This window comes from Papilio machaon, chromosome W, assembly GCF_912999745.1.
Source record: "Papilio machaon chromosome W, ilPapMach1.1, whole genome shotgun sequence".
Lineage (NCBI taxonomy): Eukaryota > Metazoa > Arthropoda > Insecta > Lepidoptera > Papilionidae > Papilio > Papilio machaon.
Window position 1 is genome coordinate 8,338,578 of NC_060015.1, and position 60,948 is coordinate 8,399,525.

The 60,948-nt window shown below is 37.8% G+C and overlaps 2 protein-coding genes across 2 annotated transcripts in view; one reads left to right on the forward strand and one right to left on the reverse strand.

Moving 5' to 3' along the window:
* LOC123723072 (uncharacterized protein K02A2.6-like) overlaps positions 1-934 on the forward strand; it is a 4,110-nt gene extending 3,176 nt beyond the window's left edge. Inside the window, exon 5 of the mRNA XM_045685618.1 lies at positions 1-934. This exon is cut by the window's left edge and continues 988 nt beyond it. Coding sequence (XP_045541574.1) covers positions 1-934 — 934 coding nt within the window.
* A 24,150-nt stretch (positions 935-25,084) lies between these two features.
* LOC123720945 (plasma membrane calcium-transporting ATPase 1-like) lies at positions 25,085-59,339 on the reverse strand. Its single transcript, XM_045685619.1, has 11 exons — positions 58,852-59,339; positions 42,533-42,653; positions 41,892-42,057; positions 40,232-40,325; positions 39,620-39,736; positions 37,844-37,891; positions 36,861-37,015; positions 26,900-27,115; positions 26,127-26,369; positions 25,194-25,328; positions 25,085-25,099 (listed from the first exon to the last, which is right to left on the reverse strand). The coding sequence occupies exons 1-11, from the start codon at positions 58,913-58,915 to the stop codon at positions 25,085-25,087; spliced, it is 1,374 nt and encodes a 457-aa protein (XP_045541575.1). The 5' UTR covers positions 58,916-59,339.
* Positions 59,340-60,948: the final 1,609 nt, after the last annotated feature.

Below are 60,948 nucleotides of genomic sequence, written 5' to 3' on the forward strand. Positions count from 1 at the left end.
ATCGGCGTATCACACCATAAAATTTCTTAGAAGTTTATTTGCGAGGTTCGGCGTACCGGAAAAGCTCGTTACGGATAACGGGCCTCCGTTTCAAAGCGCGGAATTTAGGGAATTTTGTGATAGAAATATGATACGTCACATAACTTCTTCGCCCTATAGACCGCAAGGTAACGGTGCAGCCGAGAACTGTGTTAAAATAGTAAAAAAAACTATTAAGAAAGCCGTTATAGAAGGTAGGGACATCCATACTAGTTTATATCGGTTTCTAATGCAGTATAGAAATTGTGAACATGCAACAACAGGGGTTGCGCCCGCGGTGGCGCTCCTCGGACATCGGTTGCGTAACAGGCTAGACGTGATGCGCCCGAGCACCGCAAAAATAGTCGAGGAAGCGCAGGACAAACAAGTACTCAACTCCTCGGGACTCGCTAGAAACTTTAAGGTAGGGGATAAAATATTATCTAGAAATTATTCAACTAATAAGCATAAGTGGGTCGAAGGGAAAATTTTACAACAAACCGGTCCGGTGTCGTATAAAATTATGAATAATGATGGGGATGTATACCGTAGGCACACGGACCAAATTTTACCTCGGAGTAACAATAGGTTCTCATGGGACATAGAAAACGAATCGGATAATTATAGTAACATGGATGAGTACGTCAACACGAGACCGCGGAATAGAAATAACAATTATGAAGGTGATACTTTCGATATTGATTACGATGCGTACACGACGGCTCAGCCGCAGCCCGACAGTGACACAGGCACTGCGTCGGCGCCGACCACTGAGGCTGTAGGGCCAGCGGAGGCTGAAGATAGCACCTGGGCGGTTCCCGGAAGTTCCAACCAGGTGAGCACGTTATCCGGAGAATTAAATGAGAGGGCAAAAAGAGCGCTTCGTCGCGAATGGCGAAGGAAAGGGATGGAGTAAGGTCAAGTAAAAAAAAAAAAAAAAAATCGTTACAGCACTTGGTCACATTTATCGCATTTCCTTTGGTTTTCTTTTCGTTTGATTAAACAAGCTTTTTGTTAGATATTAGTAAAATGTAATAATTAATATTAAAATTAATATCAACATAAAGTAAGTTATATGATGTAAGATGAATAATTAGTTTCACTTGGTGGAGGAAGAAAATAGTAGATGTAAGTTAAACTTGTTAAAATGTATTTAAAAAAAAAAAAAAAAAATTGTAAGTTTATTTAGTTCATAGATTATCAAAATGTTATTAATTAGGAGAGAGATGTGTAGTATATTGAAGGTACTTATGAAAAAGTAATAAATCAGTTGGCATCCGACCGCAGTGTTTTATTGACGTATCTTACAGTAAGAACTAGTAAAATTGATCCAACGAAGGTAAATCCGATAGACTATTTTTATATTCTTCCCATTTTATACTAGTGGTGGAGTCCAACTTTGCTGAAACTATGAATATCAACAAGACATCCCACTGATCAGTAGGAAGCCCTAGAGTGTGCAAAGAACTCAAGTTTTTAGATAAGTGATCAATTAAATATCGCAACGCTTTAAACGATTCTTTTACAATTGGTTCAATACTAAGTAACGACTTAATGTGGTTATTTATTAAGATATTTTTACTATTATAACGGTTACATAAAATTTGCCATGCCTTTTCATAATTGTCAGCGGTAAACTCAATTGATCTAATGACGACAGCGGCACTATTTTCTAAGCTTGATCTGAGATAGTGATATTTATTAATTAATGGAATCGAGTCGTTTTTATTAACGAGGGAATCGAAAGTGTCCCTGAACTCGAGCCATTTCAAATAGTTCCCGTCAAATTTTGGCAAATTGATAGTGGGTAACTTTATAGAATTCATGGAATGTGAACATTGATTGGACATACTTTCGTCATGTAATGATCTCCTTTCTAAATTCACACATTCAATCAATTCTTTAGCCGTGGAAAGAAGAGAAAAAAATTGTGATTCAATAAAATCCCGCTCAGTTAACTGTTCATCGTCATTTGAAGAGAGTAACTCAATATCTAATATTTAACAGTGGTAGATCCCGCAACAACAATATTTGTTGGGTGCACGAACTGGCCGGGTCGACCGGTGCAATACCACGACCACACAGAAGACAGACGTGAAGTGGAAGAAATTCCGCGTTTCGTCTGATGAGTGTGGTTCCGGAGGCCTAATCCCCCCCCCCTTCACTCAGCATGGCAGTCGGATTGGAAGAGTACATACCCCAGGGGGGTACCAATACCACTGGTATTGGAGAATCCCCCTCCGCGCGTTTACGCCTGAACTCCCGCTTGGAGTTTGGGCGTGAGCGCGCGGGCCGCCCTGCGTATTCTGGGGGGGGCACCATTCCGCTCGTTGCTGGAGTTCGGGGCAAAAGCAAGAAACGCGCAGCGGTTTCCCCTAAAACGTTCGCCGTGGACGTCTGTAACATTAGGGGACTCCACTCTAACTTGGAGGCCGTCCATTACCACCTACGGATGGCTAAACCGGCCTTGCTTTTCCTTACTGAGACGCAGATATCTCCTCCGGCGGACACATCGTATCTATCCTGCCCGGGATACAAATTGGAACATTCTTTTTTGCCTCGGGCCGGGGTGTGCGTGTACGTCAGAGATGATGTCTGCTCTCGTCGCCTCAGCCTTCTTGAAGGTAGGGACCTATCCATTTTGTGGCTGCGCGTAGATAGCGACGACCATCCGCGAGTCTACGCGTGCCTCTATAGGTCCCATAGCGGTAATGCCGAAATAGACCGACTCATGGAGCAAGTCCAAACGGCTACAGATTCCGTCCTGGAGCAGATCCCATCCGCCGAATTGTGGTACTTGGCGATTTTAATGCCCACCATGCCGAATGGCTTGGCTCTCGAACCACCGATCACGCGGGGAGATCTGTCCATGACTTTGCCTTGTCCTATGATCTGACGCAGCTGGTTACATCGCCAACGCGAATACCAGATGTGGAAGATCATACACCTTCCCTGCTGGACCTTCTGCTGACCTCACATCCAGACAGCTACTCGGTTTCCGTCGACGCCCCCTTGGGGTCGTCGGACCACTGCCTGATCCGGACAACAGTGCCTATCTCGCGTCGTCCACGGCTCAAGCCAAATGGCCTCCGCCGAGTGTGGTACTACAGGTCAGCAGACTGGGATGAGATGCGGTCCTTTTTTGCATCCTACCCATGGGAGCGAGTTTGCTTCAAGCTGGACGATCCCGATGCCGTTGCCGACTCTGTCACCGATGTCGTGCTTCAGGGGATGGAACTATTTATTCCGTCATCTGTAGTGCCTATTGGGGGCAGCTCTCGGCCTTGGTATGGTCGATCCTGCAAATTAGCAGCGCGCTACAAGCAGGATTGTTACCGAGCCTGGGCTGAAGCGTCAGCGGCTAGGGATGTAAATACCAGCCTGCTCAAAAAGAAGTACAACTCCGCCTCCAGGTCCTTCAAAAGAGTTATTGCCAAGGCAAAGTCGGAACACGTGGCTAGCACTGGCGAGAGACTGGTGAAACTTCCTTCGGGAACTCGTGCGTTCTGGTCTCTCGCCAAGGCTGTCCAGGGGAATTTTTGTAAGCCATCTTTACCATCTTTGCGCAGGGGGGATGACTCGTTGGCCCACACCGCAAAAGAGAAGGCCGATCTTCTAGGCTCTCTTTTTGCGTCGAACTCGACTCTGGAGGATAAAGGTAGCTCACCGCCGAATATCCCGTGCGGTGACACCTTCATGTCCGAAATCCAGTTTCGCCAGAGATCAGTACGTAAAGTGCTGTATTCTCTGGACGTCCACAAGTCGAGTGGGCCTGACGGAATTCCTCCCATCGTGCTTAAGACTTGCGCTCCTGAGTTGGCACCGGTTTTAACGCGCCTGTTCCGGTTCCTCTACTCCTTAGGCATCGTCTCGAATTCATGGAAGACTGCCATAATCCACCCGATCCCAAAGAAAGGCGATAGCTCGGATCCGTCTAACTACAGGCCGATTGCCATTACCCCTTTGTTCTCAAAAGTCATGGAAACGACCGTCAATTGCCAGCTTATGAGGTACCTTGAGGAGCATCAGCTGATTAGCGATCGGCAGTATGGATTCCGTCAGCGTCGCTCAGCTGGTGATCTTCTCGCGTACCTCACGCATCGATGGTCGGAGGCTATCGAGGGCAAGGGGGAGGCCCTGGCGGTTAGTTTGGACGTGGCCAAAGCCTTTGATCGGGTGTGGCACAAAGCACTTCTTGCGAAGTTGCCTTCCTACGGGCTGCCCGAGAAACTATGCGCCTGGATTTCTAGCTTCTTGGAGGGTCGGAGCATCAAGGTCGTTGTTGACGGTGCGTGCTCTGACCCGAAACCAATCAACGCTGGTGTCCCACAGGGCTGTGTACTGTCGCCCACATTGTTTCTTCTGCATATCAATGACATGCTGCAATTCAGCAACATTCATTGTTATGCAGACGATAGCACATGTGACGCACTGTACACGGCCCGTGCCAATGTTTCTCGGGCTACTGCCGATGAGAACCGGACCAAACTTGTGTCTGAACTGGAGACCCTACTGGGTGAAGTTTCGGATTGGGGTCGACGAAATCTCGTTGAATTCAATCCCAAAAAGACACAAGTATGCGCCATTACTGCTAAAAAACAACCCTTTGTCGTAGATCTTCGTTTTGAGGGCACTCCCCTGGTTGCCTCAGCCAGTATCGGTATTCTCGGCGTTGACATATCGAGTGACGTTCAGTTTCGCGGTCACTTGGAAGACAAGGCCAAGCTGGCCTCCAAAAAGCTGGGTGTGCTCAGTAGGGCGAAGCAGTATTTCCAGCCGGGCCACCGCCTACAACTGTACAAGGCGCAAGTTCGGCCCCACATGGAATACTGCTCGCACCTCTGGGCGGGAGCACCCCAATACCAGCTTCTTCCATTTGACCGCATACAACGGAGAGCGACTCGAATCGTCAACGACCGAGCTCTTACCGATCGGCTTGATACTCTGGCCTTGCGGAGGGACGTCAGTTCCCTCAGCATTTTTTATCGTTTATACCACGGGGAGTGTTCCGAAGAACTGTTTGGAACGATTCCTGCCGCCGAGTTTCGTCATCGGACGACCCGACAGACCGCCAGGTACCATCCATACCATCTGGATGGCTGGCATTCCACAACAGTGCGGTTTTCGCGAAATTTCTTGCCGCGCACGGCCGCGTTGTGGAATAGTCTGTCCTCGGCGGTATTTCCAAACCACTACGACTTAGGGTCCTTCAAGAAGCGAGCATATCTCTTTCTTAAAGGCCGGCAACGCATCTGAAATTCTCGTAGTGTTGCGGATGTCCATGGGCGTCGATGATCACTTCGGTGTTCGCGCCGCTCGTTTGCCCCCTTCTCTTATAAAAAAAAAAAAATCTGATTGTATAACGTTAAAATCCGACATTAATTCCTGAAATTTGTCAACCCTCAGAGATATTTCTTTGAGTTGAATATTGGTAATCTTTTTTGCACCCGCCTGGGTTAAACTATTAACATAATCTTTAAATTTTGTTAGCCTACCTTTGATAATGCTACGCCTTTTGACGAGCTCCTTTAAAGTTTCCTTTCCTTCCATGGCTAATTAAAGAAATTAAACAATTAAGCAATGAACTAGGCAAGATAACGAAATAGTCAAACCAGTTATACTCGTAAAGGTTCCGTCGCAGTGATCCAGCCGCCTTTCCGCAGCCAATAATGTTAGCACTCGGATGCTTGATGGGTTCGCCGACCACAAGCCAAGCATGAGAATATCTGTAATTTACATAAATGGGTGACGTTAATTTTAGTTGTGAGAATTTGGTAAAAAAATTTTGTTTTAATTTTACATTTAATCTTCTGTTGATTTTTGGTATCTTATTTATTGTAAATATATATTTTATTATTATTATTATGGTAAGTACGTCAAACATGTACAGTTGGTGTTAATAAAATTTTATTCTTGAAAAGAAAATAGAAATGCGATTGTACTTTTAGGCAAGCTTTCGCAATAGCCGAAGCGTAAATTACAAAGAATAATAATAGTGCACTTGAAATACTATTTTGTAACGCTTTCGGAGCGGCAAGCCGTACGCAAATCGAATTAGGAAAAAAGTGAGAAATAGTGGGTAGGAATAAAATGCCAACTTCCCTTGGGTATCCCGCCAGACGTCCAGCAGTTCTCAGCAAAGTTTTCACTCCACCAGGGCAGAAGGCAGCATAAGCAGCAACCCAATCTCTTTCCGTAAATTCCAGTAACGGTTATCCGTTATTCTTCGATGTTTATCCGAAGATTACAGTATTGAGTCGCGATTGTACCCGGTCGCCACTAATGTTAATGAAAGCCGGTATATGCTTATCGAATAATATAATATTAAAATAATTTTACAAAAAATTATAACGTGAATTAAACGACGATGTGCCACTAATTAATTCTGCCGGCTCAATGCGCGGGCGCCGCGGCGGCCAGCCCGATCTCCCCGGTGCATACCCCCGCTCTCCGCGCCTCCCGCCACCGCTGTTCACGCGCTCGATGCGTGGACATAATATATAGGTAGGGTGTCCGACCTTTTTACCCAAATGTCCGGCCAAACCGGCTGGTCTGTCCGGCTAGTAGGTTTGGCGACCTGGCTTGCAGGTGTGATGCATCAGTGTCCGGAAAAGACGTGAACAACAGGACAAAATCAAAAGAAGCTTCGAAATATGTAGTGTTTCGCTTCGTAATATGTAGTGATAAACGCTTTTACATCGCAGGGTGTACTAGTCTTGCACTGTTTCGTGTCCAGTACGCTTGCACTTGCCCTTTTTGTTGCCACTGTTGTTTTGTGTTTTTGTATTTAAGAAGTACTTATTGTAATATTAAAAAAAAATGCTTGTTAACTTATATTCATTTTGCACAATATTTGACACATTACTTTTGTACAACCGGTGCGCCAACGACTTTTGTACAGTTAATTAATTTCTCGTTGTTTACATGTTTTTATATTTTGAATAAAATTGTACTTTTGTATGTCTTTTTCCTTTCTTCTTGTATATCATATGTCTGTTGCAATGCTGTTTGGTTGGGTCTTTGCTATTTTGTTTTTAACTATTTCAAATCTTATTTATTTAGGTGTATATGGAATCTTATAATGTTATTATATTTTTCTGTGTTATATGGGAAGTTTATTGTGTTAGTTAATCTTATATCGGAAAATATAAATTATGTTTTCATAAATAGACCGGTCAGAACCTTTTTATATATTATAATTAAGTCATCGATAAATCCATTTTATTTAAAGCAAAATTTGAGTACGTTCATTAACCGGCCTTAAGTCATATTTAAAGCTAGGTTATCTTAACGTCGGCTCACTAAACACATATTGTGATGATTTCGTGGCACTTGTCGAGCGCCATGCGTTAGATGTGTTGGCGGTGGGCGAGACGTGGCTACGCGCGGGCGAGGAACAGAGCGCCCCGCGTCCCGCCGGCTACCGGCTACAGCACGCGCCGCGTCCACGTTCCGTGCGTAATGGCAGAGGTGGCGGGGTAGGATTCTACATAAAACGCGGTATAAATGCGCGCATATACGCTCATCCCGTCGACCCATCGCTTATTTATGTCGAGCAAATGTGGTTAACGCTAAAGATCGATAGCAAGATGCTCGCTATAGGCACCGCGTACCGTCCACCGTGGCTCGACGCCGACTCATTTTTTGACGCACTAACTGTATCGATTAACTCGTTAGCGGTCTGTGATGACATTATACTTCTCGGTGATTTTAACATTGATATGCTCTGCCCTAATGATGTGAAAGTTGGTAAGTTTAACACATTCCTATATAGCTTGGACTTAGTACAACTGGTGACGTCTCCTACTCACTTTACCGACCACAGCCAAACCCTGATCGATGTTATTTGTACCAATACGAGAACGCGTAGGATTGAGGTTGAACCTGTCGCACCTCTGAGTAATCATTCCTTATTAATTTGTGAATTACTCAGTGAAAGAAGTAAGATACACCCGAAAAAAATTAGATACAGGCCACTCAAAGATATTCCAATAGAAGATTTTAATTTAACATTAAATTCCATTGATTGGAACGAAGTAACTCGTATACAGGATATAGATCGTAAGGTATCATCATTCAATTTCTTTGTTAGTTATTTATTTGACGTATTTGCACCAATACAAACCAGTGTAATCAAGGCACAAAACCAACCTTGGATAACGGATGTAATTAAATTAATGATGAAGCTTCGGAATGCAGCCCATAAACGGTATTTAAAAACAAAATTAGATTCCCACAAAATGTATTACAAAAATCTGAAAACTTTAGTTATTAATTCTATTCACAACGAAAAGAGGGCATATTTTGATCATAACATAAATAATAATTTACATAAACCTAAAATTTTATGGCATAATTTAAAGTCTACAATATTGCCACCGAACAAATATACTTTACCTGCCCATCTGGCTGACCCTGACAATATTAATTGTCACTTTCTAAATATACCGGGAATTCCCCATGCTGACCCGTCTACTCTGAGTTATTTCGACACACACCTTCATCCGAATAATACCTTTTTCTCCCTTCATCCTGTTAGCGAGCTGTTTATTTCCAAAATTATTAATAATCTTAAATCAAATGCAGAGGGCATTGATGGTATTACACTGAAAATGCTGCTTATGACGCTGCTACAGTCTCTAAGTGCGATAACTTCTATTGTAAATTGTTCAATAACATCATCCACATTTCCGAAAATATGGAAGACCGCTATAATTCGACCTTTGCCAAAAAACCCTAATCCTCAGGAATTGAAAGATCTTCGCCCGATCAGTGTACTCCCATTTCTATCGAAAATCGTTGAGAAAGTCGTTTGGATTCAGCTAACAGACTATCTAGAAAATAACAACATACTTCCCGAATTCCAGTCTGGTTTTAGGAAAAGTCACAGTACCACCACAGCACTGTTAGATGTAACAGACAACATTATCTCCGCTCAGGACGAAGGCCTGTGCACATTGCTGGTACTTCTAGATTTTTCAAGGGCTTTTGACTGCATAGACATATCCCTACTTCTTTCTAAAATGTCATATTACGGTTTCAAGTCGGATACAGTGCAGTGGTTTCAGAGCTTCCTCACAAACCGTGGTCAGTGTGTGGAAATAACTCGGGACAGCGGTCAGACACAACGCTCGGCTTACAGATCTCTTGAAAGAGGAACCCCACAGGGAACCATCCTCTCTCCTCTCCTGTTTATTTTATACACAGCGGATATCATAAAATGTATAGAAAATTGCAAATATCACCTTTATGCCGATGACTTACAAATATACGTTTCATTTAGGAGTGGCGAATGGGCCTCCGCCGTACGGTCCCTTAACGAGGATCTCGACAGAATACAACGTTGGTCCGAGAATAACTGTCTCGTTCTCAATCCTTCTAAAACGAAATATATGATCTTTGGATCACAATATCAGATCAACAATATTCCGCCAGACTGTCAGGTTACGTTGGGGTCCGAAGTCGTTGAGCGGGTTTACGAAGCCAAAAACTTGGGACTACTACTCGAACCAAGCTTGCGCTACGAAAAGCATATTTCGGGAGTCGTACGCAGCTGCTTCTACAGATTAAAAGTGTTGTACAAAGTTCGGAGGTATCTAAGTGAACGGCTTCGTATCCAACTAGTGGAGGCGCTAGTATTATCGAAATTAAATTATTCAGACACAGTGTACGGACCTCGTTTATATGCTAGGACTGAAAAACTAATCCAACGGGTACAAAATGCATGTGCTAGATTTTGCTTCTCGATACCACCGCGAAATCACGTTACGGCATTCCTAAATGAGCATAACATGTTAAAAATCACTTATCGCAGAAAGCTTCACCTAGCGTGCTTGCTCTTTGAGATTATAAACACAGAAGCTCCAAAATACCTGAGCAATAAACTAATTTTTACAAGGAGCAGGGGCTCTGAACAGGGGCGACGTTTTCCGCAATTGTGCACCCAACGTCACAAGTCCGCCGCGTTCCGTGGTAGCTTTCGGTATGCGGCAACAAAGTGTTGGAACAACATCCCGCCGCCTATTAAGAGCGCACGCACCAAAATCACATTTAAAAGTAAATTGAGATCGTTTTTGATGAAAATTCAAAAAGAGTTGTGAATGCGTAATCAGACCTACAGACCCCTCATTTGTTTTTCAGCAATGATTGGAAGATTCCCCGATTATTATTTTTTCCCCTTTCCAAATTATACTTTATTTTACTCTCAACCTAACCTAAATTCGTAATTATACACCTTTTTTTTTAGAATCACTTTTTACCTATACATGTATGAAAATTAACAATTATTTACTGCTGTAACTGACGCACTGATGCTAAGGCTTTTGCAGAATATCAGCGCTTATTTCTGAAAAGTAATAAGCACAATGCTGAGTAAAGGCCTTGTCCATTCAGCATTGCAAACCTAGTAGGAACTTTAATTTTTTATACTTGTTAATATGTACATGCCTGTTGCTTTTTTATATATATAGTTTTGTGTTTTTCCCTCCCTTCAGCATGTTTGTTATTTTTTATTTTTTTTATATTACATTATTATTGTTTACTTTCCAATTATTGTTTGCTTTCTGAATGGATTAAATGAGTTTATTATTATTATTATTAATATCTTTGATAATATCGCGATTGATCCAATCTTTCCTCGGTTGGTTAAGTATCTTAGTTTTTGTGGTTTTACAGGCTGCAATTGATTCAATAAGAAACTTTTCAAAAAGTTCATAAGTCTCAGGTAAGTCGTGACTTTTTGTTGTTTGGTTTGATCTGAAAATATTTTAATCTTTTCAATGCTATTATTGTTTCGTTTACTTAATATTGATTATGCTACTTCTTCTGAAGAAAAACTAACTTTGAAGGCGCGATTTTGATTGAAATTGTATTTTCCAATGCGAACTAATTTTTCAGGCTCAGGACAGTCAATCAATAAGTTTTTGAGAACATTTAAGCATTTATCTTTATCATGCTTCAATCTATCCGAGTAATGTTTCGAGTTTAGTTCTGGTATTCCCTCTATTATTATATTTTTACTTCTTATAGCTCTTTCCCGAATTTCTGTAATTATTTTTTCTGACTGATTATTTTCAAAAGTTTTGTTCTTTAAACTTGAAATATCTTCCTCTAATTTTATCACTCTTTTATCCATGCACAAAGTAGTAGATTCCACTTCATTTAATCTACATTTGAGGTTATTTTGTTCCAAGACAACTACGTCCAATGTGCTCTTCATTTCATTGAGTTTGGTCTTAATGTCGGACATATCTGTGCATATTTTGTTTATATTTGCGATCTGTTCGTTTCTTGATGTTACTAAAACTTCCATGACATCAGCAATTTGCTTTTTTAAATCCGCTATGTCGGACTTTATCCAGTCATTGTCATCAAGTAGTTTCCGCTTATTTCTGTGAGTTACATGGTGAGGTACATCACGAACGTATGTTAAGTTTGGTTGTGACCCACTCATCACTGTTACTAAGTCACTTCCAGTTGGAGATCTTAACAGGCTCATTTTATATCTGTGTAGTACGCTCGCGTCGGCCGCACGCCGACCGCCGCCGGAGGAGCGGGCGCGGGGCTACGATACAATTCACTGTTGCACGTGTTATGCACAAAAGGGCTTATATTAACACAACTGTAATAACTTAATAACTGCTTAAGGTAAAAGAACTTATGGTTTAAAATTAAAAGTAAAGTTTTTGTTTTTGTTTAAATTAACTTGGCACACGTCCACTCTGTACGCTTGCTCGCGGCGCTTTTTCATTTTGTCAAGTACTTTGTCAGAAGTTTCCAACAGCTTGTTAGATGAAATCAATTTTACATAGACTGGAATTATCTGTTACCTTATACTAAAATAAATTGATTACCGTATCTCAGTAGTTAACATGTTTTCGTTTTAGATTTAAGAAAGCAAGCAAGACATCTAGAGAATGATATAGATGTGAAACTGGTAGCGTTTAATAAATTGGGTGTTACATATGGCTCATCAAATCTATCTTCCGAGACAGCACCTTTGATCAACAATGATGACATGTTTGATACAATGTCTATGGAAATTCAGCAACTTCTAAACAAGGTAGAGTTTTTTATGAAATATTTTTAAATTTAATAATTTAGTTTTGACTTTTTATATATATTTGAACAAACACATACAAACATGTACAATTTTATCTGTTACAGTTTTGATCAATATCATTTTGTCATAAAGTAAATTGTAGAGTAATAGATAGAGTGCAGATCGATGATCACCGACCTTTGAAAGAAGATGACACTTTAAGAAGAAGAAGAAGACATTTCATATTTGTTAATTTTAATTATTGGTATTTCAATAATATTAGACAAGCAATAATGAAATTAAAATTATCTGTCTCTCGCATTATTCCCTAGTACATGCGATCTAAGTTCACTATGATAATTGAGTATGTATGTGGTAGAGGCGACTGTGTGCCAGCATCGCTCCAAAAGGACTCGTGGTCTCTCTCTCTACCTGCTCCTCTGAGTTCCGAACGTGAGTTATGTTGTTATAAATAAATATATTTTAACTCAACTATCGATGTATAAATGTTGCAATTAATTCCAGTAATTATCAGCTTGGTGACGAGAGGCAAGCTTGAGTTTTATAACGAAACTACCCTTGACATTAATTAAAACACGACTGCACTCAGCTCCGCCCTTACCCCGGAAATGTAATAGTCTAAGATCCCGCTGCAGGATTGGTGTGCTCATCGACTTTTTGTTTAAAACCAAATTTTTATGTTTATTTATAGTTAAGAGAATATATATAATATTTACTAGGGTGCCTATCAAAATTTGGCCGCCATTATTTTTTTTTTAATTATTTTTAATTGATTTTTGGTAAAAATTTCGTTTATTTATTTTTTAAATAAAATAACGTCTACATAACGGTAATTAATATCAAGATTCTAAAAAATCACGGTTGCCGTTGCGCACCTGGCCGCACCTCTTTGCAGCCAGGTGTAAACAGGTATGATTTCGATAAATTTATACGTTTATAACCTATTTTTATTAATTATATGTCAAATTAAAGCTAATTTTTTTCTATTAATTATCATATAAAGTTGCTTAATTAAATCTGGCCGCAAATAAGGGTTACTGGCTGTTAAAGATAATAAATATTTAAGGTAGAGTGAAAGAGAGTTAGCGCGTAACATCATTTGTCAGACGAGGATAAATGATGTTACCCCGTAAAATAGCCCGTGACTTCGTCCGCGCGTAATTAAAAAAAGTAATAAGTAACTTATGTGTTCTTCCAGACTGTGCTCTACATCTGTGCCAAATTGTATCAAGATCCGTTGAGCCATTTCGAAGATACCTTCAAACAAACCTCATAAACATTTCTAATATTAGTGAGATTGCTAATTTATCCTAAACTAGCTTATACCCGCGACTCCGTCCGCGCAGAATAAAAAAATGCACACAAGATAAAAAAGTTCCTATGTCCGTCTCCTAGTTCTAAGCTACCTCCCCATCAATTATCAGCTAAATCAGTTCGACCGATCTTGAGTTATAAATAGTGTAACTAACACGACTTTCTTTTATATATATAAGATGTGTGTCTTTGTGTTTATATAAATAGGAGTTCGATAGTGATTTGTTGAAGTTACATTAACATAGGGTTGATCCCTTTACGTCAAAGTGTAGCTTCAACTGCGGATACTGACGTAGGCGGCATTTAGATGTGTAACTAAATAGCTGTGGGCAAATTTGTCTAGTTCAAGCAATATTGTGGTTTGTAGGCAACGGTATTTACTTCGCTACAAAGGGCAACCACGTATCTTTTAGAATATTAACTCCATGCGGTATTGCAGGACATAGTGAAATTTCTACGTTATATCCACGCCTTTGCTGCATTCCTGGTACTTCGCAACTCAAGCCACCTATTTACATAGATGACAAAGGGGGATTAGATTTCTAATTATCCTAATTACCTCAGTAAGTTCTGCTTTCCTTGTAGTTTTATTATGGGTAGTTAGAATATGATACGTCAAGCTGGGATTTAAGCTTTTAATCTGTGCTCTCCTAGTACTACGTTTAACTACAAGATGCTATTTAAATTATAAAAAAAAATAAAAAGTGGTTTATGGTAGGTAATTCTGGTTTTGTGGTTTTAGTTATATATCATTTTTATTTCAAACCAGTCCAGTAGACCCAAGATCAAAATTATTTTATTAGAAGACGATTTAAAATTCAACAGCCTTATAAATATCTCGCATCACACGAAGTCTGCCGGGGGAAATTAAAAAGGTCCAAAATAAATAGTTAAATTAATAGTTAAAAAGAATAAAATGCGAATGTTTACATGGATGGATGGATGGATGTTTGTTTGAAGGTATCTCTAAAACGGCTTAACGGATCTCGATGAAATTTAGCATAGATTGAATTAAGTTTTTTTATTAAAATCCTCGCGGACAGAGTCACGGGCGATAGCTAGTTTGTAATACATTCATAAACTGCGGAAATAAACTCCTCTTGTCATATCAATCTTATTGAATGAAATACAGAAACAATATCATGCTTTTCCTGTCAACAAATCTCTTCCAAATGAAAATTTTCATTGAACACGATGGTCTTTGAAAACGGAACACGTGGCAAAGTATAGTCCAAGTTTCAAAGGAAATTTCCTATGAGGAAAGTTTTGTAATAAATATAAAAAAGTAGAAAGTCAACATGTGTTCAATAGATATTAGGGAACATAATATAAAATATTACTAGTATTATAAATGCGAAAGTCTATATGGATAGAATCAGTGTTTCCCAAAGTGGGCGATAACGCCCCCTTGGGGGCGTTTAAAACCTAGGAGGGGGCGATAAGGGCCCCAAAAAATGGGGGGCATTGAAATTAATTAAAGTAATGAAATTGTGGTTTTTAAGTTTTAGGGCTGAATAAAAATTGGTGGCTCTGAAATATAATTGATTTTCAAAGGGTGCGGTGAAAGAAATAAGTTTGACAATCACTGGGATAGATGAATGGATGGATAGATATTTGTTAGAAGGTATCGGAAGAACGGCTCAACAGATCTTAATGAAATTCGGGACAAATGTAGAACACAGTCTGGAAGAACACAAAGGCTGTTTATTAAATTTTTGTTATTTTTTTCATATTCTGCGCGGACAGAGTCGCGGGCGTCAGCTAGTAAGGAAATAAAAGTAAAGGGTTATAATAAATTAATAAAAATAATAATAATTTGTTGGTTTTCAATATAAGGATCTTGTTTTGTATATAAACGGATCTATTATTACCTATTGTTTAGTAGCTTGATAAACACTATAATGTTTTGAGTTGAGAATTATCTTTTCCAGAGTAAATGTTTTAACTTTTTTTAATAATAAAACAACATTTGTTACCAATTCGGATTTTAATGATCGAAAAATACAACACTTTATAAAAATAATAACATTAAATCTTATCAAATAGTTGCTGGTCTGCGGGGGGAGGTGTTACATATATGCCTATAAGGAAGATCGCCGACGCAGCAGTGCGTTGACTTCGCCGCGACCCACTTAAGTGGACACGAGGCGCTGAGGCAGCATTGGCACCGATATTTCGTAATTATTAATTGTAATAGATTAAGCAATTCCTATCCTGACTTCGGAGGGAACATAGCATAGTTAGTAATAAGTTTTTATTTGTAATTTTTATTAATTAAATTAAATTATAAGAATCAATCTCGGTTTTTTTTGGAACCTTCGGCTGTGGCAAACATAATTTGTTACATTAAAATTAACATTGATAATATTTACATGAATTTTATATTTACCCCATTAACTAGAATAAATAAAATGGATACGGTAAGTCGAGGTTACCCAACCTCTGGTAGCAATATAACAAGCATTCGGAAAATTGTCCAAATTAAAATCGTTCTATAGCAAACAATTGATATGTAAAAAATAGTTTATGAAATTAATACGTTGTTAAAATCAAAATTATTTTTATTATATCCTATTAAAAATGCGAATATATTTGGATACGACGGGCAGGGGTTGCAAACATTAGGATCAAAAGCTTGTATTATATTCGTAGTTATAAATCGACGAATCAAACGTGTTCACAATTGAATCAAATTAAGTTTAAATATTTACATTAAAAGTTTATTTTAAATTGTATATAATGAAAAATCAAAAACGATATTTTTACTCGAAAATTTACAATTAATCATAATTAGATATATTCAGACATAAATCTTTATTTCTTCGATGCAAAACTATCATCGTAAATAGTAACTAATTATAAAATTTTCCGAATCCAATTTTTACACAAAATAATAATTTTTATAAACAAGATAGTCAAAACTTTATAAATTTAACTTCACGTGTATTATTAATTAATGTAATTATTAAAATTAACAACGATTTAATAATTATTTACATTTATAAAAATCTATTTAATTTTTATACATTTACATTTAATTATAATTATAAAATACAAAAAACACAACAATCTTGTCACAGTAAGTGCGATTACAAAAAGCAAATTGAGCTTGAGCAAATTAAACTTTTTTCATTTATAAATTTAAAAAAGCCTTAGAGCAATAGAGACAGATGTATTTTTTGATATCTTATTTAACATAATCGTCGGTTTCCACAGACTAATCTTTTCAAAGAAAAGTGGCAGTGAAAATCCACTGTAGAGAATAATTGAAATAATTGACACATATGTATATACAAATTTACTAACCGTGGGTTTGTGAACTCCAAATCCCAGTTTTAAAACATTATCTCTGTTTTGTCAAAGATACTGACAGAGACGATATGTTTTAATCAAAGATCTTGGTTTCAGAAACCCACGGTTAATGCGTTATTCAATATTCAACTTAAAGGTTATACCTTAATTTGAATTTCATCAATAAAATATTGTTAACAATACGACGAACAAGCGTTCATACAATATGTTATGTTAAATAAAATATTAATATATAATTTTATGGTCATATAATATATAAATTTCGTTTAAATATAATATAATAGTAATTTTAAATTCACATATAGTGTAGCTTATTTACTACATATATTAACGTATATATGTAATATACAACTGAGCATCAATTTTAAAAATCTTAATAATATACAAGAATTATTTAATAATCCGTTAGGGTTTAAAAATACGAGTATGTAATGCATTTACACTTTCCGGCCGTGAATGTAGGCTGTAACAAAAGAGCGTAAGTAAAATGTTTGTATAAAACAAAAACGAAATGGGCAACCTCAAAGAACAGAGACACATTCAGACAAGAATTTCATATTTAACATTTCGACAAGGCCCAATCTTTTATGTTACAATTCTTCCCTAATACAATTTCCCTTCAATACATTTCGTAGTTTTGACAGCGGTGAGTTACAGCTGTAGCAAGCCAACTTACTGTCTAGTATAGCAAGCCGCATTAGTTAATTTGGAATGTCGTATTCTAATAGTAGTCTTACCGTCGTATGTCCGGTGAGGGCAGCGGGGACATGGGGGACAACTAGCAAGCGAACTCGGTCTCTGCGAGCGCTGGGCGAGCGGCGGCCGACACCACGACCGCTGCCATACGACCGCTGTACTTCCTCTTGAATCGCTGTGTTCCTCTATACCTGTACAATTGAATACTTCACGGAAATTACTTCGGTTGTACTTTAACTCAAATATTTATTTGCCAATAATTATTTCCCAACAATCACATGAAATGATTGGCATTATAGAAGTGCACCTACATCAGGGACAATTTAAAAGATCACATTTCTTTTTTTTTTTTAATTCTGCGCTGACAAAGTTGCCGGCGACCTCTAGTTATTACGATAAATTATTTAACTGAGAAAAAAGTTAACTAATCGTGCAGTTAGTTAATTTATTATATTACTAAATTATGTCCTTATCAAAAATTTTATTATTAATATATTAATATATTAAGTTGTTTATGAACTATTTAAAGTTACACTATTTTTAACCAATTTGTTTATTTGCTTTAAACACATGTTCTTGTCCCTTGCATTTCCTTTTGTGTCCATTTAATATTTTTTCCCACTTCCCTGACGCTTATTTGTCTTCCATCTAACCCTTCCTCTTTTTTCAATTTATTTCGAACTTGAGTCTCAGGCCGTCCACGGGGCTTGTTCTGCAGATCGAAATTTCCAGAACGAAAACGTTGGAACCAAAAACGAACTGTGTTTTCTTTTGCAACACGACCGCCATACACATCATTCACCCTTCGAGTCGTTTCCGCAGCACTAGTGCCACGGCGGAACTCGTACTCGTAAATAATGCGATATTTTAAGTTTTCCATTTTGTAAAATGAGTGACGCAAACAGAAAAAAACAGAAGAAAAAAAACAAATGAATGACGGTCATCGAACCACAAATACATGAGTCTATAGCTGTACAAATTTGAATTTGGAATTCCTTACCAAAGAGGAGAAATTCGTGATTAAAGTGGCCAGTACGAAAAACGCCAATTTCATATGTAAGGACCTAATATCAACCCATAACCAACGACGATTGACAGGAAGAGATGAGAAAGGTGTGATAGTTTCGTTCTAAATGGAGTTCGTGATCTCTGCCTACCCCCTCCTGGATCACGAGCGTGAGTTTTGCTGTGGTTTTAACTCTGGTAAAATAATTCGATAGGCTATAGGTATGTAACTGTAACGTTAGAATTCGCAAATTATATTAGGCCAGAAATATGATATTTTAATTTTGGTATATTTTCTTTGAAGATTTGTATTATACGGCAAATAAGTACTTCTCCCTCAGATAAAGAATATACTTGGTCCTTACTAGACTAGACTAGACCTAGACTTCTCCCTTCTCCCAATTTCATCCCCTTCCCCCCAAAATTATAACTTTAATTTAACTTTCGGATCAAATAACTTTAGGCGGTCCGTTGCTCGTTTGCCCCCTTCTCCTATAAAAAAAATTGCCCTCGAATTGAATATGTGCTATATAAACTATAACACATCCGGAACCCGAAATCGTTTTGTCCACAAAATTCGCTGGTAGCAAACCGTACAAACCTAATAAAACTGTTTTCTTCACAATACAATGGTTTGTGAAAAAAAAATTTTATCTTTGTAAAAAACCATGTCAACATGTGTCCTTAATTTTAAGCTGTAATAAAATAATCTATAAAATATGTCACTGTTATGTGTATATCAATATTTAGTTCTCTCAGTGTAATGCTTATAAAAAAATTATTTCTGTTTTTTCAGTAAAATGCCTCTAAATACAAAACTTTTGTTGCCCGCTGCATTGGGACTGTCCATCGTCACAGTGACTGCTTTCGTGGCTTATTACATATTTAAAAAGGAAGAAGAAGAAACAAGTGAAAAGACGGTGAAAGCACCAAAATTAAACAGTCGTACAATTCAAATGTAAACTATGAAAAGCTCAAAGTGAATTATGTACTTTGGATTCAATCAGTTTTATTTACAAATTGCGTATTAAAAAGGAATATTAGTCGAAAATGCTTGATTTTTCGTATTTTATTCCTACATTTCATATTATCTTACAGTACAGAGGCTAACCCTTATCCTGTTTATGATTTTACGTTGAAATCTAGTACTCCGTGAAATGTACTTCACAATATTTAAATCAGATATATTCCATTGTACGGATGTTATGTTTCAATTCCGGATTTTAAATTTCAAATTTCATTCCAAACTCTAAATACAAAACTGCTTTCCATGTACATCCATACATGCTGTTAATCCCTTTGCATTCGAATGATAGTATTACGAGAAGATTAATTTGTTTCTAATACAGCTGAGTTGTCATCGGTAAAGGATTTCGACATTTTATTTGAGAATAACAATAAATTAAGTTTATGTTAAAAAGTTGAAGTATAAAGTAGCCGTCGCCCGTGACCCCGTCCGCGAGAAATTAAAAAAAAACTTAACTAATAGCCTATGTGTTCTTCCAGGCTATGTTCATCCTCTATGCCAAATTTTAGTTGTTCTGGAGATAACTTCAAACAAACATCTATCCATCCATCTAAACTTTAGTATTTATAATATGAGTAAGATTGGTAAAATTAAACGTTACTTATTAGAGAAAAAAATATTCACAACAAATATGTATAAAAGACTGCGCTAGCATAAACAAACGCGTGAATCAACATGAGTTTGCAGTTCTGTGCGCTAAATTCGCGTTGCATACGGTAGTCGAATTGACTAAGCGAGTGTTTGAATTCTAATAATTATCCGCTAATTGGCTTTTAAGTCGCATTAAACGTAATGAATCCGCAAATATGAAGCATGTGAGACTATTTTTAATTCTTACTAATATTATTAATGCGAAAATATGTATATTTACATGGTTGTTTGTTACCAGGTACCTCGAGGACGGTAGAACATAGTCTGGAAGAACAGATAGATTATAAAGGTTTTTTTTTAATTACGCGTGGACGGAGTAGCGTGCAAAAATTTCTTGGTGAGAATATTGCAATCTTTTTTAATAATATCGTGAATACCAAAATTTGGATGTATTAATGTTTGTTAACTCCTATCTCCAGAACTGGAATAAATCTATAGATAAGAGTCTGTAATAGCGCATACTACTCTTATGACGTAAGTTACTCAATTTTTAGTTACACGTGAACGGACTATTATAGAGGAAAGATTTGATTGGTTGTTTGTATGCATTGAATAGGAAATTACTGAACAGATTTGAAAAATTCACTGTTGGGAAACTACACTATTATTACTAGATAATCTAATATTACTCGGTGTGCGCGACATCGCTGATAAGATGCAGGACTGCAGGCTGCGATGGTATGGTCATATAAGGAGGAGGCTTCCGGACTAAATAGGTAATTTACCACAACATCTTTCCCTTCCCGGCCGCAGATCCAGAGGCAGAGCCAAAACTAGATGAAAAGATGTAGTGCTAAACGACGTGTTACCGCTAACACGCATGAAATGTTGATGTACTAAAGAAAAAATAAAATAAAATGTCTTCCAATGTGATTAAGTGTAAAATGTGTAATATAGTGATAAATGAGGTGTTGGCGTACATACAGAATAAAATTGACGTAATGGACGAAGAAAGCCTCGTGAGATTATGCACTACGTCTTTTTCCGTTGAAGAAATTGAATCTGCCAAGTGCTTGCTTTTCGAAGCAGTATCGACAACTAAGCGCAACGTCACTAGAAGAAAAGCTGGGAAGCAACAACGAGATCTATATGATGTGATCACATTATTTAAAGAAACTGACCCCGAACAGGTGCCTACATTTGTGGCGAAAGAATTACACCGCTTGCCGCCTATTACGTTCGACCATGTAGACGCGAGTCGGCTGTTAAAGGACATACTTATTATCCAAAACGAAATAAAAAACATAAAACATAATTTCGTCACTTAATCACAATTCGGAGAACTTAGAAATGAAATTAATAATTTAAAGAAAATAACGAACGAAAACATCTTTGACAAGCACGTAAACCGAAAACGGGGGGTACGTCGGATCATCGATAGCTGCGGACTGGATAGTGGGCCAATCGGCCTACTGCATACAGATGTAAATACGACACCTATTAGCACTGCAAATAAAGACAGCACAAACATTAAAAACATCTTAGAATCAACGTGTCATTTATCTCCTTCTTGTCTAGAAGGTACGCATGATGCTATTTCAGCTTGCGCGCAACCAATAGCATGCGCGTGCGACAATGATGAGATAACAAGCGCAATAAGGACATGTGAAAAGAAGACAAAAGATGTGCAACATTCGAAATCAACCATTAGCGTGTGGCCCAAGTCAAAAACGATGGCGGAAGTTTTAAAAAGTGATGAAGGAGAGTGGGAAAAAAAGGATACTATGGACCAGGATTGGGTGACGGTGCAGAAAAGAAGGTTGAAAAATAAATTTATTGGTCGTAAAGGGAAGGCGCAAATACAGCCTGAATCTAATTTTAAGGTTGCGAACATACATGTACCATTATTTATCAACAAAGTAGGTAAGGCGACAACGGAAAAAGATATCAGCGACTATATATTGCAAAAAACAGATATCTCTGTGTCTGTCAAGAAAATCAACATGGTCCGACAGAAACGCTACAACGCATACAAATTTTTTGTACCACACAAGCTATCAGTTTTTCTAAATGACGAATTATGGCCGGAAGGAATTCAATTCCGTCGTTTTGTATTTCTTAACAGGACCACGTATGATCAAAGGCAAAATACAAAGCCTGACGTGAACTCAAATTCAAATGCTTATGATGGACAACATAAAGAATAATATTAAAATGATTAGTTTTAACTGTAAATCGGTTATGCGTTCCCAGGAGTCTATTAGACGTTTATGCCGAGAGGCGGACATAATAGCATTGCAAGAAACATGGCTATTGCCTCACGACATACCTGCACTTGGCAATATTGATCCTGACTTCGGGTACTTCGGGAAATCCGCAGTCGACACTAGCTTAGGTATACTGCGCGGCAGGCCTTACGGAGGTGTCGCAATATTGTGGCGGAAGAGCATTTTTACAGATGTATCAGTGATACAATGCAACAGTGTACGCATAACGGCGGTTAAAATTAACTCAGCAGGTCGGTATTCATTGGTGTTCTCGGTATACATGCCAACGGACTCACCTGAACATCTCACAGAATTTACGGAGTGTATGGGTGAGATCGCCGCCATTGTCGATGATAGCTGTGTAAGCTCAGTGTATATTTTAGGTGATTTTAACGCAAATCCATCTTCATCTTTCGGTAGTGAACTTATCAATTTTTGTACAGAACTTAACTGGCGATGTGCAGACATTGAATTATTAGGACTTAATTCTAACGCCTATACGTATGTCAGTGATGCCCACGGTTCTCACAGCTGGCTAGATCATTGTGTAGTGTCGGAAACGGCTTGGAAATCTATAACCGATGTTAGCATTATGTATGATGTATTTTGGTCAGACCACTTCCCGTTAAAAATTACTTGTAATTTAGAGGTATCTCAAAAAGAACTTGATGCTTGTGTGAATAAATGTAATAAAATTGTCTGGGGGAATAGAGACATTAATCAGATAGAATTATATAAAGAATTTTGTAATAATAGACTGAAGACAATTGACTTTCCACGCGACTATAGATTTTGTAGTGATAAGATTTGTAATAATTTAGACCATAGACGTGTTTTAGATCAAATGTATAACCAAATAACACAAGTTTTGAAGGATGCGGCATGCCATAGCTATAAAAGTACAACTAACCAGAGTAGAAAAAGAAATCTGTCCGGCTGGAATAAACACGTAAGGAAGGCTTACGAGGAGGCTCGGCTGGGCTTTAAGGTGTGGGTTTGGTATGGTAAGCCAAAAGTGGGTTTAGTTTATGACAATATGCAAAGTACCAAGAAATGTTTTAAAAACAAACTTAAATGGTGCCAAAACAATCAACAGCAGATAAGAATGAATAGTATAGCTTCATGTCATGATAAAAAAGATTTTTCCAACTTTTGGAGAAAAACCAATGCTTTAAATGTCAAGTCGAGCCTCCCCGTGAGTGTTGACGGAATTAGTGAGCCCGCCTCGATCGCCAACCTCTTTAAAAATAGATTTTTTGTTAAATCTCCATTAAGTTCAGTCGACGACAAGACAGTGGCACAAACAATTGACCACTATCACATTAGATTTACAGCAAAAGAGGTAGCTGAAGTTATTAGAGGGATGAAACGCGGAAAGTCTCCTGGACATGACTCGCTGAGTATAGAACATCTCCAGAATGCCGGCATTCATCTACCCAGGGTACTTTCTATGTTTATCAATTTTTGTATTGGGCACTCATACCTGCCTGATGAATTGATGAAGACAATTGTAGTGCCAATAGTAAAAGACAGATCAGGTGATGCTTCTGATGCAAATAACTATAGGCCCATTTCATTGGCCACCGTAGTGTCGAAAGTACTTGACAGTTTGCTTGACAAACAACTCGGCAAACATATCTCCCTCAACGATGCTCAGTTCGGATTTAGAGCGGGCCTATCTACGGAAACGGCAATTCTTTGTGTCGAGCATACTGTAAGATATTATACTGATAGAAAGACTCCAGTATACGCGTGTTTCCTCGACCTGTCGAAGGCTTTCGACTTGGTGTCCTATAGGGTTTTGTGGAAGAAGCTATACGAGGCAACCACGATGCCAGGAGAGTTGATCGAGTTGTTTAAATATTGGTACAATCACCAGAGCAACGTGGTGCGATGGGCGGGCGCTTTATCGGAACCATACGGGTTGGAGTGCGGGGTGAGACAGGGAGGGCTGACGTCTCCGAAGCTCTTCAGTCTGTATGTTGATCGGCTGATCGGTGCGCTCAGCGGTGCGAAGGTCGGGTGCTCGGTCGATGGGATCTTTATGAATAATATAAATTATGCGGACGACATGGTGCTACTGGCCCCATCGATCGGCGCGCTCCGAAAACTTCTCCATATATGCGAGAACTTTGCAATAGATCATGGTCTTAAATACAATGTGACCAAAACTGAATTGTTAGTTTTTCACGCCGGTAACAAATATTACTCAAATGTTCCGCCGGTTACCCTAAACGGAGTTTCTATTAAAATGGTCTCAAAATATAAGTATTTAGGTCACTGGCTAACAGCGACCCAAACGGATGAAAACGACATGGAGAGGGAACGTAGGGCGCTGTCCGTTAGGAGCAACATGCTGATTAGGAGGTTTGCTGCGTGCTCTAGGGATGTAAAATTAACCTTATTCAGAGCGTATTGCCAGTCGTTTTATACATGCAGCTTGTGGTTCAATTTTACCCAACGCGCGTACAACGCCCTACGCGTACAATATAACAACGCCTTCAGGGCACTGTTGGGGCTGCCGCGCCACTGCAGTGCGTCGGGGATGTTTGCAGAGGCGCGGGTTGATGGTTTCGCCGCGATTCGGCGCAAGCATATTGCCTCCCTGATGGAGCGGGTGCGCGGCAGCCGTAACACTATCCTGGAGGTGTTTGCGAGTCGCGTGGATAGCCCATTGTGGAAGCACTGGGTTAATGCCCATGTGCTGATATAAAATATATTGTATGTACAAGTTATTGTTTTAGATATAAGTTATTACTAACATAGTTTTTAAGTAAAACACTGTACTAACAATTAATGGATGTTTATCTGAAATAAATAAATTATTATTATTATTATTATTATTATTATTATAAGGTATGACAGTGGACATGCTCTTGCGCACGGAATTGAACGTGTATACTCGTGTGAAGGACTCCTCCGGGTTGCGCTCGCGCACCGCCTCGTAGCTCTGTCCCAGCGCGAGCACAAACCCGAGCAATGCGCACTCCGTCTTGTTAGCGATCTGTATTGGAGGCGATGTGGGCTCCGCCGCCGGCTGGAGGTGAACAAGTAAGAGTTATAGTCTATTATAAATGAAGATTTATGCAGAGCGTGCATGGAGGAAGAAGAAACGGCATTGCATATTATACAACACTGTCCGGCAGTGTCCGACCACAGGGTCAGATACCTCGGTCCGTCGAGGTCGCCGCCAGAGATCACCAGCAACATTAAGGGACTGCTGGGGTTCTTTGGCGAGCTGGGCTGGCTGGAGTAACCCACAGCCTGCCTTCACGCAAAATACGCGCTTGTCGTGGAGTTGCGGATAACTGAGCCCCTACTACTACTACTACTACTACTACTACTAAATGAAGATTCAACTTTTGTAAACAAATAAATGTTAACTGAGAATAAATTTATTAAAAAAAAAATGCCTATAGTAAACATATTAACCTCCATTAAGTATCGTTGTTATAGTGATTATTTTTGTCAGGAAATAATAAATATATTGTTCAATATTGAAAATGACACACAATATCAATGATCTGATGACACTATTTTGACGTTGACATCTTTAGGAATTATTGTGATTTAATTACATTTTTGCCTAACGGGCCAAATAAGTTTGTAACACTATCTTAATCTACTACTGATACTATACAAGCGAATGTTGAGATGAATGGATGTTTATTTGAAGGTATCTCCAGAACGGTTCAACGGATCTCGATGAAATTTGACACAGATTTAAAGCATAGTCTGGAAGAACACATAGGCTACTAAGTTTTTTTTTAATCCGCGCGGACCGAGTCGCGGGCGACAGCTAGTAATGTCATAAAATAAATGACGTATAACTCACCATGACACCAGAAGTGAAGGCACTATTAACAGACATTCCTTCGATCATAGTCTCGCCAACTTCCGCAGGTATATCTCTAAAGTTGGGCGTGACCTTGCACAGCTTCTCGCAGATGTAGGACTGGACCACAGTCATACGGTTGGTTGTGAGAGTACCAGTCTTGTCTGAGCAGATCGCGGTCGCATTGCCCATCGTCTCACACGCGTCTAAGTGACGCACCAAGTTGTTGTCTTTCATCGTTTTCTGAAAATATATTCGGTATTGTTATATGTATTATGTTATTCAAACTTTTCGGCGGCTCGAAAAATTGACCTTGAGCCGCTAGAAAAAATAAAACTACCAATACAGAATTTGTTTAATAAAATTTGAAAATGATGAACTAGTCTTGTTTAACGTTCAAGTAAAAATTACAAATGTCTTACTTAGTAAGTTTACTATTGTAATACGTTACAATGAAGAAGTTCGTTAAAAATTCTTACATATTTAGCAAAAAAAAACTAGAGAATCGAATGCATTTTATTGCAAGAAGAGGGTAAAATATTCCAAAAAATTATATTTACAGCAGTGCTAATTTACCTCTCTTACAGTAGGTTTTTGAAACCGAAATATCCGTTTAAAAAATTGTTATCTCTGTTTTGTCAATGAAATGTTTTATACAGAGATTTAGATCTCGGAAACTCACGGTTACTGTCAATCAAAGCCTAACAACTCCTTTAATGACCAATTAACATCTCTGAGTACAACAGTCTGATTATTTTAAACATCAAACTAACCTTAACAGAGTATGCGAGTGACAATGTAACAGCGAGAGGTAATCCTTCAGGCACGGCCACCACCAGCACTGTCACACCGATGATGAGATGCTTCACCAGGTTGTTGATGTAAGTCGCCTTCCAAGGTTTGCCGTCGATGACAAAGGTGCGCACACAGAACTGCACCACCAGGATGATCACCGTCAGCACTGCGATTGTGGAACCCGCGTAACCGATCTGAAATCAAATGGCGTATGTTAACATACAAAATTGTGGTAATCTTGAGTAATTACGAGCTTTCATAAAGTTTGCATTGCACTGTATTTGTATATAGTTTAACATTTTCATATCTATACTGGCTGTCGCACGCGACTCCGTTCGCGCGCAATAAAAAATAAAAGGGGGGGGGTATGAAAAATAGATGTTGGCCGATTCTCAGACCTACTCAATATGCTCACAAAATTTCATGAGAATCGGTCAAGCCATTTCAGAGGAGTTCAAGTTCGAACCCCGTGACACGAGAATTTTATATATTAGTGTAAGATATTTGATGCAAAAGTATTTTAAAAGAATTAAACTAACAGCGAAATAATGAATTTAACTCTATTTCATAATAATCCTCGCTGTAGTATAAACTCAAACCGAACGTAAATAAACAAAAATGTCAGACGTTCCGCAATGACGGATGGAAAGAGACTGCCTCGAGCAGCAGCGCATACTTCCTTATAAAACCTTTTTTTTGTGTGGCTACCCTCAACAGTCCTAACACGGCTTCTCCTGACATGAGACCGTCCTCGGGCTCGTTCTTCCAGCATCTTCAACACTGGAATTCGTCTGTAACAATGGCATAGAGTCTTTCGATACCAGCTCGTTGGCAGGCGCTATGCGGGCGCGCTGCTCGTCGTCAGGCGCTGCACTGGCGCGCTGCTCGGCAACAGGTGCTGCATTGGCGTGCTGCTCGCGACAGGTGATGCACTGGCGCGCTGCTCGGCGACAGGCACCGCTCAGGCGCGCTGATGGTAGACAGGTACCGCTCAGGCGCGCTGATTGTAGACAGGCGCGCTGATTGTAGACAGGCGCGGCTGTGGCGCGCTGCTTGTAGACAGGCACCGCTCAGGCGCGCTGATTGTAGACAGGCACCGCTCAGGCGCGCTGATTGTAGACAGGCACCGCTCAGGCGCGCTGATGGTAGACAGGCACCGATCAGGCGCGCTGATGGTAGACAGGCACCGCTCAGGCGCGCTGATTGTAGACAGGCGCGGCTGTGGCGCGCTGATTGTAGACAGGCGCGGCTGTGGGGCGCTGCTTGTAGGCAGGCGCGGCTGTGGCGCGCTGCTTGTGCCTAGGCGCGGCTGCGGCGCGCTGCTTGTAGGCAGGCGCGGCTGTGGCGCGCTGCTTGTAGGCAGGCGCGGCTGTGGCGCGCTGCTTGTAGGCAGGCGCGGCGGTGGCGCGCTGCTTGCAGACAGGCGCTCTGCATGTAGACACGCGCAGCTACGGCGCGGTGCACAACACAGCTACATAGTAGGACACAAGACCCGACCAAATCTGCATCTATATCAATAATGGTGTCCTCGGTTATTTGATCATAACTCTTTATGGTTTCAAAACATTCGTCACATGACCACGCGAGCCATGACATCAGTGGCAGCCCGCAGTATGCCAGATGCTGAACGTCCCGCAGTCCGTTCAATGCCTTAATTCACAAGACCTTGTAGGGCAAGCGTCCCGCAGTCCGTTGCCGATAGGAGCGTCCCGCAGTCCGTCCTCTACATGATATTAATGGCAAACGGCAGTTTGTCAGTCGTGAAGATACCCTAGAAGCATCTCCTGATACAGAGCGTCTCATATTCCGTCACAATCGCACATCTGCAGTTGGGTATCCCGCAGTCTACGCAACGCAGAGCATCTCGACAATACATGGACAAAGCAAACTGAACTAATAAAGGGCATCGATGACTATTACGACATTATGACATACGTCTGACTCAGATAATGGCTTAACACGCTCAGCGCAACCGACTAGCCTTACAAGTTCACTTTAAAATGAAAAAATCATGTTGGCATGTAACGTGTTAAATCTTGCCACGACTCGGCTTTACCTGACCCTCACTAATAAACTGATCGAGGTATTCAAATTCAGTATTTAGTAAAGAACACATCTTTAAATTAATTGAAAAGTCTGATTGTTCAAGATGCAACTTTTATATTGTAATCACTTAGGTCGTTAGATGGCGTAATGTTCTTATTAGATCGCACTATGGTTTGGTTAGCGTGGTATTGTATACGGACCGCGAGTTAAAAATAAAGATACGCTCAGATCAGAATACAGTTGTGGTTTTATTTAATTATTGACCCTTCTAGTAGTTCACAAATTTCGAGGAGCTGTCAAGAAAACACGCGAAGTGTTAAACATTTGGTCCTGAACGAGCCGAATTGTTCCCGGTATTGTTTGGATTCGTGGCTCATTTGGCCACACCAGCGTGTACTCGCAGTGGATCGCTGCAAAGGAGTACGCGTCATCGCCAGGAGGTAGCAGTTCACAAGCGCCTACCGGTGGAGTTCAAGACAAGGTCAACGGGCGTCACAGAGGGCGCCACCCGACACTTGGACGTGACGCATATCAATCACAGAGTGAGTGAGTCAGTGAAGTGCAACTGTAAGTACAATTTAATACATACAATAAATAGTGCAAGTGAATTAGATCAAGAGATTTTGAACCTTATATACATGAAGATTTTAACTTAGAAAATTGTTGAAGAAATAGAATTTAGAAATTCGTTTGAACTTTAAATTAGTAGATTTTAGTTGTTAATTGTTTTAGTTATAATACTGTGTGCATGTTAGACTTAGTGTAATTTTATACAAAAACGGAGGAACGGGGAATCTATGCCGATTTCTGCGGGTAGTAAACTTACCTTTTAAACACTTGTAAACGTTTGCATTATTTTAAATTTATGTTGCTTATAATCATTTTCATATTTTACATGTGTATAATATAAAGTATTCTATTTATTTGCTTTAGAAACTTAGTTGTAGTTTGCTGTACTTAATATTTATTGCTTATTAGATCAATCTCGACTGTTCAAATAATTTTAGTGTAAAGGTTTTTGTATACAAAATATTATAATGGAGAGTTTAGTTAATGTTTTAAAGGACATTCAGAATGTCATACAAAGAGGTTTCACTAATTTTAAAAAGAGTCCCAAGGATAGGTTAACCGTAGAATATATGGAAACAAGACTTGAATTATTAGAAAACGATTGGGCACGGTTTAAAGAAAACAATACTAAATTATATGAAAAGTTCAAAGCTGAAGAATGTAAAACATTGGTAGACATGTATGATAGCACGGAAGAGTCATATATTACTTATAAGTGTTTACTCAAATCATTGTTGAATAAATGTAGGTCGGTCAATTCGTCAGAAAAAACTGGTTCAAATGATACTTCCAAGTGCAAAAGTTCAGTTAAGTTACCTAAAATCACTATACCCACATTTAGTGGTAAATATAGCGAATGGACGACATTTCGGGATTTATTTTTGTGCCTTGTAGATAAAAATGAGAGTTTAGACAATGTAGAAAAGATGCATTACTTAAAATCGCACCTTACGGGCGAAGCAGAACAATTTGTAAGACATAAAGAAATTTCTGACTTGAATTACGCCCAGTGTTGGGCCAAGTTAGAAAAACGCTATAGTAATAAAAAATATCTCTCAAATTGTATTCTAAAAAGATTGTTTAGTCAAAAGCGTATGTTAGTTGAGTCTGCCGCTGGTCTCAAAGAGTTGCTCGACACAACAAATGATTGTCTTAGTGCGCTTACTAATTTAAATGTCGATGTATCTACATGGGATATTATCATCATTCACATAGTCACTTTTAAACTTGATCCCGAAACTCGGAAACAATGGGAGTTAACTACAAATAGTAACGACATTAATGAATTACCTACCTACGAACAATTTGCCACCTTTTTAGAGAATCGTTTTCGCGCCTTTGAAAGGATAGAGCCAAACAAGGTTCATCAGGTCACCAGGTCCCATGTTCCTAAGGCAATGGTAACGACAAGTTCAAGCAAGATTCGCTGTGAATATTGCTCTGAGACACACAAATTGTGTTTCTGTAAGAAGTTCGCGAACCAACCAGTTGACTCAAGACGGGACTTTGTTGTAAAACATAACATATGTTTTAATTGTTTGGGTAGCAATCATAGTGTTTACAATTGTAAGAAACAGACAAATTGTAAAGTGTGTCTAAAACGGCACCATTCTTTACTACACCCAAGTGGTGAGTCCGTAAAGAAAGATCAGGATATACGAGCTAATGTGATGACTGTTGATGCTAGCTCTTCGGCTAGTGTTGATCATGTTGTTGCGTGTTTATCTACCAATAAAGTACCTAGAACTCGACAGGTTTTATTAGCTACAGCACTGGTTAAAGCAGAGTCCAAGGGGGGTGACTTTCCGTTGGTAAGAGTATTGCTTGACCAAGGCTCTCAAGCATGCTTAATCACTGAGGCCACAGTTCAATACCTAAGACTTCCTAAAATTCCAATTCAAGGAATTGTGTCTGGCTTAGGTAATAGTTCAACTGTTGCAAGGTACATGGTACAAATAAAAATTCAATCTCGGATAGATCCGCACTTCAATTTACAAGTAACAGCTTACGTGTTGACGAAAATTACGTCTTATTTACCGGAGCAGAGCATAAATAAAGATATTTTAAAATGTATCAATATATCAAGTAATGATCTAGCCGATCCCCAGTTCAACCAACCTAATAAAATTGATATTTTATTAGGAGCTGATGCTTACAGCTGCATTCTGAAGGAAGGTATAAGGAGAAGTCCATCAAGTAACTTGATCGCGCAGAACACCAATTTCGGATGGATCTTATCAGGTGCTGTAAATAATTCAAATGAAAATTCTAACTTCACACACAATAATATTAATGTAATGCATACACAAATAAGAGAAGAAGATGTTCTCAAGCGATTCTGGGAAATTGAAGAACAAATTAATAATAAAAAGATACTTACCCCAGATGAACAAAAATGTGAAGAATTTTATACCGCTACTACCTCAAGACGAGAAGATGGTAGATACGTAGTAAGATTACCATTCCGCATTGAGGACCCTCAATTTGAAGATACTCGTTCCGTAGCTGAAATAAGATTTAAATCATTAGAAAAAAGGTTAGAAAAGGACAAGGAGCTAAAGGAAAAGTACACTAGTGTAATAAAAGAATACTTACAATTGGATCACATGAGACCTGTAAATGATAATAAAGGGAATGTTGCTGTATACTTACCTCACCATGCAGTGATACGGAATGACAAAACAACTACCAAGGTAAGGGTAGTCTTCAATGCATCGGAAAAATATAAGTCAGGTGTTTCGTTAAATGATACACTCATAGCCGGTCCATCATTGCAAGCAGATTTGAGACATACTGTGTTGAGATGGAGAGTTCATCCTATTGGTCTAGTGGCAGATATTGTTAAAATGTACCGTCAGATAAGGATAGCTGATGAGGACACCAAATACCAACGAATACTCTGGCGTGATAGTCCAAATAAAGAAATAAGGGATTACGAATTGCTGACAGTAACGTTTGGAACCACTTCAGCTCCTTACCAGGCAGTCAGAACACTTCACCAGATTGTTTACGATGAAGGTAAAATATATCCGCTAGCAGCCGAGAAGGTTTTAAATTGCTTTTACATGGATGATTTGATGACCGGATGCTATAATGTAGAAGAAGGACTAGCAATTTATAAGGAAATGACAGAATTGTTAGGAAAGGGGGGATTTTTATTGCAAAAGTGGAACAGTAATAATGAGGAAATTATAAATAAGATAAATGAAGCAGAGAGGCAAGGAATACAAAATCAATTAGATCAAAAGCAAATAGTTCAACAACAAGGAGGTCAAAAACAAATAGATCAATGTACGGAAATGGAAACTAGAACAAGCCAACAAGGAGAAAAAAATAATAAGGACATAGAAGATAAGGGAATAGATCATAAAATAGACAATGTTATTAAAATTTTAGGACTATCTTGGAACCGCAGCATAGATGCATTCCAGTATACTGTGAATCTTCCACCGCAGACGACTGCACCTGTAACAAAAAGAGCTGTAATTTCAAATATAGCACGTTTGTTCGATCCTCTAGGATGGCTAGCTCCGAGTGTAGTGATAGCAAAAATATTTATCCAAAAATTATGGCTCGCTGGAATTGAGTGGGATGAAGAATTAAATCCTGAGTTGAAACAAGAATGGAATACTTACCGACAGGAATTGTCTCATCTCACCCAGATCGCCATTCCACGCTGGCTTGGCACGAACTCCAACGATGACCGTGAGCTACATGGTTTTTGTGACGCTTCTAAGGCAGCCTACTCAGCGGTGGTATACTTGCGAATGACGGATGTCACAGGCAAGGTCAAAATTGCCTTGTTAGTTGCAAAGACTAGAGTTGCCCCTATAAAGCAGATCAGCATTCCTCGTTTGGAATTGTGTGGGGCAGTACTCCTTTCAAAATTATTGATGGAAACGGCGGAGGTATTGCAGATTTCAACGAATAAAATCTTTGCTTGGACAGATTCTACTGTTGTTTTAGCTTGGCTAAATAGTCACCCAAGCAGATGGAAAACGTTCGTGGCCAATCGCACATCTGAGATATTGACTTCAATGCAACCATCTCAATGGTTCCATGTGTCAACGACGGAAAACCCGGCAGACTGTGCATCAAGAGGACTTTTACCCAGTTTGCTTGTGGAGAATTCCCTTTGGTTTTCTGGACCAACTTTTCTTAGTTCAACCATTATTTATAAAAAGCAAGATGTTCTGAAAACGGACTTAGAGCAAACATTAAAAGTTTATGCTGTTGTAGCTTCAAGCAAGGATTGTGATATATTTCAAACTTTTGAAAGATATTCCTCGTTATCAAAACTACTACGAGTAATTGCATATTGTCGTCGATTTAAAAATAAGGGTAAAAACGATACTGACTATTTACAGAAAAAAGAACTCGAAAAGGCATTAGAATGCTGTATCAGAAGAACACAGGAAGATACTTTTAAGGAAGAATATGTACAATTGCAAGACAAAGGGTTCTTACGGCTAAAGAAAAGTAAGTTAAGGTCATTGTGCCCTTATTTAGACGAAAACGGTTTGATTAGAGTAAAGGGTAGACTAGAGAAATCTTCGCTAGATGAACAGATGAAGCATCCAATAGTATTGCCAAACAACGCACATCTTACTCGCTTAATAGTAGCCGACGCTCACATCAAGACACTACACGGAGGTAATCAGCTCATGCTAAACTATTTAAGATCAGCCTACTGGATACTTGGAGCAAGAAATTTAGTTAAAAGGCACATTAACAAATGCGTGACCTGTGCTAAGCAAAGAGCCAGTACCAAGGCCCAAATAATGGGTGACCTTCCGTCTGTCAGATGTAACCCGTCGAGACCGTTCTTGCACAGTGGTGTTGACTACGCAGGTCCTATAAATGTAAGGACAACAAAGGGTCGTGGTCACCATTCATATAAAGGCTACATATGTTTGTTTGTTTGTATGTCTACGCGCGCTTTACATCTAGAAGTAGTCAGTGACATGGGTACGCAAGCATTTTTAGCGGCCTTTAGACGGTTTGTGTCTAGACGTGGTCATTGTGCCAAACTTTATAGTGACAACGGCACTACATTTGTAGGTGCTTCGAGAGAGTTACAGCGACTCGCGCCATATCAAACTTCTATAGCACAACATTTAGAGGCGAACAACACTGAATGGCATTTCATTCCCCCACATGCTCCCAACTTCGGTGGTTTGTGGGAAGCGGGAGTGAAATCAACAAAGTTTCACCTCAAACGGGTTATCGGTGATGCGACACTTACCTATGAAGAGCTTACAACACTTCTTACCCAAGTCGAAGCTTGCCTGAATTCGCGACCGATAAGTGTTATGAATCTTAATGATCCTGGAGAACCAATACCATTGACCCCAGGACACTTTCTAATCGGTGAACCTATAATTTCAATACCAGAGTACACTAATTACGAAAGTTCAAATGTTCATTCTCTAACACGATGGCAATTTGTTCAGAGGATGTTGCAATCATTTTGGAGACGTTGGTCTCAAGAATATTTAAGCAATTTAATGCATCGTTATAAATGGTCGTCCAAGGCTCAAGAGCCAAAGATTGGTGATATCGTTCTTATAAAAGAAGACGATATGCCTCCTAGTCGTTGGTTGATGGGTCGGATTATAGAGAAACATCCCGGTGATGATAAAATCACTCGTGTAGTTACGTTGCGCACAAAATCATCTAGTATTATAAAAAGGCCAACTAATAAACTGTGTATTTTACCAGTATTCGAAGAATGACATAGTACTTTACTTAAATCATGTTCTTTTTTTATTATTATTATTTTTTTTTTTTGCATCTTATTTTTCTTACTAGTTTGTAATCATTATACAAAGTTTTGGTTAATTTTAACATGTTCAATTGTCTCTTATGCGTAATATTGTCAATAAACTTTATAAAAAAATTAATGTATCACGAATCTAAATCAACGGCATGTTTATAATCATTGGCATATGATCAAGGACATTCTTCCACTAAATGTCCTTGGTGGGCGCTATGTTCAAGATGCAACTTTTATATTGTAATCACTTAGGTCGTTAGATGGCGTAATGTTCTTATTAGATCGCACTATGGTTTGGTTAGCGTGGTATTGTATACGGACCGCGAGTTAAAAATAAAGATACGCTCAGATCAGAATACAGTTGTGGTTTTATTTAATTATTGACCCTTCTAGTAGTTCACAAATTTCGAGGAGCTGTCAAGAAAACACGCGAAGTGTTAAACACTGATGTTGACTTATTTGGCATCAAAACTTGAAATATAAAAATATTGGTTCGATCTTACCGCAGTACAAATTGAATAGATCGCGTCCACAATCCTGTCTGCTGTGAAATACACAGACAGCGGGTGAGCCTCACTACTCACATATTCCCATGCAGAATAAACGGCTTGGTCCACGCTACCCTTGTTTTGCGAACACTGGTACGCCTTCGATATCGACTCAACTTGCTACGACTACAACAATTATCACGGTAACGATCTGACATTTTTCTCTTTGCATTTATTTTCACGAAAATGCAAACACAAACATAGTGAGCAAAGTGGATAGAATCACGTGGATCCTATCCCACTTCTGATGTAAGATATTTGATGCAAAAGTATTTTAAAAGAATTAAACTAACAGCGAAATAATGAATTTAACTCTATTTCATAATAATCCTCGCTGTAGTATAAACTCAAACCGAACGTAAATAAACAAAAATGTCAGACGTTCCGCAATGACGGATGGAAAGAGACTGCCTCGAGCAGCAGCGCATACTTCCTTATAAAACCTTTTTCTTGTGTGGCTACCCTCAACAGTCCTAACATTAGATATACTAATGAAATTGTAGTGTCTGTTTCTTATATTGAGAAAAAATTATACTTTGCACACATGATGTGTTTGCGTAGGTCAGAGATCCCAAAACAATTTTGGACAAGTGACCCCCCTTTTCCAAAATGAACTGTTACCTCAGACCGCATATGGCCAAATTACCTACTTTTAAGATCAATTATTATTGTTATTATTAATTCTGACTTAGGTCAATAGAAGAAGACAAAGTGAGAATTAGGAATGCTTTAAGTTCATTATCGACCCTTTTGGGAATCCGTAGGTGATACAAAAAATATATTTTTAAAATCTTAGTCTGTCTGTCCGCAAGTTCGCGTTTATTCCGGATAATTTCCGGAACGGCTGGACGGCTGGGATGTTTAAAGCATTTGTTGTTTGTTGAAAGTAACTCTTGTAAGTCTGTATGAATAAATGAATTAGAACATAGTTAAAATTTAGTTTTGCGCCGCGACTTCTAAGATATTCAGAGCCGCTGAGATATTTGAAAACGATTATACCTGTATGGCGAGTTTAGTGAGCTTGGCTTGCAGCACCGACTTCTCCTTCTTGTGCGATGTCTCAGCGGGTTTGTCTGTGGGCGCCACGTGGTTGTCTTCACGATGGTTGGCGCCATGACTGTTGCTGCTCGCCGCCAGAGTTGCATCTTCATCTCCTATCGTTGTATAATATGTTAGAGATCGTTCTAGATCATTCGTTCCTTGTTTGGTACGTTTGTTTATTTTTATTTTAACCTATAATCAATTCTAAGTATGTAATAATAGAAGCTACTAAAGTTAAACTACAGTTAAATTATCTAGCTAGACTCTATAATAGGCTAAAAATTTTATTTTTTTAATTTATAATGATAAATTGAATCCAACGGCTTAAAATGATTTTTTGACAATTCTAATACTAACGAGTATTTTTTCCAATAAAAGTTTATAATTTGTTGAAAAAAAATGTATTTTATAACTCTAAAGTAAATATATTGTAATATTTGTACCAAACAAGAACGATTTGATAAAGTAAATAATATAAAAAAAAATATTATAATTATTAGAAAGATGCAAAGAATGTAGTAGATTACTTTTGGTATATGCAAATATATTTAAAAGCATATTATTATTTATAATTTAATATTCATCTATATATTTCTTAATTTCAGTCATTAATGTTTAAATGGATGCAAACTCTATAAAATATCAAATGTGAAACTGTTATTTTCCACTTTGAAATCTCTACAATAAATATTAGTTGTTATGCAAAACTATTTTACGATCAAAAATGCATCTTAGGTTAAAATCCAGGCATCTTAGTGTTTCTAATCTTATGATCGAAATTCATAATGCATTGAGTACACTTAAGGACAGAATAAATGTTCACAAATTAGGCTCGGAAGCTTCTATAGCGTTAGCATTAATTTACATGTTAAGCGGTACATAAATCTGGCCCCAAGTGTACAGGACATTAGAAGCGGGACGTAGCAAAGGACGGCACTTACCGGTGAGACTCTTGCGCTGGGTCCCCTTGCGCTGCTGCTTTTTAGCTTCTACAATAATTCCCGATATCCATTGTCGTGGTTTTTTTTTTTTGGTATATTTCATTCCAATAACAAGCCATACATACACATTTATTACAACGGAGACCGTTGATAACATTTTACACCATGCACCATAGACAACAGTTATACGATGCAGTTTAAATGTGTATGTTTATTTTTTTTTAATTATTTGGTTGTTTTTTTCATCGTCGGCATGGATGTGGGGTGCGGCGGGCCAGGGGCGGGGGGTGGAGAAAAAAAATTTGGATGTCTTTAATGGATTCACACTAGACGAATATCGGTTGCTCTAATACTAAAGGGTTTCATGGATTGCGATCCAGCAGTTATATCCTTTACTTAAATTAAATAAGAAAAAATATTGTCTCATTTTTTTTGGCCACAAGTGCTGGATCGAGGAATAAACTTGCATTGACTATGCTTTAGGGGGCATACATTTTACAGTTTTGAAATATTTGAAAAACAGATCGATCGAGATTATTTTATAAGATGACAGGTTATTTTATCTGTAACATAGACACTAGACGAGGCTATCAATGCCATGCTATCAACAGGACAGGCAATTAGTCAAACACAGAGACAATACGAACAACGACTAACATGTATCACCATTATCCCAAACACGAACCAAAACCTTCAAGTCGAACTATAAAATAATCTCATATCCACAAACGAAATTGGTAGAATAATAAAAAAAAACACATAAAACATTTAACTAATATTAATTTAAATAAATTCTTTGAAAATATAAATTTAATTATTATTTTCAATTCGTTGCAAAAACATTAAAGTAAGAGTGGAAAAGGATAAAAATTAAAGGTAGTTATAAACTAAATTTCTCAAAATCGCGTAATTACGTTAGTTTATTATTAAATTGCGAATTTATTAATAGATAATACTTTATATCTACCAATTTCGTCGTTAATTCAAGTTACCCATTCCCTAGTGTGCAGTGACATGGTAAAGAGGTACAATTCCATTCTTCTTGTGGTAACACTAAATATGCAACTAAGCATCGAACAATAACTATCCTCATTTATATTCAAAACAATATAAACAATAATAATTTTAAATTAGAGTCGGTGTTACATTTAATAAGTATAATACAATTATTTTTTTCGAAAATATCGATATGAAAATGAGCATAGTATGTATTGTTAGAGACAAAAATCAACACTGTGCCGGTGTATCGGCGCAGCACTAGACATGTCAAATATCAACGCTTACGTCGCCTCACTACAGCTATCTGTCACTTGGTTTTGGGAACTTTAGCGCGCAATACGCTCGAGATGATCTTGACTAATAATTCTCTAAAAGTATGGACAACACTAAACTAGATTTTTGCAAGTTTCAACTATTTTTGGATATCATTTCTGTTTTTAGAAATTTAAATTCAAACAAAATTTACATTTCCTACACTATCTTTATCCATAGCATAACACTGGAACAAAATATTAAATTTTTAGTTTTTAAATAACTCAAAAACTACGGGACTGATTTTAATAATCCCTTTACTAACAGAAATATCTTTTATCAGTGAATAAAAAAGCTAAACATTCTATTTTTTCCAAGGGTAGATTACCAATTTTACATTAAGACAGTGTAAATAAAAAATGAGGTCCAATTATTTTGCAACAAAGTATACAGAGAGGATATCCAATGTACTAATGGGGGACATCACTATGCTACAGCAGCGCCACACAACAGAAGATGACTGACCTTTCTTCATCTGCTTGATTTCCTTCTCCTGTTTGTCGACAGCCGCGCCCAGCAGAGTCAAGATGATGCCGGCCTGCGAGTTCACACCCACAGCCGTCACCAACATCTTGCCAGAACCTGGAATTGGTTCAATTAGAATAAAAAAAAATGGACAAAGTTAATTGTACAAACTGTAAAACTTATATCTAAATTGATAGGTGCTTTGTTATTTAAGCAGTCTGTAAGTGAAAATAACTTAAGTGACCACAGAATCATTCGTTAAAATAATAAGTCATTTAGACTTGTACATTTTTACTTAACCAATCTTACTAATATTATAAATGCGAATGTTTAGACGGATGTTTGTTTGAAGGTATCTCCGGAACGACTCAACAGATCTCGATGAAATTTGACACTGATGTAGAACATAGTATAAAAGAACACATATGTTACTTATTACGTCTTTTTGATGTCGCGGGCGACAGCTAGTACTTAATAAACGAACATACAAAGTAAAACAGTACTACAAAAATATTGAACAAACCAACTAATAAGATTCGAGACATTTTTATAAACGAGGCAAAGCAGTGATGTTTTGACAACAGATTTGTTATAAAAAAAACATAAAATTACCTTCCATAACGTGAGTACCAGATAGCACCATGGGATCAAAAGATTCACCTTTCTTGACATGGTCCGACTCTCCCGTAAGCGAGGACTCATCGACCTGGAATTATGACACACTTTTGTTATTATAAACTAGAGATGTAGATAGGAATTGCGTATTTACAATTGCTACGGTTCTGTCATCAAAACTTGCGTATTAAATTTGATCCACTTCCCGGTTACTGATTGAGCTAAAATTTTGCTTTGAACCCTTTTAGGATCACTTTGTTATCCGTCCGTCCGTCTGTCTGTCAAGACCCTTTTTTATTTGGTTTTTAATTAACAAGAAAATAACAAAAGCTTGTTTTGAATAAGTTTACATACATCTCGTGAATACTAATAAGGGTTCCGTCTCCTTTTATTTTTGACAAATTCAATTTAACCGCATGTTTCCACTACCAGATCCGCGAAGACATATTGTTTTCTCTTTTTTAAAGATAATAAGAAGGATGATAGTATGTTTATATCTGTGTTTAGATAGTGTAAATAAACGGTAAGTCATATTTTGACGCAGACTTATCAACACAACGCCTTGTCTCGTTTCGCGGCAGCCAAAGTGTTTGCTGTTGTTAAAGTTTAAGTGTTGAAAGTTTCGCGTCATTGAGTGCCGGGTGGACGAATGCCTGTTAATTCGTGTGAATAGAACCTCTTGTTTATTTCTAGTATTGATAATAGTAGGAAAAAACTACTGCAATGCGATATTAATGTATTTTTCTTCACTTATCGATATCGCTTTATTTGCAATGACGTCATTAGGTTACTCAATCTTTGATAACGTTTGTTTGATTATGTCGCTAGTTGCGACAAATGTTGCAGAATGCTATTTAATTAGCACTTTATGTGTTAAACAATTGTCAACAACGTAACTTTGAATTGGCGACTTTAATACTTTGAAGATTGCCTGGATTAGATTGGATGGATGTTTTTTACTACGTATCTCCAAAACGGCTTAACGGATTTCGATGACATTTGGTACAGATGTAGAACATAGTCTAGAAGAAGATATATTTACTAAGTGTTTTTTTGTGATTCAAATTTTAAATTAAATCAGTAAATACGTGGTTAATACGTTGTTACGTTGTTAATATGTGTAATCAAACCAACAAAAAAAAATACATAAAATTGTTAATCGATTTTTTATGACAGATAACATTTCTATCCAACGACATCTGTCATTATACAACGACTTCAAGTGGTTGGTAGTTAAGTTAAATTTCAATTTAAAATATTGCTTTTATCTAGGCAATGGGCGTGGCGTTATCAGGCGTTAAGTACAGATAAGTAATCAGATTTCTATAACCCCGTGCGTCATCAATACAGCTGTAATCTACCGCTGTATATCAGTACAACAGTAGCGTTTATGTTATAGTGCGACAAAATTATCTGGCGCGGTGAAAGCCGCTATCAGAGAATACATAAATCCTACTCAGGTATAGAAAATGACACACACGACAAGACATATACAGTCAGACAAGGATCTTATGACACTTTAAAAGTAGGACACTAATGAGCTATTGTAAGTGTGAAGTCGGTGACATGTACAGAGTATCACGTGAAGAGTGTTTTCTACAGGATGTCACGTATAAAATTATGTATACAGAGTGTGGTGTACAGGGTGTTGGTATACCTTGAGGTCGTTACTCTGCAGCAGCACACCGTCAGCAGGCAACAGATCTCCATACTTGATCTGACAAATGTCGCCCACCACGATCTCGCTGATAGGCACCTGCTTCACCTCACCGCCACGGATGACTGCGAACTTGTGCTCGCCCTCTATCCTCGATTGAAGCCCTCTGGAATATTATAAAATAACTATGTTAAAATCAACATAAAGCATTCACACATATATTACTTAAAGTGACCTAAAATATGATACAAGTTTAATGAGAAAAAGTGAAGATTTTCTTCGTTAAAATTACAGCCTCTGCATGCCTATGTAAATTGTTTTTGGCAATAACGGAATATTATATTTGCAGGTGAACATGAAATTGCTAACTGTAAAAATAATTAGTTTCCGATACAACAAAAACTAACATAAGCCTTTTATTAAAAAAAACGGATAGTAGATAGTCACGAAGACTAACCGTTGTTTTCTGAGACTAAAATCTCTGCATAAAACATATCGCCATCGCTGTCATTATCTTTGACAAAACAGAGATAACAATATGATTTAAACTGATATTTACGTTTCAGAAACCCACGGTTAATAATCTACAATTTTAACCTTATTTACTTAAACAAAAATAAGTGACCGAGTGGAGCACTTACCTGAATTGTCTTTCTTTCGTGTAATCGTTGAATGCTGTGACTATGACGACAACTATAACAGATATTAAGATCGCCAGACCCTCTATCCATTGGTAATGACCTTCTTCTTCGTCCAAATGACCTGAAAAATTAGGGCAAATGTTTTTATATCGCGCAATATTAAGAATACCTAAGGTCTTATAATCTATACCAATAATGGTAAAGTTATTCTAATCAATTACAAATGCATTTGTTAGCTTTATTATTAAGTCTATTTATTTACGCTACGACGTTTTGAAGTTTAGCAGATAACTCTCTAGTCTGTGCGACATGTGAGTGGAACTATACTTTAGTGTTTAAATTTTTGTAACTTTCTCTTTTTTTTATTATCCCAGACCACATAATGTTGTTACTTCAATTTAATTTTTTTTTATAAAAGCGACTAATCTATTATTCAACTCATTCCAACTTTAGTGATAGTTACCGCGGGTTTCTAAGACTAGAATCTCTGTATAAAACAAATCTTCATCCCTGATATTACCTTTGAGATTTGATTTGATTGAAAAAAACAGAGATACAATAAATATTTTAAACAGAGATTTTACTCTCAGAAACCCACGGTTAATGTTATGTTAATTCGATTTTAGGATACCAAACTACGTCTACCCGCATTTAGATATTACCCATACTCTGCCTAATTAGAGTAATCCTATGAATGGTTAAGGGTTGCCACCTATCTCTGTCATACGTCTAGTGTGTGAGCGAGAGGTGGTATTCAATTATGATACATTGGGGCAATTTCACCTCGATGCAATAACAGAAGTGTTATGGGATTTAATGTCCGTAATTAATTTAGCGTGTCATTCGTTATCGTGAGTTTACATTGCTGTGTGACCTGTATAAAAATACTGCTTAAATACAGATGTTATGGTAGTGAAAACACACGATGGCAATTATATGTTGAATTGTGGAAAGCAGTGATGTGAAACAATATTAGTCATAAATTTTAATGGCCAAAGAATGTGCTGGTGAACTATAGAATTATTAAAAGTGTAAAAATATATAATTACTGTTGTGTTTAGTAAATACGATTATTGCTTTTTTAAGGCAAAGCATGAGCATCTTAATTCATTTGTTCCAAACGTTTATTGTTACTTTTGCTGCTGAAACATGTTTCCTCTCTCTACACAAAGACGATCTACAGAACATGTTTCATATTGTGATTGTTTCTTATTCTAAGTTGAAAAAGAAATAGTATAATAGTTCTTAGAATTAAAAATGCTCTTTTACCCTTATCTATAAAATAATTACTGGACAAAACCACACAAAGATACACGAATACTAATTTAATCTATTTAAATAATAATTAATTAAAAAAAGGTTTATCCATTTATAAATTTTTATAACACAATTAGACATCAGTTTATTATTTAAGAAGTCATTTTTTATATATTAAATAAATCTAAACAATCTAAAACAACACACAGACGGACAAACATCGTATACAACTATATTACCGCCGTGTCTGGTGGGCTAGCAAGCAGACTGTTTGCGATAAACTCAGCAAAACAAAATTGTACATAAAATCCGTATATTTGTAAGAAATTACAGCAAATTTTTAATATAAAAGAGCGTGCGTCTCGCGTCGTTGTTGGTTTGCGACTGCCGGGACGGGGAAGCGGCGCTCGCGGCGGTGCCAGCTCGCTGCGGTGCGGTGACGTCACTCGCGCGGGCTCGTGCGCGTACATACTCCCCCCGTTGAAAGAGTTGTTTCAAGGATTGATAGTTTAGTGATATTCTAATCTTGCATTTTAGGGAGCAGGCATATTTTATTAAATGCCCTCCTTATCGTTCCTCTGGAAGTTTTAATGTCTGCTACTCTGTTTACTCCGTCCGGCCCAGTAAACAATTGAAGAACGCGCCCAAGGCGCCATAGTAATGGAGGTAAGTTATCTTCTTTCAGAACGACCATGTCTCCAACAGCTAGATCCTGCTGCCTGGTCTTCCATTTCGTGCGTTCTTGCAGTTCAGCTATAAATTCCTTTCGCCATCTGTCCCAGAAGTGTTGTCTCATCTTTTCGATTGCCTCATATCGGTTGGGTCTTGTGCTGGTGACAGGCAGACATGGTACTGAGACCAGAGGTCGCCCAATAAGAAAGTGACCAGGGGTTAAAGGATATAAGTCGGATGGGTCTGAAGAAAGAGGAGTAAGGGGCCGAGAATTCAGGATTGCTTCTATTTGTGCAAATAACGTCGCTAATTCCTCAAATGTTAGGGAAGCATTTCCTATAACGCGTTTTAAGTGACCCTTTGCCGATTTTATTCCTGCTTCCCATATGCCTCCAAAATGTGGAGCATAGGCAGGGCTAAACACGAATTTAATTTTTTCATTATTTGCGTAATCGGAAACACTTTGGCGGCTAGCTCTGATAACTCTACCTAGCTCATTCTTTGCTCCCACAAAATTAGTGCCGTTATCACAATAAATGACATGAGGTTTACCTCGCCGAGAGACAAACCTGCGTAGGCAAAGAAGAAATGCATCCGTCGACATTGAACTTACTGTCTCTAAGTGCAAAGCTTTGGTTTGTAAACACACAAACAAAGCAAGGAAACATTTGGTTATGTTATTGCCGCGACCCTTTTTACTAGAAATCGCGAAGGGGCCAGCAAAATCAACACCACAGGCCTCAAATACAAAGCTAGGAGATACTCTCGCGGCCGGCAAAGTACCCATTATAGGCTTGATAACAGATCCGCGCATACGAGTACAAATTACACACTTTCTAGTTACATTGCGGGCTAAGTTTCTGCCTCCGATAGGCCAAAATTCCTCACGCACCGCAGCTAGTAGTAGTTGAGGACCAGCATGAAATAAACGTATATGCTCGTGTCTCATAAGCAATAAAGAGAGGTGATGTTTGCCATCTAACAGTATAGGATGCTTTTTGTCAAAGTTAAAATTGGAATTCTGTAATCTACCACCTACACGAAGAATTCCTTCAGAATCTACAAAGGGATCTAATGATAAAAGCCTAGATTTATGGTTCAACTTTTTATTATTTGAAATATTGTTAATCTCAGTTGCGAAAGATTCAAATTGGGCTTGTCTCACTAATAGATTCAGAGACTTGTCCAACTCCTCTATATCAGGAGCACCAGTCTTTTGAATAGCCGTCTTTCGACATTTGTTAATAAATCTTAATATATAAGCTACTATTCTTTTCAATTTATCAAATCGTGAGTATTTATTAAAGTCAATCAACGAACAACCCTTTGTGTCTATTTTCCCTTCATTTACTGTAAAAACTTTTAATTCCGGTAAGTTATTAATGGATATAGAACTTTGTTTTGGCCATTCCGATTCTTCCTTCAGAAGGAAGGAAGGACCTCGCCACCACAGTGTAGAATCCTGAAGTTGTTGTGGGTCAACACCCCTTGAAGCTAAATCTGCAGGATTCTGATCTGTTGGCACATGCATCCAAGTAAATCCTTGAGTAAGCTCATTTATTTCATTTACTCTGTTACTGACAAAAGTTTTTAAGTTTCTAGATTGCGTTCTTAACCAACCTAATACAATGGTAGAATCTGTCCATATAGTTTTACTGCGGATGTTACAAGGAAGCGATTCTAATACTTTATCACATAACCGAGCTCCTAGTAAAGCACCACACAATTCTAGGCGGGGTATTGTAAGTGCCTTTAATGGCGTAACTCGGGCCTTAGCACATAACAGTTGTATATGTATCTGGCCTTCTTTGTCAATAGCTCGCAAGTATACTGTGGCTCCGTATGCGTGTTGAGCTGCGTCTACAAAACAGTGCAAATCAATTTCGCACTCAACAAATTGTATCACATGTCTAGGTATTTTTATAGATGACAATCGCGATAGACTGCGCATAAAGTCTGACCATTTACGAGAATCGTCAGAAGGAATGGGATCATCCCAACCAATTTTATTTATCCAGAGTTGCTGAAGAAATATTTTACATTTAATTATACAAGCAGACAATAAGCCCAAAGGATCAAATATTCTACAAGTCATAGAGGTTACTATTCTTTTAGTGACTATGTCCTGCACTTTCATATTAGCACAGAAAAACAGCATATCCGATTTAGGAGACCAGTTAAGTCCTAAGACAGTAGATTCTTTATTCCAATCGCGAACTTCACAGACGTTATCTTTACTATTAAATAACTCAGGGCAATTTGTGCGAAATTTGCGTAAAGGAAAACAAGCTGATTTTAAAGTATCATTAACACCATTGTATATTCGCCTAAGTTCCTGAATAGCGTTTGAACCCGTATTGAGATCATCCACGTAAAAATCACGCTTTAAAACGTTGGCTATAGTTTCATCTTGACATTCGTGTGCCAGTTGTAATAGACATCTGGTGGCCAAAAATGGAGCCGATGCCGTACCGTAAGTAACTGTATTTAATTGCAATGTTTTGAGAGGCTGCTCATCACTCTCACGCCACAGTATAAGCTGCAAATGTCGCTGAGAAGCGTCGATTTCCACCTGACGATACATTTTTTCAATATCTCCTGTTAAAACAAATTTATGTATTCTAAACCGTAATAAAATTGAAAATAGATCGCTTTGAACTACAGGCCCTACCAATTGTAAATCATTTAAGGACTTGCCTGAGGAGGACTTAGCCGAAGCGTCGAACACTACCCTAAGTTTGCTAGTCTCACTTTGTTCACGTATCACTGCGTGATGAGGTAAATAAAATCCAAATCGCGGCCGTTCAATTTCTGACAAATGACCTAAATCTTGGTATTCTTTTATGTTCATTTTTATAAAGTTTTTTCTCTAAATTAAAAAATCTACCCCTTGCACTGTAAAATGATTCACCGAAAGAGTGTTCAGGAGACTCTTTAAAAGGCATTTTAACTGAAAATCTACCACTGCTTAATCTAGTAGTATTTTGAACAAAGTGAGTTTCACATAACTGTTCCTCCAGTGAGAGTGAATTATTTTTACTAGATGCGGGTAATTCTTCCACCTCCCAAAACTTCTTCATTGTTTCATGTAAATCCGATTGTGTGAAATTGCATATAACTTTGCCTTTGGAACAAGCAACACCTACCGGACCAGATATAAGCCACCCTAGTTTAGAGTCTTGCAATGTTGGCAGGTATGGACCTAATTTTATCTGCTGGCTACCTATTATATCCCAGAAGACGTCTGCCCCTATAAGTATGTCAATTTCAGACGGTTCATAAAATTCGGGGTCAGCAAGCGTTATATTTAATGGCAATTTTAAGTTATGCAACTTAATTTCTTTACTAGGTACAGTCCCAGTAATGTTAGGAACAACTAAACAGTCTAGCTCAGTCGTGAAAGAGCTTACTCGAGAATTCAATTGAATGTGACAGCGCTCAGAAATATTGAAGCCTATATTATTTATGCCAGATACGTTGACGGAGTTTATTTTATTAATAGAAAGATCTAATTTATTTTTTAGAGCATTTGTTATAAAGCATGACTGGCTCCCAGTGTCTAATAAGATCCGAGCTGGTTTACACACATTATTTTGTGGGTTAACTATATCAACAACAGCAGTACACAATAAAACTTGTTTAGTGCTAGACACTGCCAATGAGACAGGCGCAGAGGTTAAAACATTTTCTTGTTCTATGTGAAGTAGACTATTATGTTTACCTTTACACGAGCGACAGCATCCCTTTAAACGACATCGGTTTACATTATGCCCTTCGCGAAGACAATTTGCACATAATTTCAACTTATCAGTTTTATCTTGTCTCTCTTTTAAGCTCATTTCTAAAAATGTAGGACATAGGTAAACACGATGATCGTTTTTACAAATACTACATATACGTTTTTGAGCTACAGTACTAGTACTTGCGGCTACTAAAGACTTAGAAGAATGTTGTGATTTGAAATGTGACTTGTTATCAGGCCTATCGCACCGGGTACTTTGAGTTGTTTCCAAGACATCAGCGCGATTTCTCAAAAACGTATTAAAATCATTTAAAGTAGGCAATGTGGTAAGACTGTTTTTGTGCTCCTCCCACTTTCTATTAGTTGTAACGTCTAACTTAGATGACATCATAAACACAACCAAAACATCCCATTGCTCCGTTGGCAAGCCTAAAGTACCGAGTGCCCTTAAATTCTTTGACACTTGATCTATAAGGTAACGTAGGGCTTTAAAAGACTCTCGAGTAATAGGTTCAATGTGATACAACGCCTTTAGGTGATTATTAATTAATATATTTTTATTGTTATATCTTTCACATAATAAATCCCACGCAACCTTGTAATTCGCCGTAGTAAACTCTATTGATTTTATTACAACAGTAGCACTTCCTTCTAAAGCTGATCGTAAATAATGGAATTTATTTATAGTAGGTATAGAATCATTGGAATTAATCAACGAGTCGAAGGTATCCCTGAATTCCAGCCATTTGAGGTAGTTTCCGTCAAAGGTAGGTAATTTAATTGTAGGCAACTTAACAGTGTTAATAGCGTGAGAACAACTACCTGAAACAGCAGAAGCCATGGACCCATCGAAACGCTCTTTAGTAACTGGAATTGCGTCAAGGATATCTTGTGCAGTTGAAATAGAAGAATAAAATTGATTCTCTAATAGGTCCCTCTCTTTAAGCTGTTCATCATCATCAACGCTTAACAATTCAATTTGACTCTGTAAATTATCAAATGATGAAAACAATTCTTGAAATTTTGCCAATCTTAAAGTAACTTCTTTAATTTGTAAAGTAGTCAAATCCACAGGCTTAATTTGAGATAAAACGGTTAAATACTCTTTAAATTTAGTCAATCGACCTTTTATTGTACTACGTTTTTTCAACAATTCTTTCAATCCATACGATTCACTCTCCGGCATCGTGTAGCAGAAAGAATGAGCTATTTAAAAATTAAAAATGTGCAGTCAAACCGTGCGAGCCCCAAAGTGTTTGTTCCGTTGCTGACGCTGGCTGCGCCCCGCACGTTGTAAGCGTAATGATATTTCTTCCACAGCTGAAACGTTAGGCAAAACCGTTAAAATGTTTAAATAATATAATTTAAGATAACTGTTAAGAAAAAGAACAAAATTTTCAATCGAAATAAGCTTGGCAATCGTTTAAAAAATTAATAAACGACGTGCTTGTAAGAGCAAAATGCTTATGTACTATTTATAATTTTACTTTAGCCCTAAATAAAGACTAAAATATTTGCTGTTAAGCTCAAAGCAATTTACTTAGCAATGTACTAAACTATAGTAATTAATTAAGCCTGTATTTAATTAAAAAGATACAGAAAAAGTTATTCTTGCGAGTCGTAATTAATTATTATGCACTGTAAATAGTATCGAGCGGCGAGACGTAATTGCAATATTTAAATAACTGTAGAAAGTTTTGTGCACTTAGCTAGTTAGCGGTAGAAGAACGCATAAAGCTAGATCCTTCAATAACACTCAAGAGAAATTAGCATTCATTTACACAAAGAAACAGAAGAAAGAGGAATTTGTATAAGGAACGAATCACCTCCCTTAGGTTGACCTCCAGAATAGTATTCAAACCAGTATTTCCGTCGGCCCTGTTGCGAAGTGAATTCCGTTATATTACGACGACGTTTAACTTCGTCTTCTCGTTGAATTGTAGATTTGACAGTCCTGTCACGGTCGCCACTTTGTTTGCGATGAATTCAGCAAAACAAAATTGTACATAAAATCCGTATATTTGTAAGAAATTACAGCAAATTTTTAATATAAAAGAGCGTGCGTCTCGCGTCGTTGTTGGTTTGCGACTGCCGGGACGGGGAAGCGGCGCTCGCGGCGGTGCCAGCTCGCTGCGGTGCGGTGACGTCACTCGCGCGGGCTCGTGCGCGTACACAGACAAACACGCCATCACGGTGAGACACGACGTGCTAACAGGGTACGTATACTCAAGAGGTCAAGCAACTAATTCAACATGCCTTAATGTCATGGTTCTTCGAGCCCTTATATAAAAACATTTTACTTCACCTAAAGATATAAAAGCTATACATATACATATACATTTTATGCTTTTATCAACATTAATAAAAAGTTTTAATTGATATTTTTTTTCGGATAAACTGAAATCTAAACTGAAATAAATTTGCTATTTTGTTTTTTAATCAAATGGGGTTTTTTATGAGCCATCATTTATTTTACTAATCCAAGCGAAAAGAGGTACAACTTGTTTTTTAATCAATTAGTGGATAATTTGTAGTTCTACTCTTACGTTATTTATTCCCGTTTCTAGCTGAATAAACTATTGATGAGGATGTGGTGAGCAAGTAACTGCTTCAAATATTTAAAGAACCGCAGAATTCACTTACTTTTACGTTCAGTGAGACGACAAAGTCTTATTTAGGTTCTACATGTATATTAATATTTTACTAGTCCAAGGATACATTTTAAACATTACTAACCTTTTGATTTTAACATGAGATCGAAAAACCATGACGAAATAAAATTAAAGACAGATAGAGAATATTATAATACCAATTAAATACGTAGAAATTACATCGTTTTAATTTCTTTTTAAATAAAAAAAAAATAGAAAAATTTAGAAAAAATGTAGGTGTGGCAAAAAGGATATATCAATAATCTTGAGTACACGATCATAAACGAGCAATATAAGTGTTTAAAGTTCTTTAAATAATACAATCATCTTACCAATTTCATTTACTGTTGTTATTGAAAAAAGAAAATACGTCATTAATTATTTCTAAACGAAGAGATACATTTTGATATTCTTAAAGTTAAACATTTATAAACTATACATATGTTTTATAACAATATATAAGATATCGACGTATTACATAATATAATCCTTATTAAAATAAATAAACAAATGCATAAATTACACTACCACATAGTCTAAGAGTGAAAAAATAAAAAAAAAACTTAAAAAGAAATATAAAACAGTTGATGGGTTCATATATTATTGAAACAAAGTATAGGATACTTTGTTTCCTTTTTCTTATCTTACATGGAACAATAGGGAACCAATTTATCCCTTCATACGTGAAAATGAACGAAACGACGGATCGTAATGGGATATGAAAGTATTACAACTGAAATGATCAACCCTTTAAAAGGTCACACCTTTGAAGTTACTTTCTTTAGAATACAACATCGAATTTATTATTTTATTTTGTGATCATTCTCGTATTTGAATAATCTACAAGGTAAAAGATAAAAGGTATTTTATTTTATTAAAATTACTCTGTAATCAAGAGATATAATAGAAAAGAATTACTTGAATTATTTATGAATGCGAGTTTAGTGTTTTGAAATGTAGAGGATTCACGTTTTGACAGGTCGGTGGACGCACGTGTATCGAGGTTTTGGTGTTTTTTATTTTGCATTTTAAGTGTAAAAAGTTCTTATTTATATTTTAAATTGGTTAATACTAACTCTTTTGCTGCTGGTAAGTAGAAAACTATTTGTTAATTCGTGAGACCAAAATGGAAACAGACCCTCCAAGCGAACCTCCCGATCCGGGAGCCACTCCTTCCCGCAAACGGCAAGCAGACGATGGAACAGTCTCCTCCTCTTCTAAAAAATCTTTGTCTGATCCCTCCCAAGCAAACCCATCTATAGAAAATTTATATATTCACCCGTCATTTGCCGAAGGCCTTAAATCTTACGCCAACGATGATAAAGGACCATTCGTCGTCCAAGTCTCTAGGGACGTCGAAGACCCGACTTCCGGAGCCTCGTTAAGAGCCATTACTTTCGGTCAATTCCTTCACAAACATAAAATAAGCTCCATCTTACATGATGGTGTTAAAAACGTTGGTCGTAACAAAATAATCGTCGAGTTTTCAACAGCTCATGCAGCCAACCACTTCCTGGTCAATCCTATCCTCTCCCTATGTAAATTCAAAGCCTTCATCCCCACATATAATATGACCAGAATGGGATTGGTGAAGGGAGTCCCCATAGACTGGTCGATGAGTGAGCTCGTTCAATCTTTGGAGCTTCCCCCAGGCTGTGGTGAGGTGCTCAAAGCCCGAAGGTTGAACAGAAAAACAACTCAGGAAAATGTCACCACCTGGATACCAACTCAGTCTGTTGTCCTGACCTTTAGGGGTCAAATACTTCCAAGTAAAGTTTATTCTTACCACACATCATTACCTATCGAAACCTACAAACTTCCTACCATTCAATGCTTAAACTGCTGTCGTTTTGGCCATACCAAAACAATCTGCCGATCACAACCCAGATGTTTTAGGTGCTCCCAGTCCCATGCAGGGGAATCCTGTGAAATAGATAAAAATCTAGCCTCATGTCTACATTGCTCAGGCAAACATTTTGCCAATGACAAGGCTTGTCCCGAATTCACTAGACAGCAATCAATTAAAGTAATTATGTCTCAGAATAATATATCCTACATGGAAGCGGCAGCTCAATTCCCTTCTGTCCGGCGATCCTATGCTGAGATGGCAAAGGAAATGTTTACTCCTCCCGCCTATTCACCTAAGACCCCTTCCTGTCCGACAACTCAACCCAAAACTTCCTACCGTCAAACAACATTCCGGTCTCCTCGCCCTCGAGCCCCTCCAGGCAAGGGTTATGATAGAGGTGCTCACCAGAATATTGTTGGTGAATGTGCTTCATCCCTTCCGAATGGACATGCTCTCAATCAAAATTCTCCCCCCAATGAAACTCTACCTATGTTAGAACAACTTTCCACTCTCCTTCTCAGTCTTATCACTCCTTGTAGTGACATTCCTCTACCGTCCAACGTTGCCAAAAACATTTCCAAACTTTTTAAAATCCTCCAAGATGGCCCCAACAACCATACTTCAATGGAACAGTAAAAGCTTACGGCCCAAAAAACACGAGTTATGCTCCCTCATTAACCTGCATAAACCTGTCATTGTTGCCATCTCGGAGACATGGTTAATGCCTGGTTCCCGGTTCCGGGTACCTGGTTTCTCCTGTTTGAGGGATGACAGAAATGATGGGTATGCAGGCAGTGCCATCCTTGTTCGGCACTCCCTTCCCTTTTCCCAAATCCCCCTTCCTCCGCATAGTCAACAGATTAATGCTGTTGCTGTCCGTGCCTTAGACATTTCTTTTGTATCTGTGTATATTCCTCACCCCACCCCATCTCTACTTCCTGAACTACAATCAATCTTATCTTCGGTCCCAAGTCCTATCATCGCCTTGGGTGACCTTAACACTCACCACACCATGTGGGGGTGCTATGGCTGTGATGGGTTTGCTCCGCTGCTGATTGACATACTTGATGATGTAGGTCTCTGCATCCTCAATGATGGCTCTCCAACGCGCAGGGTATTCCCAAATCAGAACCCTAAAACTGCCGTGGATCTTTCCCTCTGCTCTCCTAATCTTGCCTCCCAGATTACTTGGAAAACCCTCCCATCCTCATATGGCAGTGATCACTTTCCTATCATTCTCTCATTAAACAATAGGTCCTTCTTTCCTTCTTCTCATGACCCGCTTTTAAAATATCTACTTAAAAAAGCAAATTGGACAGAGTATGCCAGATCTGTTGATTTCTTGATAGACTCCTTGCCAGATCCGGTAAGTGATGGAAATATTTTGGCATGCTACGATCTTTTTTTAAAATCTCTCATATCTTCAGCTGACTCTCATATTCCTAAAAAACACCCTCCCAAAAATCATCTGCTTTCTTCTCCCTGGTGGGATGATGAATGCAATGATTTATTTGCTCAAAGAACATCTGCAGAAAAGACATATTCAAATTGTATGTCTCAGGAGAACTTTATTAAATATCAGAGGCTTGATTCCAAAGTTAAAAAGTTAGTTACAAAGAAGAAAAGAAGTAGTTGGACTCGGTTTTGTGAATCACTTAGTCCTAGATCCCCATCTTCAATTGTATGGACGAATATTAGGAAATTTCGACGTTCCCTCAGCCATACTGATCCCTCATCCAACAATCCCTTGGATTGGCTTAATGACTTTGCTGACAAATTGGCTCCACCTTATGTCCCTAATATTGACTCGTTTCCAAATTTTACTCCAACTCCCTCTTCAGATGATATGGATGCTCCCTTTTCTTTTTCTGAGCTCCAAATTGCTCTGAATGGCTTAAAGGATTCAACACCAGGGGAAGATGGCGTCCCTTATTCGTTTTTGACTAATCTAAATGACAAAGCTAAAATCCATTTCCTCAATATAATTAATAAATTTTTTGAAACTGGTACTGTTCCTCACTCCTGGAAATCCCAAATAGTTATTCCTGTCATCAAACCTGGTAAAAATCCCTTGGATTCTAATTCCTATAGACCCATAGCTTTGTCAACTACATTGGCAAAAATAACAGAACATCTTCTTAAAAACCGCCTGGAATGGATAATTGAAAGTAAGAATATTCTTCCCTCCTCCCAATTCGGGTTTCGGAAGGGACTGAGTACTACTGACAGCCTCGGCATATTGACAACAGACATCCGGATAGCCTTTACAAAAGGCGAGTACCTTGCGGGCGTTTTTCTAGATATCGCTTCTGCATATGACAACGTTCAACTTCCGGTACTCAGGCAAAAATTGCAATCTCTGAGTATCCCGCCGAAGTTAACACATTTTATATGTAGCCTGCTGTTCTGCAGGTCCATAGTGGTCAAACACCAGTCATCCTCTCTTCCCCCCAGACTCGTCTGGAAAGGTCTCCCTCAAGGGTCAGTTCTCAGCCCTCTTCTATATAGCATTTATACACATGATCTCGAATTGTCTGTCAGCAGTTTTTGTAACATCCTGCAATACGCTGATGATATTGCCCTCTATCACAGCTCTGGCAGTGTAGAGGAAATATCTTGTCGTATTAATTCTGCTTTATATTATCTAGGTCAGTGGCTTTCTGATCATGGTTTGTCCCTCTCTGTAGGGAAATGCCAGGCAGTGGTTTTTACAAGGAAAAGGTCTCTTCCATCCTTCCAATTTTCAATTGAGGATCAACTAATCCATCTTTCAGATAAAATAAAGTTTTTGGGTATTTACCTTGATAACCGCCTTTCTGGAATTGCACATTCTGAACATATTATCAAAAAATGTGAAAAAGGGATTAATGTGATACGAGCAGTGGCAGGAGTCTGGTGGGGTGCCCACCCATACTCCTTAAAACTTTTATATAATGCCTTAGTTAGAAGTCATATGGATTATTGCATGTTTATTCTTGAACCTTTTAATAAATCTGCAGTTCAAAAACTTAATAATATTCAATTCAGATGCCTCAGAATTATACTGGGCGCAATGAAATCTTCCCCCACCAATGCACTTCAAGTGGAATGTGTGGATCCTCCTCTAACAATTCGTCGCCAGTACCTTTGTGACCGGTTTGTTAGCAAGATGTTACAATTATCATCCCACCCCCTTTGGCCCAGATTAACTCAACTATCTAGTGCTCCCCAATCCCGTAACTCTTCATCATATTTAGTAGATAGTTTTTTGAAATACACTAATCTCCCTCATCCGGTTTCAACTTTCCCACTTAATCCATTGTTTTCTACTCCTTATAATGCTCTAGTATATAACCCACTTATCATCACTGATATTGGCCTGGTTAAAGGTGCCCCAGACACTAACACTAAATTTCAAAATTATATTCACCAAAATTGGTCAAATCACATTCTTATTTATACTGATGCATCAAAGCTGTCCCCTGATGGCTGTGTTGGTGCTGCCTGTTGGGTTCCCAGGTATAAAATAATTTTAAAGTTTAAATGCCCTCCCGAGTCTTCTGTGTTTACAGGAGAAGCCACTGCTTTATTGGAAGCAATTTTGTTTGCACATTCCCATAACCTCAAACAAACTGTAATTTTGACTGACTCCCTTAGTTGTTTAATGTCTATAAAAGAAAACCCTTTTCGAAGCAAGTCAAGATTTCCCATTATTTTGAAGATCAGGGAAGCTTTGCTCTCGTGTAATCAAAAAGGATTAACCATAATTTTGGTTTGGATCCCTAGCCACTCCGGTATCCCTGGAAACGAGACTGTTGATTCCTGCGCTAAATTAGCTGTTATCTCTGGCTCTCTTGACCATTTCCAAAACTCGGCTCAAGATTTATGCGGTCTTGCAAAAACTTACCTTAACCGATCTTGGAATACACTCTGGAATGAATCAAAGTCCATCAAAGGAAAATATTATGCCTCAATCTAGCCGGACATACCAACTCGACCCTGGTTTTTCAAATATAGGCATGCTGATCGCTGGATCACCTCTACTATTTCCCGGTTACGGCTTGGTCACTCTTGTACACCTGTTTTTCTGGCCAAACTACGAATAAGGAATAGCTCTATATGTGAATGCGGCTTGGATGAAGGCACTGTATCACACATTCTTTTCAACTGTCCCAAACTTCTTCATCCTCTTTATGATGTCCTCCCCCCTAACATCCCACGTCCCGTAAACGTTGAGTATTTGTTAACTTTTGTGTTTAGTTCATATTGTAGATTTTTATGTAAATATATAGAATGTAATAAAATTAAACTGTAGTGTATTATGATTAAATACTTCTTATATATAATAATTAATTAATGTTTGTTCCTTTTGTTCTGTTGTAGGTGTGAGTGTGGCTAATATTAAAAATAAACTTCTCTTTACTACATAGCTGATCAAATTTTGCAACATATGTCACCGATCAATCTCCTTCGAGCCTCCCTCTTCAACGCGACACTGGCGAAACAATCGGTGCCCAGTTGGCACACCTAAAAGCCACTGCTTGGAAATTGAATTGAATTGAATTATTTATCTACAATCGAACTTGGATAAGTGTGAAACCTCTATAAGCGAGAGCCAATATCTGGTCCCCACGGACGAAGTTCTTATGCGAGGAACTCGGTTTAGAGAAACCTCTATTACCTAGAAAAATATCACGGACAGCTTACCCAGATTCGATTAAATTCGAATAATTAATAATTATTTTTAATTTTTACTACTATAATAAGTATATACAGTCAAGATGTATAGAATGTTACGAAAACCCGTCGAAGGTTGCCGAAAAATTTCATTCTTTTGTGTGAAATTTAATAGCATTGGAAGCAAGACAGATGGACAATTTATCTCTGCTAACTACAACAGTTTATAAAGCTTTGCTACCGATTCGGGACATATTATCTCTGAGTAATCCTTGTGATCACAGAGATGACTTACGTATTGATTCGTTAACTTGGTTAAATTGTGTCAATTTTTTTATAAGTGAAACATCTTTTCCAAGCCAATTGAATCTGTGAGACGGAATGTTATTGTTGTAATTCTGTTAAAATACAAATATGGCATTCTGACTGTGATGGCTCAACGTGGTATTACACCGTTTGTATATAGACGTTTATGTATAGCTAATATTTGACCCTAAAGGATCACAAACTATAACTGCTACTATAAATTTGTTTGCTGGTAGTCCTCAATCAAAATAGCCTAATGAAACCTATGAAAATTATATTATACGTATACTTCATTTTATTTCTATTGTCATTGAATTGTTTTGTCATTGTCTTTGTCTATGGTTTTCAATCGTTAAAACTATCACTCGTCCGTCCTTGTAAAATATACTTCCATTTCGTGCCTCTTAATATTTTTCCCCAGAGTTCATCTTGTTAATGTAGTGCTAAATCGATTATTGCTGCATTCATATTCAATTACTACTCAAGATCGTCTGATGCTGGTTCTGAGAATTATGATGGAATGCTACTTTATCAATAATTGAATCATCTTATTTTCTCACGATGCAAAATATGAAGTATTATTGACTCTTTATTGAGGAGATCATGAGAAGAGAAGAAAGATAATTACATAATTGTACCTAAATCTACTTCGTACATAATCGAATATGTTATTCTGTTGTAGCAGCTTTATACGTTACACGATTTTGAGTTCCATTAGTCCATGAGAATAAATTAGTATTTGAACACCTAATCATTTCATTCTCAAGTGCTAATGAATATGTATATGTTTAAATTCTGCAAGTCATCAATTTGTAAGACAATGAGTAAGCGCCTTAATGCAACGATAATCCAGGTATGCCTCAACATCATTCCCATATTATCTGTGACAGGACTCTTGGTAAACAATCCCCCTAATGTATTCACCTATGTACCTATAAAGATTATATAGTTTTACATAATTATATACTTTAACCTATGACTAAGTGATTCAAGTGTGTATGTAGCTTCGTAACTTTATATTTGTGTACTATTTTGTACTATTAATTAAATTATAATTTTTGAAATTTTGAAATTTCAGAAATAAAAAAAAATCTTATCCAGGTGATTCGACAGTGGAAACCCACGATTACACTCCTTCCAGTCTGGAAAAAAGTAAAGCAATTAATGTAACAAAAACATAACTCACGCCCGTAACCCAGAGGGGTAGGCAGAGACCACAGACCTCCATTTGACGTGGTCCTGACACACATCTCCCGCTTCTTCTGACTTCTGACATTGACTTACGTAGAATTAGGTTATTCATTGAGCATAAGTACTTAAGTAATCATCTATATGTCGCAATCAGAAGAAGAAATCAACTTTAATAAATCGAAATTAGAACACGAGCTGTGTTCGAAGAGACTTCTTGTACGATGCGCGTCTGACATTAGTCATTCTGGAAATATGGATCGTAGCTAAAGCATTGTTCGTTGTACATGAGCCTGTGAATCAATTATAACGAGTTGAGAAGTGATAAGCAGTGTATTCCTTGAATCCGATATTACCCACAGCCGCCCACAAGTGATCTCAATCAATAATAATTCTGATAGCGAGCCACCCCGGCCGTTATCAGAAGTGGGATACATATCGGTTCAAGTCGTAATTGAGAAAATGGAGATGAGCGCAATTTTTTTCAGTTGGTATTTGTAGAATTCTCCGTGAAATGACATTGAGAAAAGAAAAGAAATAACATGACGTTTCCGTCCGTCATTAAGGAAAAATATTCCGACTACGCAATTAATTTGGTAGAATGTAAGAAGCATTGATGAGGAAGATTATGAGAATATTATTTGATTTGGTGTACGATCTAGAGGTTTCAGCAACTAAATACGCAAACGAAGTATGCGCGAGTCGCTACGCAGCAGTACGAGGTATACGCATACCGATACAAGTGAGCCGCTAACGTAATTTGGGAATCCTATGGTACACAATAATTTGAAGAAAACTATTTCGAAGATAAATTACGAGGAAAGAAAGAAAAATCCAACGCGCATGCGTGGATTCATGACATTATGCTTCGAGAAACCAAATGTCAAAAGAAAATAATTGCAAAATTATGAAGTTGACATTGCAGAAAGATTACGTAAAAATGTATTGCTACATTAATAATAACAAGCCACTTTAGACATTGGTTCGGCATGGGCAATTGAATCACTATTTGGAGCAGAGGTGAATAAAATCGGAAATCCACCTCAACCAATCTTAAGGACAAGTCTCAAAATAATTCAATGCGGGTTAATACGGAATTCCAAAATGATCATCAACAATTAAGAAACGATATTCTAGAACAGAATGAAACGAATTGAAATTGGAAAGAAAGAATGAAGGCTTGAAGAGCAAGATAGACGCAAGGGGTCTAGAGGTATCCCAAAAGCAGTTGGGTCGTGCAACCTATTGAATGCTTTGAATGCATTCTGCGTGAATGTGTGTTCTTTCATATCAACAGTAGTTGGTTTCAACTTAATCATCCGGTGAGTTCGTTTCTGTACTATTTTATGTGTTTTAGCTGTTATGCTATTGGGCACTAGTCGTGACGTATTCTAGTAAAATTCGATAATTTAAAACTATTGGTTTAATGTGTGGCACCAAAGTAAAAGTTCAATTAGTATTTCGGTTATTTGTGCAATGCAGTTATGTTCGGAGTTATTTAGTGAGTCGGTTATTTTACATTTTGGGATTTTTATTTCTCATTAATCAATAATGTCATGTCAATTTTATAATTAAAGGTGTTGTTTTCAATGGTTGACGTTTCACAAAAATAAAACTGATTGTCAAAATTTAAAAATATAGCGAGTTCTTTGAATGTCGACTGACATGACCCTGACAGTTTTAATGAAAATTATTTAAACAGAAATGAATTAAATCGTGTAGCTGTTTTTTAAAAGCGAAAATGTGTTTAGACGTAATTAGATTTGACAGATAGTAAACTCTTCTCGGTCTTAAGTTCAATTAAATTCATTTTCTTGTTTATGGCTTTCCCTTAGTGGATTAGGCCTTCGGTCTTAAGTTACTATTGCAAGTAAACAAATAATTTGTTACTTGCTAACTCTACAGGCTATGATGACATAAGCACTAAAGTACTTAAAAAATGCGCAACTAGTCTCGCTAACCCCCTAGCCCATATAATAAATTTATCTTTAACGGAAGGTACTTTCCCAGAACGATTAAAAAAGTCAATTGTCAAGCCTCTGTATAAAAAAGGAAAAAGAACTGAAATGGGCAACTATCGCCCGATAACATTAAT

What these genes read in the sequence shown, in the direction of transcription:
- LOC123720945 (XM_045685619.1), bottom strand. Translation starts at nt 58,915, where the DNA reads ATGTGTGTCAGGACCACGTCAAATGGAGGTCTGTGGTCTCTGCCTACC. An exon ending in AATCAAGCAGATGAAGAAAG is followed by an intron (nt 37,892 to 39,619) that starts GTCAGTCATCTT and finishes GAATTATTGTAG; the next exon opens with AAGCTAAAAAGCAGCAGCGC. An exon ending in CCAGCGCAAGAGTCTCACCG is followed by an intron (nt 37,016 to 37,843) that starts GTAAGTGCCGTC and finishes ATACAACGATAG; the next exon opens with GAGATGAAGATGCAACTCTG.